This window comes from Hypanus sabinus, chromosome 29, assembly GCF_030144855.1.
Source record: "Hypanus sabinus isolate sHypSab1 chromosome 29, sHypSab1.hap1, whole genome shotgun sequence".
Classification (NCBI taxonomy): Eukaryota; Metazoa; Chordata; class Chondrichthyes; order Myliobatiformes; family Dasyatidae; genus Hypanus; species Hypanus sabinus.
In genome coordinates, this window is record NC_082734.1 from 34,788,412 (window position 1) to 34,843,840 (window position 55,429).

Consider the following 55,429-nt stretch of genomic DNA (forward strand, 5'->3'; position numbering starts at 1 on the left):
AAGTAAGAGGTGGGTAAAGAATGTTAGAAAGGGAACGAAGGAAGAGGTGAGGAAAGAATGTGAGACAGGGAAGGAAGATGAGGGGAAAGAATGTTGTGAGAGGGAACGAAGGAAGAGGTTGGGAAAGAATGTCAGAGAGAGAGGGAAGGAAGTAAGAGGTGGGGAAAGAATGTGAGAGAGGATGGAAGGAAGAGGTTGAGAAAGAATGTGAGAAAGAGAGGGAAGGAAGGAAGAGGTGGGGAAAGAATGTGAGAGTGGGAAGGAAGGAAGAGTTGGGGATAGCATGTGAGAGGGCAGGCAGGAAGTGCTGGAAAGAATGTGAGAGAGGGAACGAAGGCGGAGGTGGGGAAAGAATGTGAGAGCAGGAAGGAAGGAAAGGTGAGGAAAGAATTTGAGAGAAGGAAGGAAGGAAGAGGTGGGTAAAGAATGTCAGAAAGGGAACGAAGGAAGAGGTGGGGAAAGAATGTGAGACATGGAAGGAAGATGGGAGGAAAGAATGTGAGAGAGGGAAGGAAGATGAGGGGAAAGAATGTGCGAGAGGGTGGAAGGAAGAGATGGGGAAAGAATGTGAGAGAGGGAAGAAGGCGGAGGTGGGGGAAAGAATGTGAGAGCAGGAAGGAAGGAAGAGGTGGGGAAAGGATGTGAGAGAGGGAAGGAAGGAAATGTGGGGAAAGAATGTGAGACAGGGAAGGAAGAAGAGGGGAAAGAATGTGTGAGAGGGTAGGAAGAAAGAGGTGGGGAAAGAATGTGAGAGCGGGAAGGAAGGCAGAGGTGGGGAAAAATGTGAGAGAGGGAATGAAGGAATGGTGGTGAAAGAATGTGAGAGAGGGAAGGAAGGAAGAGTAGGGGAAAGAATGTGAGAGAGGGAAGGAAGTTGTTGGAAAGAATGTGAGAGAGGGAAGGAAGTTGCTTGAAAGAATGTGAGAGAGGGAAGGACGGAAGCGGTGGGGAATGTATGTGAGAGAGAGATGGAAGGAAGGAAGTGGTGTGGAAAGAATGAGAGAGTGGGAAGTAAGGAAAGGTGAGGAAAGAATTTGAGAGAAGGAAGGAAGTAAGAGTGGGTAAAGAATGTTAGAAAGGGAAAGAAGGAAGAGTGGGGAAAGAATGTGAGAGAGGGATGGAAGATGTGGGGAATGAATGTGAGAGAGGGAAGGAAGGAATAGGTGGGGACAAATGTGTAAGTGGGGAAGGAAGGAAGAGGTGGGGGAAAGAATGTGAGAGAGAGACGGAACGAAGGAAGAGGTGGGGAAAGAATGTCAGAGAGTGAAGGAAGGAAGAGGTTGGGAAAGAATGTGAGAGAGGGATGGAAGGAAGCGGTGTGTAAAGCATGTGAGAGAGGGAAGGAAGGAATAGGTGGGGAACGAATGTTAGCGCAGGAAGGAAGGAAGTGGATGGCAAAAAATGTGAAGGAGGGAAGGAAGGAAAGGTGGTGAAAGAATGTGAGAGAGGGAAGGAATATGTGGGAATGAATTTGAGAGGGGGAAGGAAGGAAGTGTTGGGGAAAGATTGTGAGAGAGGAAGGAAGATGTTGGGAAAAGAATGTGAGAGAGGGAAGTAAGGAAGCTGTGAGGAAGAGTGTGAGAGAAGGAAGGAAGACATCTGGAAAAAATGTGAGAGAGGGATGGAAGGAAGAGGTGGGGAAAGAATGTCAGAGAGTGAAGGAAGGAAGAGGTTGGAAAGAATGTGAGAGAGGGATGGAAGGAAGAGGTGTGGAATGAATGTGAGAGAGGGATGGAAGGAAGAGATGTGTTAAGCATGTGAGAGAGGGAAGGAAGGAAGAGGTGGGGAAAGAATGTGAGAGAAGGAAGGAAGGATGTGGTGGGGAATGATTGTGAGAGAGGTAAGGAAGATGTTGGGAAAGAATGTGAGAGAGGTGAACAAAGGAAGAGGTGGGAAAATATGTGTGAGAGAGATGGAACGAGGGAAGTGGTGTGGAAAGATGTGAGAGAGGGAAGTAAGGAAGCTGTGAGGAAGAGTGTGAGAGAAGGAAGGAAGACCTGGAAAAATGTGAGAGAGGGAAGGAAGGAAGATGTGGAGAAAGCATGTGAGAGAGAGAGGGAAGGAAGGAAGAGGTGGGGAAAGAATGTGAGAGAGAGAGGGAAGGAAGGAAGAGGGTGGGGAAAGAATGTCAGAGAGTGAAGGAAGGAAGAGGTTGGGAAAGAATGTGAGAGAGGGATGGAAGGAAGAGGTGTGGAAAGATTGTGAGAGAGGGAAGGAAGCAAGAGGTTGGGAAAGAATGTGAGAGAGGGAAGGAAGGAAGAGGTTCAGAAAGAATGTGAGAGAGGGATGGAAGGAAGAGGTGTGGAAAGCATGTGAGAGAGGTAAGGAAGGAAGAGGTGGGGAGAGAATGTGAGAGAAGGAAGGAAGATGTGGGGAATGAATGTGAGAGAGGGAAGGAAGGAATAGGTGGGGACAAAATGTGTAAGTGGGAAGGAAGGAAGAGGTGGGAAAGAATGTGAGAGAGAGACGGAACGAAGGAGAGGTGGGGAAAGAATGTCAGAGAGTGAAGGAAGGAAGAGGTTGGGAAAGAATGTGAGAGAGGGATGGAAGGAAGCGGTGTGTAAAGCATGTGAGAGAGGGAAGGAAGGAATAGGTGGGGAACGAATGTTAGCGCAGGAAGGAAGGAAGTGGATGGCAAAAAATGTGAAGGAGGGAAGGAAGGAAAGGTGGTGAAAGAATGTGAGAGAGGGAAGGAATATGTGGGGAATGAATTTGAGAGGGGGAAGGAAGGAAGTGTTGGGGAAAGATTGTGAGAGAGGGAAGGAAGATGTTGGGAAAGAATGTGAGAGAGGGAAGTAAGGAAGCTGTGAGGAAGAGTGTGAGAGAAGGAAGGAAGACATCTGGAAAAAATGTGAGAGAGGGATGGAAGGAAGAGGTGGGGAAAGAATGTCAGAGAGTGAAGGAAGGAAGAGGTTGGGAAAGAATGTGAGAGAGGGATGGAAGGAAGAGGTGTGGAAAGAATGTGAGAGAGGGATGGAAGGAAGAGATGTGTAAAGCATGTGAGAGAGGGAAGGAAGGAAGAGGTGGGGAAAGAATGTGAGAGAAGGAAGGAAGGATGTGGTGGGGAATGATTGTGAGAGAGGTAAGGAAGATGTTGGGAAAGAATGTGAGAGAGGTGAACAAAGGAAGAGGTGGGGAAAATATGTGTGAGAGAGATGGAACGAGGGAAGTGGTGTGGAAAGAATGTGAGAGAGGGAAGTAAGGAAGCTGTGAGGAAGAGTGTGAGAGAAGGAAGGAAGACCTGGAAAAAATGTGAGAGAGGGAAGGAAGGAAGATGTGGAGAAAGCATGTGAGAGAGAGAGGGAAGGAAGGAAGAGGTGGGGAAAGAATGTGAGAGAGAGAGGGAAGGAAGGAAGAGGTGGGGAAAGAATGTCAGAGAGTGAAGGAAGGAAGAGGTTGGGAAAGAATGTGAGAGAGGGATGGAAGGAAGAGGTGTGGAAAGATTGTGAGAGAGGGAAGGAAGCAAGAGGTTGGGAAAGAATGTGAGAGAGGGAAGGAAGGAAGAGGTTCAGAAAGAATGTGAGAGAGGGATGGAAGGAAGAGGTGTGGAAAGCATGTGAGAGAGGTAAGGAAGGAAGAGGTGGGGAGAGAATGTGAGAGAAGGAAGGAAGATGTGGGGAATGAATGTGAGAGAGGGAAGGAAGGAATAGGTGGGGACAAAATGTGTAAGTGGGAAGGAAGGAAGATGTGGGGAAAGCATGTGAGAGAGGGAAGGAAGTTGCTGGAAAGAATGTGAGAGAGGGAAGGAAGTTGCTTGAAAGAATGTGAGAGAGGGAAGGACGGAAGCGGTGGTGAATGTATGTGAGAGAGAGATGGAAGGAAGGAAGTGGTGTGGAAAGAATGAGAGAGTGGGAAGTAAGGAAGCTGTGGGGAAGAATGTGCGAGAGGGAAGGAACAGGTGGGGAAGAGAGTGAGAGAGGTAAGGAAGGAAGACATCTGGAAAAAATGTGAGAGATGGAAGGAAGGAAGAGATGAAGAGAGAATGTGAGAGCGGGAATGAAGGAAGAGGTGTGGAAATAATGTGAGAGAAGGAAAGAAGAGGTGTGGACAGAATGTGTGAGAGGGAAAGAAAGAAGAGGTGGGTAATGAATGTGAGAGAGGGAAGGAAGGAAAGGTGGGGAAAGAATGTGAGATAGGGAAGGAAGATGAGGGGAAAGAATGTGTGAGAGGGTAGGAAGAAAGAGGTGGGGAAAGAATGTGAGAGCGGGAAGGAAGGCAGAGGTGGGGAAAGAATGTGAGAGAGGGAAGGAAGGAAGAGTTGGGGAAATTGTGAGAGAGGGAACTAAGGAAGAGGTGGGGAGAAAATGTGAAACAGTGATGTAAGGAAGAGGCTGGGAAAAATCTGAGAGACGGAAGGAAGGAAGAGTTGGGGAACGAATGTCAGAGAGTGAAGGAAGGAAGAGGTGGGGAAAGAATGTGAGAGTGGGAAGGAAGGAAAGGTGAGGAAAGAATTTGAGAGAAGGAAGGAAGGAAGAGGTGGGTAAAGAATGTCAGAAAGGGAACGAAGGAAGAGGTGGGGAAAGAATGTGAGACATGGAAGGAAGATGTGGGGAAAGAATGTCAGAAAGGGAACGAAGGAAGAGGTGTGTAAAGAATGTCAGAAAGGGAACGAAGGAAGAGGTGGGGAAAGAATGTGAGAGAGGAATGTAAGGAAGAGGTGGGGAGAGAATGTGAGACATGGAAGGAAGATGAGGGGAAAGAATGCGAGAGAGGATAGGTAGGAAGAGCTGGGGAAATAATGTGAGAGAGGGAAGGAAGGAAGAGTTGGGGAACGAATGTGAGCGCAGGAAGGAAGGAAGTGGATGGTAAAAAATGTGAAAGAGCGAAGGAAGGAAAGGTGGTGAAAGAATGTGAGACAGGGAAGGAATATGAGGGGAAAGAATGTAAGAGAGGGAAGGAAGATGTGGGGAATGAATGTGAGAGAGGGAAGGAAGTAAGAGCTGGGGAAAGAATGTCAGAGAGTGAAGGAATGAAGAGGTGGGGAAAGAATGTGAGAGCGGGAAGGAAGGAAAGGTGAGGAAAGAATTTGAGAGAAGGAAGGAAGTAAGAGGTGGGTAAAGAATGTTAGAAAGGGAACGAAGGAAGAGGTGAGGAAAGAATGTGAGACAGGGAAGGAAGATGAGGGGAAAGAATGTGTGAGAGGGAACGAAGGAAGAGGTTGGGAAAGAATGTCAGAGAGAGAGGGAAGGAAGTAAGAGGTGGGGAAAGAATGTGAGAGAGGGATGGAAGGAAGAGGTTGAGAAAGAATGTGAGAAAGAGAGGGAAGGAAGGAAGAGGTGGGGAAAGAATGTGAGAGTGGGAAGGAAGGAAGAGTTGGGGATAGCATGTGAGAGAGGGCAGGAAGTTGCTGGAAAGAATGTGAGAGAGGGAACGAAGGCGGAGGTGGGGAAAGAATGTGAGAGCAGGAAGGAAGGAAAGGTGAGGAAAGAATTTGAGAGAAGGAAGGAAGGAAGAGGTGGGTAAAGAATGTCAGAAAGGGAACGAAGGAAGAGGTGGGGAAAGAATGTGAGACATGGAAGGAAGATGAGGGGAAAGAATGTGAGAGAGGGAAGGAAGATGAGGGGAAAGAATGTGCGAGAGGGTGGGAAGGAAGAGATGGGGAAAGAATGTGAGAGAGGGAAGGAAGGCGGAGGTGGGGAAAGAATGTGAGAGCAGGAAGGAAGGAAGAGGTGGGGAAAGGATGTGAGAGAGGGAAGGAAGGAAATGTGGGGAAAGAATGTGAGACAGGGAAGGAAGAAGAGGGGAAAGAATGTGTGAGAGGGTAGGAAGAAAGAGGTGGGGAAAGAATGTGAGAGCGGGAAGGAAGGCAGAGGTGGGGAAAAAATGTGAGAGAGGGAATGAAGGAATGGTGGTGAAAGAATGTGAGAGAGGGAAGGAAGGAAGAGTAGGGGAAAGAATGTGAGAGAGGGAAGGAAGTTGTTGGAAAGAATGTGAGAGAGGGAAGGAAGTTGCTTGAAAGAATGTGAGAGAGGGAAGGACGGAAGCGGTGGGGAATGTATGTGAGAGAGAGATGGAAGGAAGGAAGTGGTGTGGAAAGAATGAGAGAGTGGGAAGTAAGGAAAGGTGAGGAAAGAATTTGAGAGAAGGAAGGAAGTAAGAGGTGGGTAAAGAATGTTAGAAAGGGAAAGAAGGAAGAGGTGGGGAAAGAATGTGAGAGAGGGATGGAAGATGTGGGGAATGAATGTGAGAGAGGGAAGGAAGGAATAGGTGGGGACAAAATGTGTAAGTGGGAAGGAAGGAAGAGGTGGGGAAAGAATGTGAGAGAGAGACGGAACGAAGGAAGAGGTGGGGAAAGAATGTCAGAGAGTGAAGGAAGGAAGAGGTTGGGAAAGAATGTGAGAGAGGGATGGAAGGAAGCGGTGTGTAAAGCATGTGAGAGAGGGAAGGAAGGAATAGGTGGGGAACGAATGTTAGCGCAGGAAGGAAGGAAGTGGATGGCAAAAAATGTGAAGGAGGGAAGGAAGGAAAGGTGGTGAAAGAATGTGAGAGAGGGAAGGAATATGTGGGGAATGAATTTGAGAGGGGGAAGGAAGGAAGTGTTGGGGAAAGATTGTGAGAGAGGGAAGGAAGATGTTGGGAAAGAATGTGAGAGAGGGAAGTAAGGAAGCTGTGAGGAAGAGTGTGAGAGAAGGAAGGAAGACATCTGGAAAAAATGTGAGAGAGGGATGGAAGGAAGAGGTGGGGAAAGAATGTCAGAGAGTGAAGGAAGGAAGAGGTTGGGAAAGAATGTGAGAGAGGGATGGAAGGAAGAGGTGTGGAAAGAATGTGAGAGAGGGATGGAAGGAAGAGATGTGTAAAGCATGTGAGAGAGGGAAGGAAGGAAGAGGTGGGGAAAGAATGTGAGAGAAGGAAGGAAGGATGTGGTGGGGAATGATTGTGAGAGAGGTAAGGAAGATGTTGGGAAAGAATGTGAGAGAGGTGAACAAAGGAAGAGGTGGGGAAAATATGTGTGAGAGAGATGGAACGAGGGAAGTGGTGTGGAAAGAATGTGAGAGAGGGAAGTAAGGAAGCTGTGAGGAAGAGTGTGAGAGAAGGAAGGAAGACCTGGAAAAAATGTGAGAGAGGGAAGGAAGGAAGATGTGGAGAAAGCATGTGAGAGAGAGAGGGAAGGAAGGAAGAGGTGGGGAAAGAATGTGAGAGAGAGAGGGAAGGAAGGAAGAGGTGGGGAAAGAATGTCAGAGAGTGAAGGAAGGAAGAGGTTGGGAAAGAATGTGAGAGAGGGATGGAAGGAAGAGGTGTGGAAAGATTGTGAGAGAGGGAAGGAAGCAAGAGGTTGGGAAAGAATGTGAGAGAGGGAAGGAAGGAAGAGGTTCAGAAAGAATGTGAGAGAGGGATGGAAGGAAGAGGTGTGGAAAGCATGTGAGAGAGGTAAGGAAGGAAGAGGTGGGGAGAGAATGTGAGAGAAGGAAGGAAGATGTGGGGAATGAATGTGAGAGAGGGAAGGAAGGAATAGGTGGGGACAAAATGTGTAAGTGGGAAGGAAGGAAGATGTGGGGAAAGCATGTGAGAGAGGGAAGGAAGTTGCTGGAAAGAATGTGAGAGAGGGAAGGAAGTTGCTTGAAAGAATGTGAGAGAGGGAAGGACGGAAGCGGTGGTGAATGTATGTGAGAGAGAGATGGAAGGAAGGAAGTGGTGTGGAAAGAATGAGAGAGTGGGAAGTAAGGAAGCTGTGGGGAAGAATGTGCGAGAGGGAAGGAACAGGTGGGGAAGAGAGTGAGAGAGGTAAGGAAGGAAGACATCTGGAAAAAATGTGAGAGATGGAAGGAAGGAAGAGATGAAGAGAGAATGTGAGAGCGGGAATGAAGGAAGAGGTGTGGAAATAATGTGAGAGAAGGAAAGAAGAGGTGTGGACAGAATGTGTGAGAGGGAAAGAAAGAAGAGGTGGGTAATGAATGTGAGAGAGGGAAGGAAGGAAAGGTGGGGAAAGAATGTGAGATAGGGAAGGAAGATGAGGGGAAAGAATGTGTGAGAGGGTAGGAAGAAAGAGGTGGGGAAAGAATGTGAGAGCGGGAAGGAAGGCAGAGGTGGGGAAAGAATGTGAGAGAGGGAAGGAAGGAAGAGTTGGGGAAATTGTGAGAGAGGGAACTAAGGAAGAGGTGGGGAGAAAATGTGAAACAGTGATGTAAGGAAGAGGCTGGGAAAAATCTGAGAGACGGAAGGAAGGAAGAGTTGGGGAACGAATGTCAGAGAGTGAAGGAAGGAAGAGGTGGGGAAAGAATGTGAGAGTGGGAAGGAAGGAAAGGTGAGGAAAGAATTTGAGAGAAGGAAGGAAGGAAGAGGTGGGTAAAGAATGTCAGAAAGGGAACGAAGGAAGAGGTGGGGAAAGAATGTGAGACATGGAAGGAAGATGTGGGGAAAGAATGTCAGAAAGGGAACGAAGGAAGAGGTGTGTAAAGAATGTCAGAAAGGGAACGAAGGAAGAGGTGGGGAAAGAATGTGAGAGAGGAATGTAAGGAAGAGGTGGGGAGAGAATGTGAGACATGGAAGGAAGATGAGGGGAAAGAATGCGAGAGAGGATAGGTAGGAAGAGCTGGGGAAATAATGTGAGAGAGGGAAGGAAGGAAGAGTTGGGGAACGAATGTGAGCGCAGGAAGGAAGGAAGTGGATGGTAAAAAATGTGAAAGAGCGAAGGAAGGAAAGGTGGTGAAAGAATGTGAGACAGGGAAGGAATATGAGGGGAAAGAATGTAAGAGAGGGAAGGAAGATGTGGGGAATGAATGTGAGAGAGGGAAGGAAGTAAGAGCTGGGGAAAGAATGTCAGAGAGTGAAGGAATGAAGAGGTGGGGAAAGAATGTGAGAGCGGGAAGGAAGGAAAGGTGAGGAAAGAATTTGAGAGAAGGAAGGAAGTAAGAGGTGGGTAAAGAATGTTAGAAAGGGAACGAAGGAAGAGGTGAGGAAAGAATGTGAGACAGGGAAGGAAGATGAGGGGAAAGAATGTGTGAGAGGGAATGAAGGAAGAGGTTGGGAAAGAATGTCAGAGAGAGAGGGAAGGAAGTAAGAGGTGGGGAAAGAATGTGAGAGAGGGATGGAAGGAAGAGGTTGAGAAAGAATGTGAGAAAGAGAGGGAAGGAAGGAAGAGGTGGGGAAAGAATGTGAGAGTGGGAAGGAAGGAAGAGTTGGGGATAGCATGTGAGAGAGGGCAGGAAGTTGCTGGAAAGAATGTGAGAGAGGGAACGAAGGCGGAGGTGGGGAAAGAATGTGAGAGCAGGAAGGAAGGAAAGGTGAGGAAAGAATTTGAGAGAAGGAACGAAGGAAGAGGTGGGTAAAGAATGTCAGAAAGGGAACGAAGGAAGAGGTGGGGAAAGAATGTGAGACATGGAAGGAAGATGAGGGGAAAGAATGTGAGAGAGGGAAGGAAGATGAGGGGAAAGAATGTGCGAGAGGGTGGGAAGGAAGAGATGGGGAAAGAATGTGAGAGAGGGAAGGAAGGCGGAGGTGGGGAAAGAATGTGAGAGCAGGAAGGAAGGAAGAGGTGGGGAAAGGATGTGAGAGAGGGAAGGAAGGAAATGTGGGGAAAGAATGTGAGACAGGGAAGGAAGAAGAGGGGAAAGAATGTGTGAGAGGGTAGGAAGAAAGAGGTGGGGAAAGAATGTGAGAGCGGGAAGGAAGGCAGAGGTGGGGAAAAAATGTGAGAGAGGGAATGAAGGAATGGTGGTGAAAGAATGTGAGAGAGGGAAGGAAGGAAGAGTAGGGGAAAGAATGTGAGAGAGGGAAGGAAGTTGTTGGAAAGAATGTGAGAGAGGGAAGGAAGTTGCTTGAAAGAATGTGAGAGAGGGAAGGACGGAAGCGGTGGGGAATGTATGTGAGAGAGAGATGGAAGGAAGGAAGTGGTGTGGAAAGAATGAGAGAGTGGGAAGTAAGGAAAGGTGAGGAAAGAATTTGAGAGAAGGAAGGAAGTAAGAGGTGGGTAAAGAATGTTAGAAAGGGAACGAAGGAAGAGGTGGGGAAAGAATGTGAGAGAGGGATGGAAGATGTGGGGAATGAATGTGAGAGAGGGAAGGAAGGAATAGGTGGGGACAAAATGTGTAAGTGGGAAGGAAGGAAGAGGTGGGGAAAGAATGTGAGAGAGAGACGGAACGAAGGAAGAGGTGGGGAAAGAATGTCAGAGAGTGAAGGAAGGAAGAGGTTGGGAAAGAATGTGAGAGAGGGATGGAAGGAAGCGGTGTGTAAAGCATGTGAGAGAGGGAAGGAAGGAATAGGTGGGGAACGAATGTTAGCGCAGGAAGGAAGGAAGTGGATGGCAAAAAATGTGAAGGAGGGAAGGAAGGAAAGGTGGTGAAAGAATGTGAGAGAGGGAAGGAATATGTGGGGAATGAATTTGAGAGTGGGAAGGAAGGAAGTGTTGGGGAAAGATTGTGAGAGAGGGAAGGAAGATGTTGGGAAAGAATGTGAGAGAGGGAAGTAAGGAAGCTGTGAGGAAGAGTGTGAGAGAAGGAAGGAAGACATCTGGAAAAAATGTGAGAGAGGGATGGAAGGAAGAGGTGGGGAAAGAATGTCAGAGAGTGAAGGAAGGAAGAGGTTGGGAAAGAATGTGAGAGAGGGATGGAAGGAAGAGGTGTGGAAAGAATGTGAGAGAGGGATGGAAGGAAGAGATGTGTAAAGCATGTGAGAGAGGGAAGGATGGAAGAGGTGGGGAAAGAATGTGAGAGAAGGAAGGAAGGATGTGGTGGGGAATGATTGTGAGAGAGGTAAGGAAGATGTTGGGAAAGAATGTGAGAGAGGTGAACAAAGGAAGAGGTGGGGAAAATATGTGTGAGAGAGATGGAACGAGGGAAGAGGTGTGGAAATCATGTGAGAGAAGGAAAGAAGAGGTGTGGACAGAATGTGTGAGAGGGAAAGAAAGAAGAGGTGGGTAATGAATGTGAGAGAGGGAAGGAAGGAAAGGTGGGGAAAGAATGTGAGATAGGGAAGGAAGATGAGGGGAAAGAATGTGTGAGAGGGTAGGAAGAAAGAGGTGGGGAAAGAATGTGAGAGCGGGAAGGAAGGCAGAGGTGGGGAAAAAATGTGAGAGAGGGAATGAAGGAAAGGTGGGGAAAGAATGTAAGACAGGGAAGGAATATGAGGGGAAAGAATGTGAGAGAGGGAAGGAAGAGGTGGGGAATGAATGTGAGAGAGGGAAGGAAGTAAGAGCTGGGGAAAGAATGTGATAGAGGGAAGGAAGGAAGAAGTGGTGAAAGAATGTGAGAGAGGGAAGGAAGGAAGTGTTGGGGAAATTGTGAGAGAGGGAACTAAGGAAGAGGTGGGGAGAAAATGTGAAACAGTGATGTAAGGAAGAGGCTGGGAAAAATCTGAGAGACGGAAGGAAGGAAGAGTTGGGGAAAGAATGTGAGAGTGGGAAGGAAGGAAAGGTGAGGAAAGAATTTGAGAGAAGGAAGGAAGGAAGAGGTGGGTAAAGAATGTCAGAAAGGGAACGAAGGAAGAGGTGGGGAAAGAATGTGAGACATGGAAGGAAGATGTGGGGAAAGAATGTCAGAAAGGGAACGAAGGAAGAGGTGGGTAAAGAATGTCAGAAAGGGAACGAAGGAAGAGGTGGGGAAAGAATGTGAGAGAGGGATGTAAGGAAGAGGTGGGGAGAGAATGTGAGACATGGAAGGAAGATGAGGGGAAAGAATGCGAGAGAGTGTAGGTAGGAAGAGCTGGGGAAATAATGTGAGAGAGGGAAGGAAGGAAGAGTTGGGGAACGAATGTGAGCGCAGGAAGGAAGGAAGTGGATGGTAAAAAATGTGAAAGAGCGAAGGAAGGAAAGGTGGTGAAAGAATGTGAGACAGGGAAGGAATATGAGGGGAAAGAATGTAAGAGAGGGAAGGAAGAGGTGGGTAATGAATGTGAGAGAGGGAAGGAAGGAAGACATCTGGAAAAAATGTGAGAGATGGAAGGAAGGAAGAGATGGAGAGAGAATGTGAGAGCGGGAATGAAGGAAGAGGTGTGGAAATCATGTGGGAGAAGGAAAGAAGAGGTGTGGACAGAATGTGTGAGAGGGAAAGAAAGAAGAGGTGGGTAATGAATGTGAGAGAGGGAAGGAAGGAAAGGTGGGGAAAGAATGTGAGATAGGGAAGGAAGATGAGGGAAAGAATGTGTGAGAGGGTAGGAAGAAAGAGGTGGGGAAAGAATGTGAGAGCGGGAAGGAAGGCAGAGGTGGGGAAAAAATGTGAGAGAGGGAATGAAGGAAAGGTGGGGAAAGAATGTAAGACAGGGAAGGAATATGAGGGGAAAGAATGTGAGAGAGGGAAGGAAGAGGTGGGGAATGAATGTGAGAGAGGGAAGGAAGTAAGAGCTGGGGAAAGAATGTGATAGAGGGAAGGAAGGAAGAAGTGGTGAAAGAATGTGAGAGAGGGAAGGAAGGAAGAGTTGGGGAAATTGTGAGAGAGGGAACTAAGGAAGAGGTGGGGAGAAAATGTGAAACAGTGATGTAAGGAAGAGGCTGGGAAAAATCTGAGAGACGGAAGGAAGGAAGAGTTGGGGAAAGAATGTGAGAGTGGGAAGGAAGGAAAGGTGAGGAAAGAATTTGAGAGAAGGAAGGAAGGAAGAGGTGGGTAAAGAATGTCAGAAAGGGAACGAAGGAAGAGGTGGGGAAAGAATGTGAGACATGGAAGGAAGATGTGGGGAAAGAATGTCAGAAAGGGAACGAAGGAAGAGGTGGGTAAAGAATGTCAGAAAGGGAACGAAGGAAGAGGTGGGGAAAGAATGTGAGAGAGGGATGTAAGGAAGAGGTGGGGAGAGAATGTGAGACATGGAAGGAAGATGAGGGGAAAGAATGCGAGAGAGTGTAGGTAGGAAGAGCTGGGGAAATAATGTGAGAGAGGGAAGGAAGGAAGAGTTGGGGAACGAATGTGAGCGCAGGAAGGAAGGAAGTGGATGGTAAAAAATGTGAAAGAGCGAAGGAAGGAAAGGTGGTGAAAGAATGTGAGACAGGGAAGGAATATGAGGGGAAAGAATGTAAGAGAGGGAAGGAAGATGTGGGGAATGAATGTGAGAGAGGGAAGGAAGTAAGAGCTGGGGAAAGAATGTCAGAGAGTGAAGGAATGAAGAGGTGGGGAAAGAATGTGAGAGCGGGAAGGAAGGAAAGGTGAGGAAAGAATTTGAGAGAAGGAAGGAAGTAAGAGGTGGGTAAAGAATGTTAGAAAGGGAACGAAGGAAGAGGTGGGGAAAGAATGTGAGAGAGGGATGGAAGGAAGAGGTTGGGAAAGAATGTGAGAGAGAGAGGGAAGGAAGGAAGAGGTGGGGAAAGAATGTGAGAGTGGGAAGGAAGGAAGAGGTGGGGAATGAATGTGAGAGAGGGATGGAAGATGTGGGGAATGAATGTGAGAGAGGGAAGGAAGGAAGAGGTGGGGACAAAATGTGTAAGTGGGAAGGAAGGAAGAGGTGGGGAAAGAATGTGAGAGAGAGGGGGAAGGAAGGAAGAGGTGGGGAAAGAATGTGAGAGAGAGGGAAGGAAGGAAGTGGTGGGGAAAGAATGTCAGAGAGTGAAGGAAGGAAGAGGTTGGGAAAGAATGTGAGAGAGGGATGGAAGGAAGCGGTGTGTAAAGCATGTGAGAGAGGGAAGGAAGGAATAGGTGGGGAACGAATGTGAGCGCAGGAAGGAAGGAAGTGGATGGTAAAAAATGTGAAAGAGGGAAGGAAGGAAAGGTGGTGAAACAATGTGAGACAGGGAAGGAATATGAGGGGAAACAATGTGAGAGAGGGAAGGAAGATGTGGGGAATGAATTTGAGAGAGGGAAGGAAGGAAGTGGTGGGGAAAGAATGTCAGAGAGTGAAGGAAGGAAGAGGTTGGGAAAGAATGTGAGAGAGGGATGGAAGGAAGCGGTGTGTAAAGCATGTGAGAGAGGGATGGAAGGAAGAGGTTGGGAAAGAATGTGAGAGAGAGAGGGAAGGAAGAGGTGGGGAAAGAATGTGAGAGTGGGAAGGAAGGAAGAGGTGGGGAATGAATGTGAGAGAGGGATGGAAGATGTGGGGAATGAATGTGAGAGAGGGAAGGAAGGAAGAGGTGGGGACAAAATGTGTAAGTCGGAAGGAAGGAAGAGGTGGGGAAAGAATGTGAGAGAGAGGGGGAAGGAAGGAAGAGGTGGGGAAAGAATGTGAGAGAGAGGGAAGGAAGGAAGTGGTGGGGAAAGAATGTCAGAGAGTGAAGGAAGGAAGAGGTTGGGAAAGAATGTGAGAGAGGGATGAAAGGAAGCGGTGTGTAAAGCATGTGAGAGAGGGATGGAAGGAAGAGGTTGGGAAAGAATGTGAGAGAGAGAGGGAAGGAAGGAAGAGGTGGGGAAAGAATGTGAGAGTGGGAAGGAAGGAAGAGGTGGGGAATGAATGTGAGAGAGGGATGGAAGATGTGGGGAATGAATGTGAGAGAGGGAAGGAAGGAAGAGGTGGGGACAAAATGTGTAAGTGGGAAGGAAGGAAGAGGTGGGGAAAGAATGTGAGAGAGAGGGGGAAGGAAGGAAGAGGTGGGGAAAGAATGTGAGAGAGAGGGAAGGAAGGAAGTGGTGGGGAAAGAATGTCAGAGAGTGAAGGAAGGAAGAGGTTGGGAAAGAATGTGAGAGAGGGATGGAAGGAAGCGGTGTGTAAAGCATGTGAGAGAGGGAAGGAAGGAATAGGTGGGGAACGAATGTGAGCGCAGGAAGGAAGGAAGTGGATGGTAAAAAATGTGAAAGAGGGAAGGAAGGAAAGGTGGTGAAAGAATGTGAGACAGGGAAGGAATATGAGGGGAAACAATGTGAGAGAGGGAAGGAAGATGTGGGGAATGAATTTGAGAGAGGGAAGGAAGGAAGTGGTGTGGAAAGAATGTGAGAGAGGGAAGTAAGGAAGCTGTGAGGAAGAGTGTGAAAGAAGGAAGGAAGATCTGGAAAAAATGTGAGAGAGGGAAGGAAGGAAGAGGTGGAGAAAGAATGTGAGAGTGGGAAGTAAGGAAGTGGTGGGGAATGAATGTGAGAGAGGGAAGGAACAAAGAGGTCGGGAAAGTATTTGTGTGAGGGATGGAAGGAAGAGATGGGGAAAGAATGTCACAGAGTGAAGGAAGGAAGAGGTTGGGAAAGAATGTGAGAGAGGGATGGAAGTAAGAGGTGTGGAAAGAATGTGAGAGAGGGATGGAAGGAAGAGATGTGTAAAGTATGTGAGAGAGGGAAGGAAGGAAGAGGTGGGGAAAGAATGTGAGAGAGAGAGAGGGAAGGAAGGAAGAGGTGGGGAAAGAATGTCAGTGAGTGAAGGAAGGAAGAGGTTGGGAAATAATGTGAGAGAGGGAAGGAAGCAAGAGGTTGGGAAAGAATGTGATAGAGGGAAGGAAGGAAGAGGTTGGGAAAGAATGTGAGAGAGGGATGGAAGGAAGAGGTGTGGAAAGCATGTGAGAGAGGTAAGGAAGGAAGAGGTGGGGAGAGAATGTGAGAGAAGGAAGGAAGGAAGTGGTGGGGAAAGATTGTGAGAGAGGGAAGGAAGATGTTGGGAAAGAATGTGAGAGAGGTGAACAAAGGAAGAGGTGGGGAATGAATGTGAGAGAGGGAAGGAACAAAGAGGTCGGGAAAGTATTTGTGAGAGGGGAGGAAGGAAGAGGTGGGGAAGAATGTGAGAGAGGGAAGGAAGGAACCATTGGGGAAAGAATGTGAGAGAGGGAAGGCAGAGATGGGGACAGAATGTGAGAGAGGGAAGGAAGGAAGAGTTGGGGAAAGAATGTGAGAGAGCGAAGGAAGCGGTGGGGACAGAATGTGAGAGATGGAAGGAAGGAAGTGTTGGGGAAAGAATGTGAGAGAGGGAAGGAAGAGGTGGGGAAAGAATGTGAGAGAGGGAAGGAAGATGTGGGGAAGAATGTGAGAGAGGGAAGGAAGTAAGAGGTGGGGAAAGTATGTGAGAGAGGGAAGTAAGGATGTGTTGGGGAAGAATGTGAGAGAGGGAAGGAAGGAAGAGGTGGGGAGAGAATGTGAGAGAAGGAAGGAAGTGGTGGGGAAAGATTGTGAGAGAGGGAAGGAAGATGTTGGGAAAGAATGTGAGAGAGGTGAACAAAGGAAGAGGTGGGGAATGAATGTGAGAGAGGGAAGGAACAAAGAGGTCGGGAAAGTATTTGTGAGAGGGGAGGAAGGAAGAGGTGGGGAAGAATGTGAGAGAGGGAAGGAAGGAACCATTGGGGAAAGAATGTGAGAGAGGGAAGGCAGAGGTGGGGACAGAATGTGAGAGAGGGATGGAAGGAAGAGTTGGGGAAAGAATGTGAGAGAGCGAAGGAAGCGGTGGGGACAGAATGTGAGAGATGGAAGGAAGGAAGTGTTGGGGAAAGAATGTGAGAGAGGGAAGGAAGAGGTGGGGAAAGAATGTGAGAGAGGGAAGGAAGATGTGGGGAAGAATGTGAGAGAGGGAAGGAAGTAAGAGGTGGGGAAAGTATGTGAGAGAGGGAAGTAAGGATGTGTTGGGGAAGAATGTGAGAGAGGGAAGGAAGTAAGAGGTGGGGAAAGTATGTGAGAGAGGGAAGTAAGGAACCGTTGGGGAATGAATGTGAGAGAGGGAAGGAAGAGGTGGGGAAAGAATGTGAGATAGGGAAGGAAGATGTGGGGAAGAATGTGAGAGAGCGAAGGAAGAGGTGGGGACAGAATGTGAGAGATGGAAGGAAGTAAGAGTTGGGGAAAGAAAGTGAGAGAGGGAAGGAAGAGGTGGGGAAAGAATTTGAGAGAGGGTAGGTAGATGTGGGGAAGAATGTGAGAGAGGGAAGGAAGTAAGAGGTGGGGAAAGTATGTGAGAGAGGGAAGGAAGGAAGATTTGGGGAAAGAATGTGAGAGAGGGAAGGAAGAGGTGGTGACAGAATGTGAGAGATGGAAGGAAGGAAGAGTTGGGGAAAGAATGTGAGAGAGGGAAAGAAGAGGTGGGGAAAGAATGTGAGAGAGGGAAGGAAGATGTGGGGAAGAATGTGAGAGAGGGAAGGAAGTAAGAGGTGGGGAAAGTATGTGAGAGAGGGAAGTAAGGAACCATTGGGGAAAGAATGTGAGAGAGCGAAGGAAGAGGTGGGGACAGAATGTGAGAGATGGAGGGAAGTAAGAGGTGGGGAAAGAATGTGAGAGAGGGAAGGAAGGAAGGAAGGAAGAGGTGGGGAAAGAATGTGAGTGAGGGAAGGAAGGAAGAGTTGGGGAAAGAATGTGAGAGAGGGAATTTAGATGTGGGGAAGAATGTGAGAGAGGGAAGTAAGGAAGTGTTGGGGAAGAATGTGAGAGAGGGAAGGGAGGTAGAGGTGGGGAAAGAATGTGAGAGAGGGAAGGCAGAGTTGGGGACAGAATGTGTGAGAGGGAAGGAAGGAAAAGGTGGGGAACGAATGTGAAAGAATGAAGGGAGGTGAGGAAAGAATGTGAGAGAGGGAAGGAAGGAGGTCACTGGATGGTTGAGAGGTGAACAGCTTCACAGATGAGTTTCTTTGCTCAGTCAGCAGCTGAGTGGGTGCAGGGTGTCTGTTACTCCAATGCTGCGGAGCTCTAAGTATCTGTTATTAGATACCCAGACCTCTATTAATAGCTTGGTGTGGATTAGAACGGTTTCGGGTGACTGTGCTGATCACAGGACCTCGCCAATGAGAAGCAGCCACCTGCACACAAGCCTAAAATAGTCCCAGCCTGCCACGTCCTCACGCTTGGGCATCAACTCCTGAAATCTCCTGCCCGCGGCCTGTTTCCCACCAGGGGGGCCTGGGACTGAGTGAGGACAAACCCTGGTCCCAATCTTTCCTCAGTTCTGTGTCTGTTTCTCACCCTCTCTGACTCACACTCCTACACTGACACAAATTCACACACACTCACACACTCATACACACACATTCACACTCATTTACACACTTTCACACACTCACCCACATACACACTCCTACACTATGACACAGTCATACACACACACTCACCCACATACACACTCCTACACTATGACACAGTCATGCACACACACTCATACACCCTCTCACACATACCTTCACAATATGCACACTCATACACATACTCACACACTTCCACACACTCCCAATTTACACAAACCATTATTTCACACTCAAACGCTGCCACACTCTTTCACACTATCACTCACACTCTTACACACAGACTCATTTACTTCATTTACTTGCACAATTACACACAAAGCCATTCAACAAAGACAAATTCACATGCACACACACTCACACACACTCCCTTGCTGACTCACACTCACACTCTTTCACACTTACTCACAGACACACACACTCAGTAAACGAGTCCTCATTAGTGATTGCTGCTTTAGCTTGTGGTGATCTCGGACTGAACCTTTGTCCTTTCCTTTGAGAGCTGAGCATTCCCAGGGTCTGTCTGGCTCAGACACTCCGAGGAGCTGCCCTTTCCTAGTGATCGAGAATCAGCTCCTCTCTCCTCTGAATGGGAGAGTCAGGGATAGAGGTTTCATCCGGCTCCACGGATGCTGCCCGACCTGCTGAGTTCCTCCAGTGTGTTGTGCATGTTGCTTTGACCACAGCATCTGCAGAGTATTTTGTGTTTGAGGTTTCATCCTGTACCTTCAGTGCCAAAATTGAACAGACAAATAGAAAAGAAGGGGCATACATTTAGGTAGCACCCTCGAGGCCTGGAGCAGAACCAGAGGAGGTTTGAGGTGCTTGAGGTGTCGCTTTCCAGGACTAACACCAAAACAGGGTCCCATCTGCTCTGTCAGATGGATGTCCAGTTAAGATAATGTGGTAGTGTTTGATCTGGACCTCGGGTGCTGTCTGCTTGGAGCAAGGACCTCCCTGTAACCACCTCTGTTTCCCATTTCCAGCTTCCTCCCATTTTCACAGGGTAAATAGATTATGGAAATTGCGCCAGTGTGGATGGGTGGTAGGGGAAGCCAGGGAATTAGGGAATGGTATAGGGAAGCCAGGGTATTAGGGAATGGTGAATGGGAAACCAGGGAATTAGGGAATGGTATAAGGAAGCCAGGATGTTAGGGAATGGTGAACGGGAAACCAGGGTATTAGGGAATGGTGTATCAGAAATGGAATAGATTGTTGGGAAGTAAATTGGAGGAGTTAGAAACAGAAACATAGAAAGCCTACAGCACAATACAGGCCCTTTAGCCCACAAAGTTGTGCCGAACATGTCCCTACCCTAGAAATGATTAGGCTTACCTATCGCCCTCTATTTTTCTAAATTCCATGTACCTATCCAGAAGTCTCTTAAAAGACCCTATCGTATCTGCCTCCACCACTGTTGCTGGCAGTGCATTCCACGTACTCACCACTCTCTGACTTCTCCTCTGTACCTACTCCCCAGCACCTTAAAACTATACCCTCTTCTGGCAACCATTTCAGCCCTGGAAAAAGCCTCTGACTATCCACACGATCAATGCCTCTCATCATCTTATACACCTCTATCAGGTCACCTCTCATCCTCCGTCACTCCAAGGAGAAAAGGTTGAGTTCATTCAACATATTCTCATAAGGCATGCTCCCCAATCCAGGCAACATCCTTGTAAATCTCCTCTGCACCCTTTCTATGGCTTCCACATCCTTCCTGTAGTGAGGTGATCAGAACTGAGCGCAGTACTCCAAGTGGGGTCTGACCAGGGTCCTATATAGCTGCAACATTACCTCTCAACTCCTAAATTCAATTCCATGATTGATGAAGGCCAATACATCATATGCCTTCTTAACCACAGAGTCAACCTGCACAGCTGCTTTGAGCGTCCTATGGACTCAGACCCCAAGATCCCTCTGATCCTCCACACTGCCAAGTGTCTTACCATTAATACTATTCTGCCATATTCTGCCATCATATTTGACCCACCAAAATGAACCACTTCACACTTATCTGGGTTGAACTCCATCTGCCACTTCTCAGCCCAGTTTTGCTTTCTATCAATGTCCTGCTGTAACCTCTGACAGCTCTCTACACTATCCACAACACCCCCAACCTTTGTGTCATCAGCAAACTTACTAACCCATCCCTCCACTTCGTCATCCAGGTCATTTATAAAAATCATGAAGAGGAAGAGTCCTAGAACAGATTCCTGAGGCACCCCATTGGTGAATGACCTCCATGCAGAATATGACCCGTCTACAACCACTCTTTGCCTTCTGTGGGCAAGCCAGTTCTGGATCCACAAAGCAATGTCCCCTTGGATCCCATGCCTCTGTACTTTCTCAATAAGTCGTGCATGGGGTATACACTACCATATACACTACATCTACTGCTCTACCTTCATCAATGTGTTTAGTCACATCCTCAAAAAATTCAATCAGGCTCATAAGGCACGACCTGCCCTTGACAAAGCCATTGAAGTTTGATGCCATTGCTCTAAGAGTTGACATGGAATCAATGGGCTAAGTGGCCTCCAAGACAAATGAAAATGGCATTGTTTTGAGAAAGGATTGAAGAGTTCTCCCTGTATTTCAAACTTCATATAAGGCAGTATTTATTCCTGAGAGAACACAACAAAATACAAGTTCGCTTAATCGTGCCTAGTGGGATCTTTCTGTGTAGAATGGCTTACCTCTTTCCTACAAGGCTGTTCTACGAGGCTGTGGTGGCCAGTGCTATCATGTTTGCTGTTGTGTGCTGGGGCAGCAGGCTGAGGGTAGCAGACACCAACAGAATCAACAAACTCATTCGTAAGGCAAGTGATGTTGTGGGGGTGGAACTGGACTCTCTGACAGTGGTGTCTGAAAAGAGGATGCTGTCCAAGTTGCAAGCCATCTTGGACAATGACTCCCATCCACTCCATAATGTACTGGTTAGGCACAGGAGTACATTCAGCCAGAGACTCATTCCACCGAGATGCAACACTGAGCGTCATAGGAAGTCATTCCTGCCTGTGGCCATCAAATTTTATAACTCCTCCCTCGGAGTGTCAGACACCCTGAGCCAATAGGCTGGTCCTGGACTTATTTCCACTTGGCATGATTAACTTATTATTATTTAATTACTTATGCTTTTATATTGCTATATTTCTTCACTATTCTTGGTTGGTGTGGCTGTAACGAAACCCAGTTTCCCTCGGGATCAATAAAGTATGTCTGCCTGTCTGTCTGTCTGTACTGGTATAGGAGAAAGATTAAAAGGATCTGAGGAGAAACTTCTTCACAGAGTCGTACATATACCAACAAGCTGCCAGAGGAAGTGGTTGAGGCAGCTTCAATAATCACATTTAAAGGTCATTTGGACAGGTAGATGGATAGGAAAGATTTAGATTCTAAATAGTACTGTGAATCCAATGTAGCCTTGTTCACAGGCTGAGATGGGTATCTGAGGTATTGACCAGCATGAACCAGTTGGGCCAAATGGCCTGTTTCATGCTATGACCACCCCTATATTTTCTCCATGTTGGAAAGCATGGTTGACTGGAAATTATGAAAGGTTCCAAGCCTTTTTTTTCCAGAAGTGGTGAAAGAAATCACTAAAGACGAGAGGATGACGAGAAGGGAGCAAGACCCCACTTTAATCAGGAGGGGAACAGAACTCCCTCCCCCACACACCCCACAGACACAGGACGTGCACCCTCACAGAACGGGGGCAAGAGCATCTTTTAAATAAATACCAGAGTGAGGACAGGAACAAGCAATCAGCACTGTGGGGCAAGGGAGGGTGCACTTGGCCAGATAGCTTCATCTTTAGGGGCCCATTCCCTGTAAAGCAGGAGAACCAAAAAGAGGATAAAGGTAAGGGTTAGGAGGGGAAGATAGGATTGTTGTGGAGAATGCCAGGTGGGGCGGGGAGGCAAATTCCTAAAGGCCAGGCCATTCCTCAGCATTGACCTTTCATCCTCTTTTTTAACAGATTATTAATTAATTTGAGGCAAAAGGTGCATACTGACAGGAGGTTTGGTTTGCAAGGAGATTATTGACCTCTTGTGAGGTAAGGTTGCCTCACAAGAGGCCCAGCTAGCTGTGGAACAGGTGGAGATGAAAGAGAGTCTGGCTCTCGGAATGGTTCTCACTTCACCATTCCTGTACATTCCAAGACAAGTCATCAATAATTCAAACCGACCTGGATTCACATCCCAGGAAGGGCTACAGATCCAGTGGTGAGGGAGAACGGAGATGGGTCAGCCAGGCCTTGCCCAGGATCACATTCTACAGTGAGTCACACACCAGCTTGCCCTCCCCAAGGCCTTGACAGGACAGACGGGGTCTGGAGGAAGGGCCTGATAAACAGCAATTGGTTGCAGGGTCGTGCCCTGGACCTGCAGAGGGGAGCCAACCAATGTGCTACACCTTGGGCCTCTCAATCCAACCAATCAGAGAGAAGTAGGAGGGAGAAGGTAGGAAGGGAGAGCAGTCAGTGAAGAGGGCAGAGAAGGCCAGAGACAAAGAGGTGTTCAGGGAACCAAGCCTTGACCTCACAAAGAATCCTGGGAAGCAGTGAGGCTGAATTGCATCAATTCCTAAGGGCAGAGGACACAGGAGTTTATAAAATAGGAACAACAGATACAAAGCTTCAAACACGCGGTTGTTAGTGAGGTGCCTTCCGTCTCCGGGTGTTGGGGACCAGCTCTCCGACACCCCGACCACACGTCATCACATCTAATGCTCCGGTTGATCGAAGACGTTTGCGATGGATCTGAAAGAGAGAAACGAGAAACGGAGCTCACAAAACGACACAAGGATTCGCAAGCAAAGGAGACCCAGGGACCAGTGAGTCTAACTCAGAGAGATTCCAGGTTGGAGTTTCTACTACTTCGTCATAACCTCTCCTCACACATTACTCCTCCCCCACTCACCTCTGTGCATTTCTGGTCACCCCTCGAAGGGAAGGATATGGAGGCTTTGGAGGGGCTGCTGAAGAGGACTAGTAGGATGCTGCCTGGATTAGAGAGCATGAACTGTAAGGAGAGGCTGGATAAATGAGCTGTTTTCCCTGCAGCATCGGAGGCTGAAGGGAGACCTGATTAAAGATTATAAAACTATGAGACATTGATAGGATGCAGAAGTGGGCTGAGAAGTGGCAGATGGGGTTCAACCCGGAGAAGTGTGAGGTGGTACACTTTGGAAGGACAAACTCCAAGGTAGAATACAAAGTAAATGGCAGGATACTTGTTAGTGTAGAGGAGCAGAGGGATCTGGGGGTACATGTCCACAGATCCCTGAAAGTTGCCTCACAGGTAGGTAGATAGGGTAGTTAAGAAAGCTTATGGGGTGTTAGCTTTCATAAGTCAAGGGATAGAGTTTAAGAGACACAATGTAATGATGCAGCTCTATAAAACTCTAGTTAGGCCACACTTGGAGTACTGTGTCCAGTTCTGGTCACCTCACTATAGGAAGGATGTGGAAGCATTGGAAAGGGTACAGAGGAGATTTACCAGGATGCTATCTGGTTTGGAGAGTATGAATTATGATCAGAGATTAACGGAGCTAGGGTTTTACTCTTTGGAGAGAAGGAGGATGAGAGGAGACATGATAGAGGTGTACAAGATATTAAGAGGAATAGACAGAGTGGACAGCCAGTGCCTCTTCCCCAGGGCACCACTGCTCAATACAAGAGGACATTGCTTTAAGGTAAGGGGAGGGAAGTTCAAGGGGGATATTAGAGGAAGGTTTTTCACTCAGAGTGGTTGGTGCGTGGAATGCACTGTCTGAGTCAGTGGTGGAGGCAGATACTCTAGTGAAGTTTAAGAGACTACTAGACAGGTATATGGAGGAATTGAAGGTGGGGGGTTATATGGGAGGCAGGGTTTGAGGACTGGCACAACATTGTGGGCCAAAGGGCCTGAGGGCCTGTAATGTTCTGTACTATTCTATGTTCTATGAGGGCATTGATAGGGCAGGGAGTCAGAATCTTTGTCCAAATGTAGAACTACCAAATACTAGACAACATGCATTTAAGTCGAGGGGAAGAAAATCAGACTTTAAAACCAAACCACATAGGAGCAGATTAGGCCCTTTGACCTATCAAGTCTGCCCTGCCATTCAATCAAGGCTGATTTGTTATTCCTCTCAATTCTATTCTCCTACCATCTCTCTGTAACCTTTGACACCCTGACTAACCAGATATAGTGGGGCATGATTTTTACACTGAGCGCAGTGAGTGCCAGGGTTAGTGGTGCAAGCAGATAAGATAATAGCTTTTTAAAAAAAAAATTATTGAGGTACAACATGGAAAAAATCCCCCCGGCCTTTCGAACCAGGCTACCCAGCAGTCCGCAAATTTAACCCAAGCCTAATGACAGGACCAATTAACCTAACTACAGGTACGTCTTTAGACTGTGGGAGGAAACCCACGGGGTCACAGGGAGAATGTACGACCTCCTTTCAGACAGGTCACTGGGACTGTAAATTGTAGCACTCACCGCAGCCCCTTTAAAGGGCATGAATTTGAAGGAAATGGAGTGATATAGTTCATGTACAGACAGAAGAGGTTTTAGTTTAATTTGGCATCATGTTCAGCACAGACATCATGGGTCAAAGGTCATGTTCTGGTGCTGTACTGTTCTATATTCTATTCACTTTTGTGAATTGAACTGTAGTCAGTGGCAACCAATGATTAGTCAACAAGGGGGGGGGGGCTTTCTGTTAATTTATTAAATGTGTTGAGCATTTACAGCCGGTATCAGTCACAGGACCCTTCCCCACTCCTGGCTGAGGAGGATCACTACAGATCTGATTTTGGCCTCAGCTTCACATTACAGTCGTAATGTTGTGGCCCAAAGTTAGAGCACTGGGGAAGTTTAGGAAAACGATAGCAAAGCTTTGAAGCAGGCAGCAGAATTAAGCACTGGGCTTGCATTTAAGCCAAGAGGAGATGAATAGGGGACATTGAGTAAAGCAATTGAAGCATTTTCCTCATCATTGTCACCTTTTAATAAGGAAGTTTTACTCACTGATATATTGTTGATGAGAATTCATCTAGGTAGCTCCCTGAGTGCAAGAGAAAGAGTGAGATTTAGTTGTTGAAATGGCAATCTGATGAAATGCCAAGCTGATAAATTAAACAGCTCTTGTGCGGGACTACACGTCGTTCCCCCTTACCTGGTTTGCAAACAGTTTCACATATTACAGGGCAGACGTAGCAGAACTGACAGTACTGTGGGGAAGAAAAAGGAAAGGATGATTGTTTGAGAAACAGACTCAAAGTGTTGACTTTTAATATTGGTGACAATCAATGTTAACACGGTGGGGAAAGGAGAATTGTGTTTCCTGGTGTGGCACCTGATGAAAGACCCACAAGTTAGCTGGCTGGCTGTAATTCCGCCAGCCTTAGGGATTGACCAACATGCCTCGGGGAGCCAGCAAGCTTGACTGTGCTGACTGAGGTGAGGGTGAACACAAGCATTGATGGAGACCACAGTCACAGCATCCCAGGCACACAAACATATCGTCTGCTGTCAATGGGCCGCGAGAGCCGTGGAACAACATTTGACCATGCTAAGCGAAGAAAATCCTGGCATGAGAGGAGGGGGCAAGAGTTTCTGAGCAAGTAGTGTTTAGGCTGAAGGAACGAATGACACTGGGGACAGGTGGAGGAAAATGGATGGATTGTGGGATCAGTGTTCAGGAAGATAATTCAGTCTGTTGCCTGTTAATGAGCTGAAGCTTTATCACAGATTAACTGAAAGTTCGCTCTGTGAATCCCTTCCCATGATGGTTTAAGATGTACGTTGAGGGTAATTTGTAAGATAAGACCCGACATAAACTGGAGGACCATTTCATGGAGCACTTTCGCTTTGTCCATCACAAAAGGAGAAACTTCACCACGGCCACCCATTGCGATTCAACTTCCCGTTCCTCCACTGTCACGATGAGGTTACATTCAGGGTGGAGAAGCAAACCCTCATATTCCTTCTGGGTAGCCTCTAACCTGATGGCATCTCTCAAATGTACTGTAAAGTCTACCCCTCTCTTCTCTCTCTACATTCCCCCTTCTCTTCACCTGCCCACCTGGTGCCCCTCCTCCTTGCCTTTCTCCCATGGTCCATTCCTATCAGATTCATTTTTCTTCAGCCTTCTTATTTCATCTTCCCCTCTCCCAACTACCCGCCTTCCCTCTCATCTGTCACCTGCCAGCTTGTATGCTTCCCTGTCCCCCACCTTCTTATTCTACCTTCTGCCCCTTCCTTTCCAGTCCTGATGAAGGGTCTTGGCCCAAAACATCGACTCTTTATTCATGTCCATAGACCTGCTGAGTTCCTCCAGTGTTACGTGTATGTTGCTTTAGGGATAACAGCTTGAGCTTAAGTTATAGGGATAGATTGAAGCCTACTTCTGGAGTTAATGTCTGCCAAAATATTATCAGATACTTGTATTCTCTTTGGACAGCACCAGGTTCAGGGACAGTTATTACACCTCAACCATCAGACTCCTGAACCAAGGGGGATAACTTCACTCAACTTCACTTGCCCCATTGTTGAAATGTTCCTTCAACTTACGGACTCACTTTCAAGGATTCTTTATCTCCTGTTCTCAACATTTGTTGCTTATTTATTTATCTATCTATCTATCTATCTATCTATTTATTTATTTATGCATTTATTATTTCTTTCTGTTTTGTGTTTGCATAGTTTGTTGTCTTTTACACACCGGTTGATTGCCCAGCTTGGCGAGGTCTTTCACAGGTTTACTCTGTATCCCCACAAGATATATATGTACCTGGATAATGAAATCAGTTTGAGCTTTGGAGACTCGGTAGTGCTGTGCTGGAATGTGGAGCATTAAACAATCAGCTGGAGGATCTCAGTGCCTCGAGCAACATCTGCGGTGGGGAAGGAAGAGCCAACGTTTTGAGTTTAAACCCTGGTTTAGGGCTGAGAGTGGAGAGTAACCAGTATAGAGACAAGAGGGGGAGTGGTGAGGCAGGGGCCGGTAGGTGGTTTTATTTTACTTATTTATTGAGATTGGTGGATCGAGGAAGGTAGAAGGATGATGGGCATGTGGAGGGGAATGGTGAAGGTGGAGACTGATATTGGGAAGAGTATGAGGGGGGAAAGGTCGTTATTGGGGAAGGAGTGGTGCAGTGAAGCGCAGAAGTAGGAACATCGATTTTTTATTTATTTATTCAGATACAGCACAGAATAGGCCCTTTCGAACTTCGAGTCATGCCTCCCACCAATCCCTGGATTTATCTTGACCTAATCACAGGACAATTTACAATGACTAATTAATGTACCAACAGGTACGTCATTGAACTGTGAGCAGAAATTGGAAAACATACAAACTTCTTACAGGCAGCAGCAGGAATTGAACCCAGTTCGCTGGTGCTGTAAAGCATTGTGCTAATCACTATGCTACCACACAAAATGCTGGAGGAACAGGAGGGGAATAAATAGTCAATGCTTCAGGCTGAGACCCTTCATCAGGACTGGATAGGTAGATGTCAGAATAAGTAGGTGGAGGGAGGAAAAGGTGAAGGGAATGGAGGGAGGGAGGAATGACAAGCTGATAGGTGATGCCTAGTGGGTGGGGTTGGTGGCTGAAGTAAGAAGCTGAGAGATGATAAGTGGAAAAGATAAAGGGCATAGAAGAAGGAATCCGACAGGAGAGGAGAGTAACCATAGGAGAAAGGGAAGGAGGAGCTATGTTAAGAAGCTATCATGAGCACAATAGGTACAATGGCTTGCTCCTTCACATAAGATTTGAGTGGTAGATTAGGGAGGGTGTGTAAAGGATTGGGAAAATGGAACAGGTACACATGAAGGGGTGGTAGGTCCGCAGGTAATGCTGGAATAAATGGAGGGTGGGACACTCTAAACCTTGGCACTGGTCCGATCAGTCTCTTCCTGGTGTGATTGTGGCCAAAACATGTTCCTGATTTTTCCACACTGACGGGAATCCTGGACAGCACAGACATGGTTCTCAGAGAGTCCACCCCTGTAGTGGCAGGGGGCAGGTCATGCTTCTTACCTTGCAGTCTTCACAGTGCTCACTCTTGTCTCCTTCTTCACAGGGGCACTTATCACATTCTCCACAATGCTGCGGGAAGAGGAGACGACAGTTACCCTTAGTGATGTAAGCGTCAGAAATGAAGGAGTCTCCCTGAGCCCAGAAAACCACACGAGGATGGGGGATTCACAACGCACAGTGCTGCAGTACAATGGAACTGTAGTTAAAATGTGGCCAATTAATGTGTAACCTGATTTCATCATGAATACTATTGATGTGTGTCTGAGACTCTGGGTGTGCGAGTTCCTTGTTCTTAGTAATGGTGTGGTGACTCATTGTTTTTAACTACATAGTGACAAAGGCAAGGTCACTGTGAACAGATGACAGATGTGCGTATGAGCTCACTGGCTATACAGAGGAGAGGCTGTGGGCTTTATTAGCGGTTGAGTGATCAGGGCCATTTCTCTACTTTTTTTAGGGATGGTAGGAGAATGAGGGGATAATTCATCGAGGAATACAAAACCAAATAGAGAAGGTAAATGAAAGCAGGTTTTTATCACTGAGGTTGGGTGAGACTACAACTGGAGATCATGGGTTAAGGTGAAAGGTGAAATGTTTGAGGGGAACATGAGGGGGAATTTCTTCACTCAGAGGGGGGTGAGAGTATGGAACAAGCTGCCAGTGGAAGTGGTGGATGCAGGTTCAATTTCAATATTGAGGAGAAGTTTGGATAGGTTTAAGGACAGGTGGGTATGGAAGGCCATGGCCGATGAGACAGCAGATTAATAGTTCAGCAGGTGAGCTGAAGTTTCAGTGCTGAAAAACTCTTTTCAACAGGAGAGGGAACCTCCAGGAATCTGGATAGGGATAAAAAAAAAAGTGAGCTGAAGAATGTGATCTGAAATTTCTATAGACAGTTAAGACCAAAGGCCCATAAGACATTGGAGCAGAATTAGGCCATTCAGTCCATCTGCAATTTGGTCATAGCTGATCCATTTGTCTCTCATCCCCATTCTCTGCCTCTCCCCGGAACCTTTCACACCCTGACCTACCAAGAATCTATCAATCTCAGCTTTAAATACACCCAGTGACCTGGTGTCCACAGCAACGAATTCCATAGATTGACCAAGCTCTGGTTAAAGAAATTCTTCCTCATCTCCATTCTAAGTAGATGTCCCTCTATTCTGAGGTTGTGTCCTCTGGTCTTAAACTCCCCACTATAGGGAACATTCTCTCCACATCCACTCTATCTAGGCCTTTCAACATTTGATAGGTTTCAATGAGCTGCCCCACTTATGCTTCTAAATTCCAGCAAGTATAGGCCCAGAGCCAGCAATGATCCACATATGTTAAGCTTTTCAATCCCAAAATCATTTTCATGAACGTCCTTTGAACCCTCTCCAATGTCAGAATGAGAAAGTATAATGTCCACAATTCAGTCTTGAGGTTATGTGTTTAAGTTTCTGCACTGAGGCGGGGGTTACCACCGATAGCAGAGCTCAATGTAAATGAGAATGAGGCAGTTCCTATAATGTCTGAATCACAATCCTTCCAGGCTGAGGACGGCCTCTTATCTGTGCATCAGAAGTGCCATGGCAGTGAGTTGGCAGAAGTCCCTCACCTCACAGAAAGCGCAGTAACTGCAGATACTGCCATCCTTGTATTCCTCTTCATCTTCTTCACCTTCCTCGCCTGCCAAGGAACAGAGGGAAAAGGATTGGAGCAATGCATAAAACGTAAAGGTTTTCATGTCCTGGTATGGCAGCTGCTTTGCCCAAGGTCTCTAGAATCTGTAGAGTCGTGGACACAGCTCAGCTTACCACAGAAACCATCAACCCCTCCATGGATTCCGTCTACACTTCTCATTGCCTCGGTAAAGCAGCCCACCCCTGATGTTCTCTCTTCTCCTCTCTCCCACTGGAAAAGAGATAGAAAAGCCTGAAATCACATCCCACCGGGCTCAAGGAGGATAGATTCTATGTAATAACTGAGTAGCCCCAGAACAGTATAGTCCTCCCAATCTACTTCATCATGGCCTTACACCTTATTGTCTAGCTTGCACCATCTCTCGAAATGGAACTCTACACTTAGCGAACACTTTATTAGGTACACCTGCTCGTTAATGCAAATATCTAATCAGCCAATCATGTGGCAGCAACTCAAGGCATAAAAGGATGGTCAAGAGGTTCAGTTGTTGTTCAGGCCAAACATCAGAATGGGGCAGAAGTGTGATCTAAGTGACTTTGAGTGTGGAAAGATTGTTGGTGCCAGATGGGGTGGCTTGAGTATCTCAGAAACTGCTGATCTCCTGGGATTTTTTATTGCACAACAGTCTCTAAAGTGGGGGTTTATGGTGTAATAAAGGTGGGGAACTCCAGCTCCGGAGTTTATAGGTAATGGTGCAGGGAAAACAATACAGCGAGCAGCAGTTCTGTGAACTAAAACACCTTGTTAATGAAATATGGGCTACAGCAGTAGAAGACCATGATCTTACACTCAGTGGCCACTTTATATATTCTGCATGTGTTACTGCTTTTCCCTTGTGCCACCTCAATGCATCAGTGTCCTGAACCGATCTGTATGGAAGGGTTCTTAAACAAAGTTTTTCATTGTAACTTAGTACAAACACTGAGAGTAAAGGAATTCACCAACTTAATTGGGACTGAATTCCGGAACTCCTTTCCCTGCACTGCTGAACTTCCGACAGCAGACGGACTGCAGTGGCTTAGAAAGGCAGCTCTCCACCGTTTCCTCACGGGCAATAAATGCTGGACCAGTCAAGCAGGCTCTGATTAAAGTGAATAAAAGGAACTAGGACTAACAAGTAGCCACATGCAAACCCAAAAACTCAATTCGCGAAGATCCAAGACATGAATTATCTTACCTAGTTCTTATCAGTGGATTGTTGGCAGTGTTTATTACTAAATGGACAATGAACCCTTGGACACTCTCTCACTTTTTAAATATATATTATTTCTGTTTTTGCATGATTTTTAATCTATTCAATATACATATACTGTAAATGAATTATTTGTTTATTTATTATTATTATTTTATTTTGTTTTTTTTCTTCTATATTACGTATTGCATTGAACTGCTGCTGCTAAGTTAACAAATTTCACGACACATGCCGGTGATAATAAACCTGATTCCCAGCTGAGTTCAGTGTCAAGGATTTTTAACTCTTATGAACCAGGGTTCATTTGACAAGAACAAGGTATTTGCAGATGGTAGAAATCCGAAGCACTGGAGGAACTCAGCAGGCCAGACAGCAGCTATGGAGAGGAATGAAGAGTCAACATTTCAGGCTGTGACCCCTCATTAGGACTAATTTTCCAAACTCAGTATTGTGTGTGGGGTCAAAAAGTAATTTCTGCCATTGCCTTCAGGATTGTTGAAGTGTTGTACACTCACTGGCCATTTTATGGGGGTTTCCAAGATGGCGGTGTGACGCAGCGCACAGCGGCCACTCCAGGAATCTGTTGTCTGTAAGTAGGGGCCGTGTACAATCCTGGTTTGATGGAGACGGATGTGTGAAGCACGGAGGAACATCTGGTGAAACTTTTGAAATGCCTGTTTCGCTGCCTCTGCTAATGTACAATTGGAGAAATCTCCGGGGGGAAGGCCCCAAATCCATGGCTTTGCCTGTTGCTTGGCAGCCGGGGCCGGGGTCGAAGCGCTCGGCAGAGATGGTGCTCGGTGTCGGAGGGCTGGTCGGAGGCGCGAAGTTTTCGGACGGACTCGGAGTTGGCTGTGATCAGGGCTCCCAAAGTGCTGTATTGGCAAGCTGCAGCGCTGGAGGTTCATGACAGGAAGAGTTTTTCTTCCTTCTACCGTCTGCGTGAGCCGATGGGCTGTCAGGACTTTGAGACTTTCTTTCAAACCATGCATGGACTGCTCGTTATCAGATTACGGTATTGCTTTGCACTGTTGAAACTATGTGTTATAATCTGTGGTCTTTGTCAGTTAGTCTTTTATCAATTATGGTATTGTCTGCACTGTTGAAACTATATGTTAACTATAACTATATGTAACTGTGTGGTTTTGTGTAGGTCTTGTAGCTTTAGGTTTGTCTGATGGGTTTGTAGTTCCTTTCTGGGGAGCGTGCTAAGACGGTAGCGCGATATCGATATGCAGCAGCCTCTCCGGACTCTGGATTGGGGATTACCAAACGTTATGTGGTTTTTCTTGTGTGGTCTGTTTTGTGCTTTTTTGTGATATCATTCCGGAGAACGTTGTCTCATTTTTAACTGTATTGTATTTGTGGTTTATAAATGACAATAAACTGAATCTGAATTATGTTCGTGGTCTTCTGCTGCTGTAGCCCATCCACTTCGAGGTTCGACGTGTTACACATTCAGCACACCACTTTTGCACCCCGCTGTTGTAACATGTGGTGATTTGAGTTTCTGTCACCTTCCTGTCAGCTCGAACCAGTCTGGCCATTCTCCTCCGACCTCTCTCATTAACCAGAAGTTTTCACCCTTAAAACTGCCGCTCACTGGAATTCTTTTTTTGTTTTCCACATCATTCTCTGTAAATTCTAGAGACTGTTGCGTGCGAGCTTCAGATACTCAAGCCACCCTGTCTGGCACCAACAATCATTCCATGGTCAAAGTCACTTAGATCACATTTCTTCCCATTCTGATGTTTGGCCTGAACAACACTGAACCTCTTGACCATGCCTGCGTGCTTTTATGCACTGAGCTGCTGTTACATGATTGGCTGATTAGATATTTGCATTAATGAGTAGGAGTACAGGAGTGCCCTGTGTCAAAATGGTGGTTGTGATGCATCTAGTGTGATAGTGTAGTGGGTAGTGCTTGTCGATCTCACTTTCAGCTTCCACCACTGGCTAGCAGTCTTGTGAAAAGGAGAGCTGAACGTGTAAGTCTCCCCTTGCCAGTACACAGCCTCTCCAACAGCAAGCTTCATGCAGCACCTCCTCACTGGTCACACACGGAAACTGAACTCCTTTCACACTCAGGCTGTACTACCGAGGATGGGGAGGAGGTCTGGCCCCTGAACGCAGCGTGCAGGCCCACCGGTGTGTGGACATGCCCTGGTGCTTATGAACCAGATCCCCAGCTTTGGGTAAATTGCCCCACTGCCTCGTGGGCAGCCTCGGGAAAGATAAAGACTACGGGAGTAAATGGAGATAGAAAGTCCAGAGTGAAGCCCCTAAGGCGACTGGACATCATTGAACATCAGCAACTGCAGTCAAGCTTGAGCCAAATGTATTGCATCATAAGCTTTCCTTCGGAATACACTGGTGGGGCCGAGAGGCGGATCTTAATGACTAGGATCAGGATCTCCATATCTTCCACCCAGGCTTGTGATGATTGTCCTTCGAGGCAGGCCGATGCCAATGAACCCACTGAGCGCAGGTATCATCATGCCTTCTCCTGGTGAGACAGTATGTCCTCTGTAAACTGGCTCACAGCACATTCAACCACTGAATAAGCGATATCGAACAGAAACAGTGTGTTAATAGCAGCTTCAAACATTAGTAATCTTTTCACAAATGCCTAAAGCTCCAATGCTACAGCCCTCATCAATACCGATAGAGAAAATATTGGTCATCAAATGAGCAATAACTGCGTAATTGTCTGTTACAGAATAGTCTCACAGTTTCCAGCAGAGTTGCATTGTTATACACCTGAGTCTGGGAATCTGAGGACAGGGACAGGAGTCCCGGATACAGCCAGTCCTGACTGGTCCGAGTGTGGGACTGGGTAGAGAGATGGGAAAGGGGCTTGTTTTTTTTTTGTTTTTGTCTTGTTTTGTTTTGTTGCTGTTGTTTCTGCTTATGTTGTTTACTGGACATTGCTATGTTGGTGCCAAAGTGTATGGTGACACTTGCAAGCTGCCCTCAGCACTTCCTTGGGTGTGCGGATTATTAATGCAAGCAACACATTTCACTGTAAGTTTCAATGTACATGTGATTAATAAATGTGAATCTGAATATATTCAAACTAACAGCCTAAATTAAAATGTACCCATTTCCTCCTCCCAATAAAATCTATATACTACTAAAACTCTCACGCTCTGTTTGTTTGTGACCTCCAATTTGTCCGAGCTGTGCATTACAGCAGCACTTTTTTAAACTAAATCGACTTAAAATGCGCTAACTTACAGAATGCACGCAAAGTTCAGGGTTATCTGTTCGTGTAATGTTCACTCGTCAATCAACAGGCCCCACCTTCCACAACCCCAGCCCATTCCAGCTTTCATGGAAACTGCAAAGTGATACCACGACACACGTGCACGGCCAGCCTCAGCAGCGCCTCACAATGCTCACAGAGCCTATTCCAGCTTTCATGGAAACCACGATGCCACACCACGACACACGTACACGGCCAGCGTCAGCAATGCCTCACGATGCTCACAGAGCCTATTCCACCTTTCATGGAAACCGCGATGCCACACCATGACACACGTACACGGCCAGCGTCAGCAATGCCTCACGATGCTCACAGAGCCTATTCCACCTTTCATGGAAACCGCGATGCCACACCATGACACACGTGCACGGCCAGCGTCAGCAATGCCTCACGATGCTCACAGAGCGATTCCAGCTTTCACGGAAACCGCGATGCCACACCATGACACACGTGCACGGCCAGCGTCAGCAGCACCTCACGATGCTCACAGAGCAATTTCACCTTTCACGGAAACCGCGATGAGATACCACGACATGCGCACTGCCAGCCTCAGCAGCGACACCAACCGGAGCAAAAGGGCAAGGTAGCTCTATTTCAAGCGGTCACCTTCTGCTAATCACCAGCATTTGCAGGATTGGGACAGATCAAACTGCCACCCATCAATAAGAGATAATTAAATCTAATTGTAATGACGTACTTCGAAACACCCATCAAACCCTTTGCTGCAGTCAGTGACTACATCAGGTCCATTTAAGAGAGTGCCAACCACATCATCAAGAGTAATCAGCATCCTGGAGGCTTTGGTGTTACTGCTTCATATCTTCTAACCAGCATTAAGGTAAAAAAAATGATCAGCCTAATTATGCCGCATGGAAAGAGAAGGGGTCAAGAGATGACGCCAAACGTTGTCGGGAAGCGGCAAGGAGAGGGAGAGAATAAGAATGGGATGAGGCCAGGATCAGAGACAAAGAACAAACAGCTGAAGAGATGAAAAGATGGCAGATGAAAGGACCGCACATCTCCAGAATGATAAAAACAGGCACAGAAGGAGGAAAGAGGAAGAGACAAAGGAGCTGAGAAATGCACGTCTCCAGGATCAGAGACAAAGAACAAACAGCAGAAGAGATGAAGAGACGGTGCATGAGAGGGCTGCACGTCTCCAGAATGACAACGAAAGGCACAAGGGTGGCAAATCAACCAGAAATGTTGCCATCAAAAGTGTCCTTCGTTAAACGAAGAGGAACTATATTTGCTTTGCTACGTGCATTGCTACCACTGTGTGAAATTAACTTCGACTCTGCCGTAATATGCAAAGACGTACTGTCTGTCTTTACTTCTTTAATAAACTGAGTTTTTCTTCTTTAATTTCCAAAGCACATTGGACTGCACTACCTTTCTCTCAAAGGGTACCTCAATGGCTCACCTGGTTGTCTAGTATATTCTAAAACTGGAGAACTGGGAAAGAGATTCTTGTGTGTTACCAATCCCAGAGTTCACTTTAAATATACAGACTCCACTGAATATTGTCACATACATTGTGTTGCCCCAGAGCACACAAATTCTACCACTGTCTGCTATAATACAAATGTTTACTCTATTCATTATGATATACCACATAATCTGCTGTAATATGTAATAGCATGAATATTAACAATATATAATAATAATCTAAAATTAATATTACACCTTATCTGCTATAATATAAGCAAATTATACTACTTATTCTAATAGAAATAGGTCCTACTGTACACTATACCCTACACAGACTTTATTTTCACAAAATTTAGTGTCCACTGTCTCTCTTTCTTGCACTCTACACACACACTATAAATATACATACACACACACATACAGGTCCTGTAGTCTGCTATAATACACGCTTCCAAAAATCTACAACGATTCCATGGTTTTCTTTAAATGCACAGATATTACTGTATACAGTGATCTTATTGCCCAATGTACTATCTATGGATTCTTCAACTTGCCGTAATAGACACGTTTTTCTGCTTGTTATAATATCAACAGCTGCCACTGACCACTGTGTGAAATTAACTTCGACTCTGCCGTAATATGCAAAGACGTACTGTCTGTAATAATAAATACTAGTTTTAGTACCTGCTGTAATAGACATGAATTCTGCCATTCACTAGAATATGTACAGATTGCACTTGCACTTTAGAGAGACAGATTTTACTGTAATCTATAACTGGTTGGATAGTTTGCTGTCATGTTCATAGGCTCTGCCTTTGCTATAATATACACAGGTGACTGGCAGCCGCAATACGTGTACATCATCACCATCATTTCCATATTGTGTGACGTCTATCTGTGTGGGTGATCTGCTAGTTTTTTATGTGTGAGAGGGGTTGGGGGCTTTACGCTATTATCTTTGTTCTTCTTTGTGAGGAAAGGGTTGGCGGTTTGATATTATTGTTGCTATTTCTTGAACAGGAGGGATTTATGGTTTTTGATATTCTAGCTGCCAATGTCTGTTAGTTTTTATGCAAAGGAGGGGGCTGGGTGTTCTAGCGACTGTTTTCCGGGTGGACGATCTGTTAGTTTTTTGAGTGAAGGAAGGGGTGGGGGGGGTTTGGGGATTACGAGTTTTGTTTCTTTATGTTTTCCTTTTTCTTTTTTGTGCAGGGGTGGGGTTTCTTTCAACACCTCCCATGGTTTTTCTGTATTTAATGACTATCTGGAGAAGACGAATACCAGAGTTATATTGTGTATGCATACATTGACAATCAAATGAATCTTTGAACCTTTGAAATACATAAGAGGGGTGATTGATAAGTTTGTGGCCTAAGGTAAAAGGAATCAATTTTTAAAAACCTAGCACATTTATTTTTCAACATAGTCCCCTCCAACATTTACCCACTTGGTCCAGCGGTCGTGGAGCGTATGGATTCTTTGAGTGATTCTTTGAGTGATTATGCAGAAAGTTTATAGTTAATAACATCTCCTTAGGCCGTAAACTTATCAATCATCCCAATGCGTTATTAACTGAAGAGTTTTTAACTTCAAACTTTCTGCGTAATCACTCAAAGAGTTGACCTGCATGTGCATGTGACGAGAGCTGTATAACTCATCTCCTTCTACCTTAGGCCACAAACTTATCAATCACCTATCTGTGGACACTTTCTGGAGGACCAAGATCTGTACGTTCCACGACCGCTGGACCAAGTGTGTGAATGTAGGAGGGGACTGTGTTGAAAAATAAATGTGCTAGGTTTTCTAAAATTGCTCCCTTCTGCCTTAGGCCACAAACTTATCAATCACCCTTCGTATATACAAATTCTAATGAAGTATATCTTGTTGCTATACACAGTTCTTAGATCTTCCTCAATCATCTGGTAAATAAACCCAGTATATTACAGCTAAACAGTTTTGACATGTGCAACAGTACACACTCTGTGGCCACTTTATTAGGTACAGGACATGCTTAATAAAAGTGGTCACTGAGTGTATCAAGGATCTGCCACACAATATATGAACCGATTATTCAAGCCCCCCAATATTACAGTGCTGATGGAGTCACTCTCACATCAAACATCCTGGCTGGTCACTCTTAACTTGGCACAAAGGAATTTTTAAAACAGCTCAACAAAGCTGACAGTTCCAGAAATATCCTAAAACAATCTGCAATATGCACTGATGTGCAAAAAAGTAAGGTATATTATTTCCCATTTGTTCCATTATCTTGACTGAGGAGAGCAGTGACCTATCCCAGCTTATCAGTTTCTTACTGACAATCCTGCAGACTGCTCCTCAGTATTGTAGACCAAAGCTCCCAGATCCGAAAGGAAAGTCAGGGGGATGTTAAGCCCCTTGGTCCCAAATTCCTGGCCGGGATTTTCTCGGCAATCATGAACACAGGAAAATCTTGGTGCTGGAAATCCAAAGCAGCACACACAAAGTGATGGAGGAACTCAGCAGGTCAGGTGGCGTTTATGGAGGGGAATAAACGGTCGACATTTCGGGCTGAGACCCTTCATCAGGACTGGAAAGAAAGGGGACAGGTGCAAGAATAAGAAAGCAGCGGGAGGAGAGGGAGTATGAGCTAGCAGGTGATAAGTGAAGCCAAGTGAGGTGAGGGCGGAAGGTGGGTGGATGAGGGAGGTGGTGTGAGAAAATGGGAGGGGTTATGTGGAAAAGATAAAGGGTTGAAGAAGAAGGAATCTAATAGGAGAGGAGAGGGGTCATGGGAGAAAGGGAAGAGAGAAGAGAAGAAGGAGAAGAGAGAAGAGAGAGGCTGAGGGGAAAGTCAGGGGGAGATAAGATGGTAAGCAACAGAACACTATAACGTACTGTTCCAGCATACACAATCCTACCACAATTCTATACATCACACTCCAAAATTGCTATAATATAAGCAGATTGTTATAATAGATACAGATTATACTCTACACTACACAAATTCTATTTTTACGATAATATACAGAAATTTTAATACAGTATGTCTCATACACAGACACACAGGTCCTACAGTCCTGCCAAAATACACACCATTACATCCACCTGCAAAAATATATACAGATTTTACTGGACAGTAGATTACCCCCTTATCCAAATTTTGGCTCTCCTCTCACCACCTCTCATCTCCTCACCTGCCTATCACATGCCCTTGGCAATCCTCCTCCTTCCCATGATCCTCTCTCCTCTCCTATCACATTCCGTCTGCTTCAGCCCTTTACCTTTTCTACCTATCTCCTCCCAGCTTCTCACTTCATTCCCCCCCTCCCCACCCAACCACCTGTTCCCCCTCACCTGGCTTCACCTACCTCCTGCCAACTTGCACTCTTTTCCCTCCTCTCACCCCCTTATTCTGGCTTCTCCCCACTTCCTTTCCAGTCCTGATGAACGGTCGTAGCCGGAAACATCCACTGTTCATTCCCCTCGATCGATGCTGTCTGATCTGCGGGTCCTCCAGTAGTTTGTATGAGAATTGCTTTTCTCTGCATCCACAGCCAGAATTTGTGAGTTATGACACAAGTGGAGGCCACACATCCCATCTGAACAATCCCAGTATTCATTCCTTCTCTCTGTTTCTCATCTCCACACCTGTCATCGCATTCCTTTTTTCACCCTCCACTCTGGGCCAATGTGTGATTTGGAGGGAACATGCAGGCAGTGACGATAGTGGGTGTCATGTTAATGTAGCTGTTAGCATAACCCTTTTACAGCCCAGTGCGTCCAGAGTTCAATTCCGGCTCTGTCCGCAATGCGTGGGTTTTCCCGAATGCGTGGGTTTCCTCCCACAGTCCAAAGGTTAACTAGTCATTGTAAATTGTCCTGTGATTAGGTTCGAGTAAATCGGGGTTGTGGGGTTGCTGGGTGGTCTGTCTCAGAGGACCAGGAGGGCCAACACCGCACTGTGTCACTGAATGAAATAATATCCCAGCCCTGGCGATAGACGTCAAGGGTTTGAGGAGTTGTCAGCGTTACCTCGGCGAGGAACCACAGGGCCAATGCAATGTTAGCAATCATTTCCAGCGGACTAGAATACATAAGTGAGGATGTAATGCCGAGGTTTTATAATGCACTGGTCTGACCACACTTGGAATATTGTGAGCAGTTTTGGGCCTCAGGATGTGCTGGCACTCGAGGAGGTCCAGAGGATTTCACAAGAATGATTTCCGGAATTAAAGGTTAATGTAGGAGGAGTGTTTGATGGCTCTGGGCCTGTACTCACTGGGATTTAGAAGAATGGGGTCAGGGGAATCTCATTCAAAACTATTGAAAGGCCTAGAGTGAATGGGTCTGGAATGGATGTTTTCTGTAGTGAGGGAGTCTAGAACCCGAGAGCACAGCCTCAGAATTGAGGGACGTCCATGAGGAGGAATTTCTTTAGCTAGTGGGTGATGAATTGGTGGAGTTCACTGCCACAGATGGCTATGGAGGCCAAGTCACGAGGTATACTTAAAGTGGAGGATGTCAAAGATTATGGGGAGAATCTTTCAGATTAGGGTTACTATTTACTAAACAGCTCTGCCAAGGGAAATGAACCTCATCTGTTGTCCCAACCTCTTCCCTGTTGAGCATCCCCTCCCCTACTTTCTTCTGAACTCCAAGCAATTCAAAGCCCAAATGATGTGGTAGGACAACTTTGTCATCTTAGTGAATGGCCTTTGTTCTGTCTCCAGTATTACTCTGTCATGTTTTTACTGTTCTCTGTATTCCAGATGAGGCCTCACTGACACCCCCTCCCAACTGCATCAACCACGCACGTGTGTACAGCTAAATCAAACATAGCTCTTCTGATGCCAAGGTGCAAATCACAGGACATCTAGTCAAACACAAGTAAACTTTCCTCCGGCTTCCAACTGGATTTTACCCAACATTTCAATGTCAAACTCTGCCACTTTCTTCAGGGATGATGGCAGAGTTTGTCACTGAAACATCGGTAAAAACCGATACCCGTACCCAGCTGGAAGCCCAAGAAGAGTTGATTTGTTATATACACTGGGAAAGCACTAAGTCCTTTTTCACGGCACATATAATCCAGCACAACTGTATTAGTACAAGTCCCTGAGTGGCACGGCCTGAAGATTGACATCTGTAAGACAGTATGATGTTACTGGCACCATTATAATACAGCAAGCAGTTGCAGAAATATAGGAAACTTTAAAGCCTATCGGGTATGTAGGCTTTAGCCTCAAATATGTGAAGTATTAAAGCCTGCCTAATTTTTTTTATTCTCAGCTTTTTTACACCTCAGTTAAATCTCCCTTCTGCCTCCTTTGTTGCAAAGACAGCCGCTGTTCATAATGGGTCCCCATTCCTGGCAGTGTTCACACAAACACCCCTGCCATCTTCTCCAGTGCGTCGCTCCTGAAATGAGCAGAACTGCACTCACTACATCAGGTGTGGCATTCCGCTGCATTCTAGAATAACCTCCCGGCTCTAACTTTCCATGCCTTGGTGGTCCCTAAGTCAACTCATCTGCCTGCCTTGCTGCCTCCAGGGATTTGTGAACTTCATTCCAAGTTCACTCTTTTCATTCTGGGTGAATGATTTTATTGAACTTTAGTAGTCAGGTCTTGGCAAGCTGGGTATCACACAACTTACAACATAGGAACATGCCATGCATTGTGTCAACCTACTTAACTTAGTAACCAAGTGTTCAACTGAAGTAAAGATTTAAAGATCTAAAGATTAGCTTTACTTTCACATGTACCTTGAAATGAGTCGTTTGCATCAGATTAAATCGGCAAAGATTATGCTGGAGGATCCTGCAAATGTCATTATGTTTCCGTCACCAACCTGGCTTGCCCAGAACTTATTAATCATCACTCTACCCCTAACTGTACGTCTTTGGGATATAGGAGGAAACCAGAGTATTCAGAGGAAACCCACGCAGTTTTACAGAGAACGTACCAACTCCTTACAGATAGTGGTGGGAATCGAACCCTGATCAGTGATCGTTACACTACTGTGTTACCCTCTTCCAATCCATCGTGCCAGATAATGTCCATAACTTTTCATTTCCTGCACTTTTATGCGCCTGTACGAGTCTCTCCACCATCACCACAGGCTGTCCATTCCAGGCACCCACCACTCTGTGTGTAAAGAGCTTGCCCTGCACATCTCCCCTGAATTTACCCATCCTCACCTTAAATGCATGCCCTCTCATACTAGCCCTGGGGAAAATATAATGTCTGTCTACATTCTCTATACCTCTCATAATCTCATACACCTCTATCAGATCCCCCCCTCAACTTCCACTGCTCTAGAGTTTCTTAAATGTCCCTAAGGTATCTGTGTCTACCACCACCCCGGCAGTGTGTTCCACACACCACTACTCCCTGTGTGAGAGAACCACCTCTGACATCCCCCCCATACTTTCCTCCCAACATTTATGAAATCCACCTGAAATTTATGACCCGCTGGTATAACCATTTATACCCTGGGAAAAGGTCTCAGCTGTCCATTGGATCTGTGCCTCTTATCATCTTGTACACCTCTAACAAGTCTTCTCTCATCCTCCTTTGCTCCAAAGAGAAAAGCCCTTGCCTGCTCAACCTGTCCTCATAAGGCATGCTCTCTGATCCAGGAAGCATCCTAGTGAAACTCCTCTGCACCCTCTCTAAAACTTCCACAGGAGGCCAGAACTGAACACAATAATGGAGATATATATCAGAAAATCCATCAATCTGAAAGAGTAGCTCCAGTTCCAGCCCAGTAGGTGCTACCTGACCAGCTGAATACCTTGAGCACTCTTTTTTAAATATGGGCTACTGTTTGTGCGTCTGCTATTTTAGACAAATGTGTCAAAGTATGAAACCTTCCCAATAACTGAGAATGTGTACTTTTGCAATGTCTGTCTTGTCTGCTCTTTATAAGAAATAATGGCTGTTAATCAGGAAGGTCTCACAATGAAATAATTAAGTAGGCAGTGTTGATGGAAAGTCATTGGGAATTCTATTTTTGTTCTCGTGTGGATCTGCCTGCGAGGTCCTGGGATTAACTCATCTGAGCAGTGTAGGTCTCCCTCAGGACTGCATGAGTTCTGGTCTGGCCTCCCAGGAGGCTACTCCACCCGTTGTGTTCATGCCAACTAATTCAAGAAGTTATAGAACGTCCCTGGAGATATTGAAGGCTTTTATTCCAATATCTGCTGACAACCACTGTGAGAATGAATCATCGTGGTTTACTATGAAATATAATTTTGTTTCTGGGCAATGAATTCTGTAATTTATTATCCACCTACCCATTGATTTATTGAGATATGGCCCCCAGTAGGCCCTTCCAGCCATTTGAGGCACAGCAAATCATCAATTTAACCCTAGCCTAATCAAGGGACAATTTACAATGACCAATTAACCCGTATGCCTTTGGACTGTCAGAGGTCGTGGGGAGAACATACAGACTCCTTACAGATGGGAATTGAATGCAGGTCGCTGGTACCGTAAAGTGCTTGGCTGACCGCTATGCCACCGTAAAATAAGTTATTAGTCTATGTGATGGCTTAAAATTTCAATTCAATTACTTGAACCGATCATGTTGTAGAGAAGCTCAGTATGATTCTCTGGGCATTTGTTCTAGTCACTGGAGTGTGTCTTGAACCCATAACCATCTGACTCAGACTAGTAACCACTGGAGAAAGCCAGACTCCCTGGAAGATTTCCTCCGCACCTCAGTACAAACTCTCATCCCATTCATTCAACGCCAAGACAACTGAACCCTTTCAGTGGTTTCAAACCTATGATCTGCTACTTCAGAGACTAAAGTACATCCACTGAGCCACTGGGCCAGGTTGTGAACCACCACCTAGAAATAACGATAAAGATTAGTTTTATTTGTCACGTGTGTATCAAAACGTGCAGTGAAATTCAAAGTCTTGCATCAAATCAAATCAGCAAGGTTTGTACAAATGTTGCCATGTTTCCGTAGCCAACAACTCACTAACCCTAACATATGTCCCTGAGATGTGGGAGCAAACCTGGGCGAAGCTCACATGGTCACAGAAATTCCTTACAGACAGGGGCAAGGATCGAACCCCGATCAGTGATGGCTGATGCCGTAAAGCGATTGCACTAAGTGCTGTGTCACTCCATTCTGATCGCTTCCGTCCACTTCCTTCCACTCGTTTTCAGGACCCCTGAATGCCCCCCGTCACGCTTTCCTCTGGCACCACTCCAGGCACCCGCCCCTCTCTGTGTAACATACGTGCCCTGCACGTTTCTCTGACCCTACCCACTCTCACCTCCATAAACTGAAGTAAATGAGTGGAGTTATTGATTCAGAGAGTGATACCTCACAGAAACAAGTTCTGTACCACCATTTACACCAGTGCTACCTCGACCCATTTTATTCTCCCAGCTTTCTCACCAACATTATGCGCTAAATGCGCAAATAATTACAACCGTAAGACCATAAGAATAGGAGTAGAATTAAGCCTCCTGTCCCACCACGTGTTCTCCACTATTCGATCATATCTGATTTCTCCCTCTCAACACTACTTTGCCTTTTGTCTGTAACGTTTGTACGAGGGTCTGTAACCCTCACTGATCAAGAACCTATCGACCTCCACTTTAAATCTGCCCAATGTCTTGGCTTTCACAGCCATCTGTGAAATGAATTCCACAGATTTGCCATACTCTGGCTAATGAAATTCCTCCTCTTCTCTGTTCTAAAGGGAGGTCCTTCTGTTCTGAGGCTGTGTCCTCTGATCCCAAACTCCCACTATAGGAAACATCCTCTCCATGTCCATTCTATCTAAGCCTCTCAATATTCAATTATTTTCAATGAGATCCCCCTCATTTTTCTAAATTCCAGTGAGTACAGGCCTAGAATTGTCAAACGTTCCTTATCAGTTAACCCTTTCATTTCCAGAATCATTTTCATAATCCTCCTCTGGACCCCTCCTATGCCATCAGTCCTTTTTTAGATATGAGCCTCGTTATTGCTCCAATACCTTATCAAGCTTCAGCATTACACCTGGCTTTTATATTCTCGTCCTCTTGAAATGAATGTTAATACTGCATTTACCTTCCTCACTACTGACTCTCCCTGCAGGTTAACCTTTGGGGAATCCTGCACAAAGAATCCCAAGACCTCTTGCACTTCTGAAGTAAAAGTGAACTGATTGATAAGTGTTACTCACCTTCTTATACACCTATTAATCCTCAAGCCCAGAATCCCCACGGATACTAAAGGAATCAGAAATCCTGTTCCAGATCAGGCCTGGTGTAGGAACTAGGCAGTGTTTCCCCAGTTCAATCCCAGCAGGACTGGAATCCACTGCCAGTTTTCTGATTGAACAAACAAACTGAAAAAGTTTAGCTGCTGGTGATTGCCAACTTCAGTTCAAGGTCGGGCATCGGAGGGGCACAGCATGTAATGCTGCTGTCTCACAGCCCCTGGGACCGGGTTCGATTCTGACCTTGGGTAATGTCTCTGTGGAGTTTGCACTCTTCCTAGGGTTCCCTGGGTGCTCCCACATCTCAAACACAGTGATTAAATGGCTACTCTATTTTATCCTTATTGCAGGTGTGTGGTGGAAGAATCAGGGACAAGATAATGGGATTATGAGATAGAATAATTATAGGGAGATACATTTTGAAAGCATAGAGGCGACGTCAGAGGTGAGTTTTCTACACAGAGTGTGGCGGGTATGTGGAGGGTTCGTGGTAGAGGCCGATACATTAGGGACATTTTGAGGCTCCTGGATGAAATAAAAATGGAAGGCAATTTGGAAGGTTAGATTGACCTTAGAGTAGGTTAAAAGTTTGGAACAACATCATGGGCTGAAGGTTCTGTACTGTTTAATGTTCTGTGCCCATAAATGGGGGGACGAGGCTGTTGTGTTTGCCCTGAAGGCTGTCAGATTCAACGGGCTGAAGGAAGGATGAGGAACGAAAGAACGAAGCACAGGGAGGAATTAAATATAGTAAAGGTGGTGCCAAACTGGGAAGATTTAGCAGTGTGTACATTCCAATGTCTCACCCCATCGCTGACTACCTCCCAGTATCCAGCCACAATCACTACAGGTAAAGTTTCCAAACTCCAGGACTGCCAAGGGAGGTGGATGGTTGGATTTGAGAGTTAATATATTGAAACCCTTCCCCAGCACACTCAGCAAGCACTATGTGTCAGAGGCCACCCTCAAGCCAGCACAGGGCATTACATTGGGAGAGACATAGAGTATGGCAAACCTATGTTGTCTTTCTTAAAGGGGAAGACCAGCTGGGTATAGCACCCCTCCCTCCTTCCCTTTTCAAACTGCTTCTATTGATTTAAGTCCAAAGCAAATCTGCTGCAAGATTTTCTTCTGACATCAGTTAAGAATATTGATAATAATTTTGATATAAAACAGAGATTTTCTATCCTCTATTCCATTCCCAGCACATTAAAAATATTACTCTCCTTCCAATTCATCACCACACTTTTCATTTTGAACTATTTTTGCTTCTTTCACATGTGTATAAAGTGAATCACACCAGCACTTTCAACATCCCTAACACAATCCAGCTTGCAGTACACCCTAATAACATGCAAGGAAATAAATTGGAGTGACCACTTGAATAAATTATAATTTGGTTTTATTGCAAGATGTTTGATTAAAAAAAAAGGTTTCAATGATTTTGCAATGATCAAGGAGCAGACAGACCAATTTTAGTTGATTTCAATATTTCAGTGTTCGAAAGCCCAATTAATTGAGCTGACTTTAAAAAAACAGACTTGCTACCCCAGATTTCATCCAATTCAGAAGGTGGTACAATGTCATACAGTTCCACAAGGCTCCATGCAATAGATGTTAAAGTCACTCCGTTATTTTCCATTGGTGTTGCTAGAGTAATGCTTCTATTCCTTATGGGAGAGGGTTAATAGAATGTCTGCCAGCTGAATGATGGCCTTTAAGGAAGTAACTTAGTAATGATCGCTAGTTCAGTACACATGTGCTTTGCTTTCTTATTTACTTATTGTTACCTTCCTCATCTTCCTTCTTGTCGTCATCATCATCATCATCATCATCATCATCATCATCATCATCGTCATCATCGTTACCGTTGTCATCATCATGTTTATGCTCCTTATGATGGTCATCGTCGTCATCATCATCATCATCATCATCATCATCATCATCATCATCATCCTTGTCATTGTCATCATCATTGTCATCTTCGTCATCATCATCCTTTCTAACTATTTGATCATCATCGTTGTCGTCATCGTCATCATCATCATCGTCGTCATCATCATTGTCGTCATCATCATCTTTGTCCTTGTCATCATCATCATCATCGTCATCGTCATCCTTGTCCTTGTCGTCGTCATCATCACCATCATCATCATCATCATCATCCTTGTCCTTGTCATCATCATCATCATTGTCATCATCATCATCGTCGTCGTCATCATCATCATCGTCGTCGTCATCATCCTTATCATCATCATCATCGTCGTCCTTATCATCGTCATCCTCATCATCATTATCATCCTTATCATCATCCTCATCATCATCATCATCCTCATCATCGTCTTTATCCTCATCATCATCATCGTCCTTATCATCATCATTGTTGTCTTGATCATCATCGTCGTCATCGTCATCATCTTTCCCTGCTCCTACATCTTTCGAATCTTTGGGACCTTCCTCATTGCTGTCATCATCATCTACTGCAGCAGCTCCAGTGAAGCCAGTGATGACGTTGACGTGCAAGGAACACACAAAAGTTAGCAGCAGGCAGAGAAGCCAAACTCTTTGGGAAGTCATGCTGGTGTCAGATTGACTCAGTTCAGCAAATAAATCCACTAGGAATTCCCTTGAGAGAAGTGTGGTGTGCAGAACACGGAGGTAGGTCCAAAACTGCAGAAAGTATTGAGGAACAACGACCTCAGGACTGTAGTCCACAAAATGGTGTGTATGCTTGATTGATAACACCGGGTGGTGTGTTGTCTTGCAGCACTTCCTCTCCAGTAGCAGAAGCAAATGAATCTCTTGTTGAGTCATGGGGCTTCTAATATAGCAGCCGTGATAAGGCTTTGGCATCACATTGCCATATTTGAGCGTCCACACAAGCCATAGGTCATTCACAGAGGCTCCATCTCCTCGAATGGGAGTTGTGGTGTCTTGTCATTGGCTGAGTATTTAAAGATCTTTTTATTTTGCATTTACCAAGCTGGTCTGTGTGTCAGTCACTAGAAAACACCTCCTTCACCGTCAAACCTCGCAGTCAGTTCTAACAATAGCAGGGCTTTTGTGTCAGGGCAAGTAGTTGGCTGTATATCGTTTCTCAACCCGTAAATGATTTCAGGTCAGAGCTGTGAGTCAGGAAAGGGATGCATTACAGAACAATGCAAACTTGTTATCGAAGAGTTCTATTGGTGGGCAACAATCCTCAGCTTTCTGTGAGCGTTCACCGCTGTCGATGCAGACGTACTTGGTTTGTCAACAAGTAGCAATTATTATTTAAGAAGTCTGAAGTTTGAGTCAGGTGGGTGTTAGAGCTCAATTCAACCTGTTTTCAACAAAGCTGTCTTTTATTGCCTTTGTAATTCAGTCGCAAATTGTGGTAATGTGATGGCTGTCTCTTCCTGGAATTTGATAGCCCTGGAGGGAAGTAATTGTTCAGCTGTTTTGAAAAGTTGAAGAGATATGAGCCAAACATAGCCAAATGGAACTACCTTTGATGGATACCTGGTGGAATTTAGAAGAATAAGAGGGGGGTCTCATTTAAAATTAACAAATATTGAAAGTCATAGAGTGGACGTGCAGAGGATGTTTCCAATAGTGGAGAAGTCTAGGACCAGAGGGCGCAACAACATTGAAAAACCAGGGCAGATGGGACTAATACATTCAGCATGGAGAAGTTGGCCCAAAGGGTTTGTTCCCATGTATGATTCGATGTCCATAGTGTGGGATCTTTCTCTACTAGACACTGAAGGACACGGCGTGGTGGGAAGCCCCTCGAGCAATGGAGAGGGGGTAATACCCCATCGGGGTACTCTGCTATGTATAAAAAATGTGTTCTAAAACTACGAAGAGAGCATAGAGTTCTGTACTCTTGTATTTACTGTATATTCTTATTATGAATAATGTTCATTTTTGAAAATTTCAGAACTACTTCCATAGGAAGAAATTTCACACCCAGCCATTAGAACAGAAGGTAAATGGGGTCACAATAAACTGTGCAAGAAACCAGGATCAAAGGAGCAAGGGGATATCGGACATTAATAATCTTAGACCTAAGACAGGGGCAAGAATCCAGGGGTGCTTGATGAGAAATAGAAGCACTAACTGCCCTCGCTGTATCAATGTGCCCAGTGTAGGGAAGAGGACTCTTTATTTGCACATACAAGGGGGCATAATTTTAGGGTTCCATCTGCAAAATCATTACTTCCTGGTGGCCAAACATTTTAATTCCGATTCCCATTCCCATTCCAACATGGCCTCCTCTTGTGACAGGCTGGAGGAGCAACACCTTAGATTCCATCTGGGTAGCCTCCAACCTGATGGCATTAATTCAATTTCTCCTGGTAAAAAAAATTCCCTCCCCCTTCCCCTCTTCTTCTATTCTCCACTCTTGCCTCTTACCTCTTCTCGCCTGCTTATCACCTCCCTCTGGGCCTCTCCTCCTTCCCTTTCTCCTTTGGTCCACTCTCGTCTCCCTTCTTCTTCAGCCATTTACCTTCCCCACCCACTTGACTTCACCTTTCACCTTCTAGCTATTCTCCTTCCCTTTACCCCACCCTTTTATTCTGTCATCTTCCCCTCTGCTTTTCAGTCCTGACAAAAGGCCTTGGCCTGAAATATTGACTGTTTATTCATTCCACACATGCTGCCTGACTTCTTGTGTTTCTCCAGCATTTTGTGAGCGTTGCTTTGGATTTTCAGAATTTCTTGTGTTTATCGTTTTAAGGAGCTTGGAGGAAGGTATAGGGGGATGTCAGATAAATGTAATTTTTACACAGAGTGGTGGGTGTGTAGCACATGCTACCAGAGGTGGTGGTAGGGACATTTAAGAGACTCTTAGACAGGCAGATGCACGATAGAAAAATGGAGGGTTACGAGGAGAAAAGTGTTAGATTCATCTTGTAGAAGGACGGCACAGCATCATGGGCTGTAATGTTCTATGTTCAATGTCCTCACGTTGGCATCCTTGACACATTGAGAAAATAACCGCCCATTAATATAGTAAATTAGCAACAAATAAATTCTAAATCTCACCCTTGCTGAGTTTTGACTTAAACAATGTGCTGATGCTGTGGTGCGATTTATATTCTTGTGTGTGTATGGATTTCCAAGCTGCCAGCTTCTTGCTGATGAGGAATTGCTGGGACTTAGAAACCTGATCCAAATGGTTCATGGGCCAGGAAGATTCCAGATTCCAACGGGCTGACGCCAGCCCTCTGTGATTGGACAACACTGCAACTGTGATGACTCTTCATTCCCAGTTATTCCAGAGTGTCGTTATCTGTTGAGCTCACAGGTTCTGCTCCTGATATAACATTTAATGATTTGGGTGCAGATTTTTGCCAATGCTGAAGCTCAGAGAAAATCACGGAATCAATGACAGTGGAAAAGGAAGCCATTCAGCCCATCTTAACCACTCTAACACTTGACTTCAGGCGCTCAGTGTTACAGTTTCTCAAGTGGATACAAGAGACTGCAGATGCTGGAAAATGGAGGAACATACAAGCTGCTGGAGGAACTCAGCTGGTCAGGCACCATCTATGAGACTGATACGAGAATCTATGAGAATGAGGCATAATATTGGCACGTTCCTTTCCTCCCACAGATGTACTGTAAGGAGTTTGTCCGTTCTCCCTGTGACCCACGTGGGTTTCCTCCAGGTGCTCCGGTCTCCTCCCATAGTCCAAAGACATACTGGATGGTAGGTTAATTGATCAGCGTAAATTGTCCTGGGGTTAAGCTGGGGTTAAATCAGGGGTTGCTGGGCAGTGAGGCTCGAAGGGCCCAAAGGGCCTTTTCTGCGCTGTTTTCTCAATAAAAACAAGCAAACAAGTAAATGAACAGATGCTGCTTGACATGCTGAGTCCCTCCAGCAGATTTCTGCTGCACTGAGTTCCAGATCTCCTGTATACAACTTGTTTTTCTCAACCTCCCTCAAGTCTGCATGATGAACATTCCACCCACTGCTCTGACCATTTATTACCGCCAACATGGACAGTGTGTACCAACTCTAGTTTGCCGTTACCTGCCGAGGCTGTTCAGAATCAGGAACAGGTTTATTATCATTGATATTTCATAAAATGTGTTGTTTTTGCAGCAGCAGTACAGTGAAATATTCTATACATTACAGTACGTAAACCATGCACTAAGTGCCAATAAGAGGCCTTCGTTGGCCAGGGTCGACCATGGATATTGCGTCCTAGCTGTCTGACTATGCAAGACTGGGCAGTACAATATGGAGAGCAAGCTGTTGCTCAGGTAGCAAGTTCCACTCATCTGATGAACCCTAAGGAACGGCAGAGACCGATACAGTTTGGTACCAATGTTGAAGTCAACATTGAACTCAATGTACAACCTTTGGAATTCCAGCTCCAGACTTTTCCCTCGGGGTTTACTCCCAAAGCCTTCCTCTCAAGGCAGCAGAGTTTTTCTTCCCTAGATCATAAGACCATAAGACACAGGAGCAGAATTAGACCATTCAGCCCATTGAGTCTGCTGACCATTCCATTGTGGCTGATCCCAGATCCCACTCAACCCCACACGCCTTCTCGTCATATCGTTTGATGCCCTGACCGATCAGGAAATAATCAACTTCCGCCTGCAATATACGCACGGACTTGGCCCCCACCGCAATCTGTGGCAGAGCACTCCACAGATTCACTACTCTCTGGAATTAAAAAAATTCCTCCTTACCTCTGTTCAAAAAGGTCACCCCTCAGTTTTGAGTCTGTGCCCTCTATTTCTGGAATAGCCTACCATAGGAAACATCCTCTCCTCATCTATCCTATCTAGTCCTTTCAACCTTCAGTAGCTTTCAATGAGATCCTCCATTCCCCCCCCATCTACCCAAAACAACTAGATTTACAGTGCCAGTAATCCAACTTTACCCCCTCTCCTGTCACTAGAAATGGATCTGCTGGGCTCAGAGGCAAAGCTACTGTAGCCAGGCTTGGTTGTCAGAGGCTATTTGAGGCGCACGCCATTGGGAGCATTTAATAGGTAGTGGGAGCTTATCCCCATTCCCATCCCCGGCTATAACGATTTTAAGGCATCAAATTACAATAAAAAATACCTAACAAAAATAAATAAGTGCAAAAAGAGACTAAAAAGTGTTTGTGGGTTCATTGAGTGTGCTTCTTCAGGCTCCCGTAGCTGCTCTCTGATAGTGAGACGAGAGCATGTTCTGGGTGGTGGGGTAGCTTGTGGCAATGATGGAACTGGCTGAATATACAGCCCTCTTCAGCTTTTTCTGATCCCATGCATTGGCCCCTTCGTTGATACACCAATTTTTACTATTTATTCTTATTTAGAGATTACAGCATGGTGACAGGGTCTCTCAGCCCTGAGACTCCGAATGAAATGTAGCCGCTGTCACGCTTTCTTTGTAATTGCATCAGTATGCTGGGCCCAGGATAGATCGTCAGAGATGTTGACATGCAGGAATTCGAAGCTGCAGACCTTTGACGAAAACTGGTGCACGTTGTCCAAACTTCAGCAATCTAAAATCCACAATCAATTCCTTGGTCTCACTGAGTGCAAGGTTCAAGTTCAAATTTAATTGTCATTCAGCCATACATCAAAACCCATGAATGCAGCCAAACAAAACAGCACATATAAGATATCGGTAAACTGCAGTCACACAAAACAATATATGGTCCAAGAATATTGGAGCAATCTGGAATCCAATCCAATACAGCTTGTCTTCTGCCAAGTGAACACTGGGGGGCAGCACCATCTGCAGCTTGGGCACTGTACCACACCACCTCTGACGCCTCTCTCCTGGGCAGCTATAAACAGGTGGCACCACGGCTTGAGGGCAGGCCCTCACTACGACTGAGGCCACTTAACTCCCCTACTGTCCGCCAATAAATCAGGGAATCGGACTTGTGTCGTGGTTCCTTGAAATAACCAGGAGACGCAGAAGATTCTTCGAGAAGTTTAAGCCTTTATTTGCAAACAAAAACTGAGACAATTAATGAGCGTGTCACTACTTGTCCGCCGAGCCTAGTTCACAGTATTCTTTATAGTAATTTCTTATCTCGGTTTCATTGGCATATACTTGTTCTAGTGCCTTGACTGGTTTTCACACCATCGCACGATCCTGTCTAGTCTACTCCTTGGAACACATGTCCCCCCTTCCCGGCTTTGACTGGTCCCCATACCATCACACCACTCCACGATCCCGTCTACCACCGGTATCTCTACATGCTTAATTTCACTGATAGCTACATTCTCAAGGCACTGATGTGTTCAATAGTACAGAGACAATACAGAGTCTACATTCTGGCTAATAAATTGGATACATTGTAAATAGCAAACACAAGGGTGTCACATAGTTCTGGCCACACAGCAAACGTTGCAACTTTATTCTCCATTCCACATTTGTAATGTCCAAAAGGGTCGTGATCATAAGGAAAGCGACTAAGGCAAACAATCACTGTTAGACTGCACACCGCCTTCATTCATCGACTCCTCCAAAGCCTGCCTCTCTGACGCAGGCAGCGGCAGGATCCACTGCGACTCCAGCTCCCTCGGTTTCTCCGCCAATGAGCAACTCGCTGATGGGGCAGCTCTGAAAGTCCAACAGGGTTTTGCAATTCTGAAGAATACAATAACAGCTTTGGGGCTGACAACGTAGAAGTCACTGCAATCCATCTTCTGAAAGGTTGTTGTTGCAGCTGATCTATCTCACTCCAACAAGCTGCTCTCGAATCACTGAGGTCTAATACCCAGGCCGTCAGAAACAGGAAACACATTCACCGCCCCAGCAGCAACACTGGCTAGGGATCCTGGAATTCCCCACACGGCAGCTCCGAGGGAGGACTTCACCACTGGACCGCGCTGGTTCCTGGCACAGTACGGCTCAGCACCGTCCTGTTAAAGGACTGCACCCCTTCCCAAGTGCTGGAGCAACTGAACCTCATGACCAACGGCCTATGTGGGAATTTATCAAATGCCTTGCTAAAGTCCATGCCTTGCCTTCATTACGAATTGTCCTTAACAGGATGTTACCTTCCTGGCCAGTTCCTCGAAAAGCTCTATAATATTGGGTTAGAGGTGACCTACCATGCTGACTATTCCTAATCTGTCCGTGTCTAACCAAATACTCATGCATCTGGTCCCTTAGAATACCTTCCAACAACTTTCCCACTGCTAACGTCAGACCCACTGGCCTATAATGTCCTGGTTTATGTTTAGAGACTTTCTTAAACAACAGAGTAACATTGGCTGTCCTCCAGTCCTCGGGTGCCTCTCCTGTCACTGAGGGTGATTTAAATATCTCTGCTAGGGCCCTGGTAATTTCTGCAATTGCGTCCTGTGGGGTCCAAGGGACACAATGTCAGGCCCTGGGGATTTATCCACCCTGATTTGCCTCAGGTCAGCAAACACCTGCTCCTCTGAAAACTGTACAGGGTCCTTGAAGTGGCTGCTGCTTTGCTTCATTCCCATGGACTCTGTGTCTTTCTCCTGAGTAAATACGGATACAAAGAAATTATCTAAGATCTCCTCCCTCTATTTTGGCTCCATGCATGGGTTACCATTCTAATCTTCCAGAGGGCCAGTTTTGTCCCTGAGGATTCTCCTTCACTTTGCCTGCTCGAGCAACCTCATGCCCTCTGTCAGCCCTCCTGATTTCTTTAATGAGTGTTCTCTTGCATTTCTTACACTCCTCAAGTTCCTCATTTGTCCCTACCTGCTGATACCTGCACTGAACCTCCTTTTCTTAACCAGGGCCTCCGTATCTCTTGAAAACCATGGTTCCCTCCACTCATTATCTTTACCTTTTATTCTGACAAGCACATACAAATTTAGTATTCTCAAAATTTCACTTCTGAAGGCATCCCATTTGCCAGAAAACAGCCAGTCCCAATCCACACTTGCCAGATCCCTTCTGATTCCATCAAAATTGGCCTCTCTCTAATTTAGAATCTCAACCCATGGACCAGACCTATCTCTTTGCATATTTACTTTGAACCTAGTGGCATTGTGATCACTAGGTGCAAAGTGTTCCCCTACAGAAACTTCTGTCACCTGCCCTGTCTCATTCCCTATTAGCAGGTCCAGTGCCACACGCTCTCTCATTGGGACTCCTACACACTGATGAAGGAAACTTTCAAGTCAAGTCAACTTTTATTGTCATTTCGACCATAACTGCTGGTACAGTGCATAGTTAAAATGAGACAATGCTTTTCAGGACCATGGTGTTACATGACAGTACAAAAACTAGACTGAACTACGTAAAAAGCAACACAGAGAAAGCTACACTAGACTACAGACCTACACAGGACTGCATAAAGCAGGCATTACAATAAATAATAAACAGGACCATAGGGCAAGGTGTCAGTCCAGGCTTCGGGTACTGAGGAGTCTGATAGCTTGGGAGAAGAAACTGTTACATAATCTGGTTGTGAGAGCTCGAATGCTTTGGAGCCTTTTCCCAGACGGCAGGAGGGAGAAGAGATTGTATGAGGGGTGCGTGGGGACCTTCATAATGCTGTTTGCTTTGCGGATGCAGCATAGACAATAGACAATAGACAATAGGTGCAGAAGTAGACCATTTGACCCCTCGAGTCTGCACCGCCATTCTGAGATCATGGCTGATCATTCATTATCAATACCCAGTCCCTGCCTTGTCCCCATATCCCTTGATTCCCCTATCCATCAGATATCTATCCAGCTCCTTCTTGAAAGCATCCAGAGAATTGGCCTCCACCGTCTTCCGAGGCAGTGCATTCCACACCTCCACAACTCTCTGGGAGAAGAAGCTCTTCCTGAACTCTGTTTTAAATAACTGACCTCTTATTCTCAATCCATGCCCTCTGGTACTGGACTCTCCCAACATCTGGA

At 45.9% G+C, this 55,429-nt stretch overlaps 1 protein-coding gene across 1 annotated transcript; it reads right to left on the minus strand.

Moving 5' to 3' along the window:
- Positions 1 to 20,418: 20,418 nt before the first annotated feature.
- On the minus strand, positions 20,419 to 47,161 carry LOC132382830 (sarcoplasmic reticulum histidine-rich calcium-binding protein). Its single transcript, XM_059953279.1, has 6 exons — positions 46,375 to 47,161; positions 29,400 to 29,470; positions 27,800 to 27,868; positions 24,932 to 24,986; positions 24,784 to 24,820; positions 20,419 to 22,526 (listed from the first exon to the last, which is right to left on the minus strand). The coding sequence occupies exons 1-6, from the start codon at positions 47,159 to 47,161 to the stop codon at positions 22,490 to 22,492; spliced, it is 1,056 nt and encodes a 351-aa protein (XP_059809262.1). The 3' UTR covers positions 20,419 to 22,489.
- Positions 47,162 to 55,429: the final 8,268 nt, after the last annotated feature.

What these genes read in the sequence shown, in the direction of transcription:
- LOC132382830 (XM_059953279.1), bottom strand. Translation starts at nt 47,161, where the DNA reads ATGACTTCCCAAAGAGTTTGGCTTCTCTGCCTGCTGCTAACTTTTGTG. An exon ending in CAAGAAGGAAGATGAGGAAG is followed by an intron (nt 29,471 to 46,374) that starts GTAACAATAAGT and finishes GTTCCTTGGCAG; the next exon opens with GCGAGGAAGGTGAAGAAGAT. An exon ending in AGCACTGTGAAGACTGCAAG is followed by an intron (nt 24,987 to 27,799) that starts GTAAGAAGCATG and finishes TCTTCCCCACAG; the next exon opens with TACTGTCAGTTCTGCTACGT.